This window comes from Rhipicephalus sanguineus, chromosome 11 (genome assembly GCF_013339695.2).
Source record: "Rhipicephalus sanguineus isolate Rsan-2018 chromosome 11, BIME_Rsan_1.4, whole genome shotgun sequence".
Taxonomy (NCBI): Eukaryota; Metazoa; Arthropoda; class Arachnida; order Ixodida; family Ixodidae; genus Rhipicephalus; species Rhipicephalus sanguineus.
Genome location: NC_051186.1, coordinates 55,645,718 through 55,706,665, shown reverse-complemented (window position 1 = coordinate 55,706,665; position 60,948 = coordinate 55,645,718). Strand labels below are relative to the sequence as shown.

The 60,948-nt window shown below is 48.6% G+C and overlaps 2 protein-coding genes across 2 annotated transcripts; one reads left to right on the top strand and one right to left on the bottom strand.

Annotated features, from left to right (window-relative positions):
• Nucleotides 1-15,741: 15,741 nt before the first annotated feature.
• LOC119374274 (long-chain-fatty-acid--CoA ligase 4) lies at nucleotides 15,742-49,526 on the bottom strand. The gene is made up of 3 exons (XM_037644351.2): nucleotides 49,434-49,526; nucleotides 24,194-25,570; nucleotides 15,742-17,558 (listed from the first exon to the last, which is right to left on the bottom strand). Exons 2-3 carry the CDS (start codon nucleotides 24,929-24,931, stop codon nucleotides 16,131-16,133), a joined length of 2,166 nt encoding a protein of 721 aa, XP_037500279.1. The 5' UTR covers nucleotides 24,932-25,570; nucleotides 49,434-49,526; the 3' UTR covers nucleotides 15,742-16,130.
• On the top strand, nucleotides 19,184-23,563 carry LOC125756344 (uncharacterized protein K02A2.6-like). The gene is made up of 2 exons (XM_049410918.1): nucleotides 19,184-20,264; nucleotides 22,596-23,563. The coding sequence occupies exons 1-2, from the start codon at nucleotides 19,604-19,606 to the stop codon at nucleotides 23,036-23,038; spliced, it is 1,104 nt and encodes a 367-aa protein (XP_049266875.1). The 5' UTR covers nucleotides 19,184-19,603; the 3' UTR covers nucleotides 23,039-23,563.
• Nucleotides 49,527-60,948: the final 11,422 nt, after the last annotated feature.

Below are 60,948 nucleotides of genomic sequence, written 5' to 3'. Positions count from 1 at the left end.
ACCGAACAGCGATGAAAACTTCCTGCATAAATCCCCACAAACACGGGCGTACAGAGAAATCTGAGGAAACAGTCAAGTCAGGTAAAGCATTAACAAACGTAATCTGCAAGAATGATCGAATAATTGGATGGGAACTGTCGCGAAAAAAGTAGAATCGTGAAACAATTTGCCATAGATATAAATGAACCAAACCCAGCCCTCCCTCCTTAACTGGCCTGAATAGGTTGTCCCGTCTCATTGGTTCAAACGTCGAAGACCACCCGAATGTTGCGGAAGTACGATGAAAGCGCTGTATGTAAGATCGAGCGCAATGAATAAGTTGCAGTAGATAGTATAGCTTTGTGGCTAAAAATGTATTGCAAGCTTCAGCTCTCCCAAAGATGGAAAGGCGATGTGGAACATAAGTTTGGGCCTGTCGTTCAAGCTTAGGAACACGTTCTTTCCAGTATCGTGCGCTGAATCTGTACGCATCTAGCGGCACACCGAGGTACTTTGGTGGAATACGAGTCCAATTAATTCCTGCGAACTTGTCTGGCGTACTACCCCATGATCCAAACCATAATCCTAAACTTTTAGATGTGTTTAAACGTGCACCTGATACAATTCCAAATTTACTTATTGTAGATACCACATTCTCAACACTTCGTTTGTCGGAGCAAAAGAAAGCTACGTCATCTGCATAAGCCAATACCTTAACTTCATTGCCTAATATATTGAAGCCGCGAATACTATTCGATCGTATTATGCTCAGGCATAGCGGTTCAAGATAAAGTGCAAACAGCAGTGGGGACATTGGGCAGCCTTGCTCGAACACTTCTTCACTATTGCTACAGTTGTCAAGGACAGCTTGCTATGCTACAGGTAGACCTTGCCAAAGCTTTTGACCGTGTCAGTCATTCCTTTCTGTTTTCCCTTCTGCAACATGCAAATGTTGGCTCTGTTCTGCTGGAAGGCGTTAAACTTTGTTACAATGACTGCTCAACTCGTCTAATTATTAACGGCCATCTGTCAAAGCCGGTATCTATTTGCTCTTCTGTACAGCAAGGCTGCACAGGCCACGCCATTATTTTTGTTGTTGTATTTATTACAGACGTTCTTAATCCATATACGTAGCGTACAACATACTCAAGGCCACCTCTTCGATCGCACAATAAGCCTTACAATGAAAGAAGTTTCAAATAACACGGTTTTCTGAATGGTATTAGAGCAGTGCATTTCATGCACATTGGATACCAATCCGAATGAATCTGTATTTGTTCATAAAAGTCCTTTAGCTGTGGATTCATTTATATGAAATGCGACCGCGATGATTGCTTGACACTGTTTCTACAAAAAAAAAAGGAAAAGCAAAACAACTTATAAGAATGTCATGTATAGTATACGAGTAGTCTCCTTAACGCATGTAATGTGCCTGGCAGACGGGTAGAACATGGAAACTGCGCAATGAGTGGGCGGTTTTAAAGGCCCACCCATTACAAAGCTTTCAGACATATTTAACAGTCATCATCAGCTGCAAAAGCATCAACAAAGCGAGCAGTTGCGTAGGTGCGCGTGTTGCCTTACGGACGCGTGGTGGGAACTACGTTAATTCACAAAAGGAAGAATTATGGCGTAGTGGGCACTTTGAAACTAGTTACAGCAGACATTCCGGGATAGTCTTAAAGGGACACTAAAGAGCAAAACGATTTTTCTCATTAGTAAAGTACTCTTTAGCGATACCAAAAACACCACGCTTGCTGCGAGAAGACGCTTAGTAAGCGAGAAAACGCGCAAGAACAAAATGCGGTTGGCGACGCCACCTAGAAGTTTCCGCACCATTCGCCGTGACGTCACATTTTTTGACGGCTCCTACTAGGGACTACGTAGTTCCTAATCGGTAAAAATGAAGTACATTGTCCTCTGAGAGGGCCATAGACTTGACACACCAAGTTTGGGGTAATTTTGTTGAACCATTGGCGCCAAAATGCGATAGATACACTTTGAAATCCGGGACGTCACGCTGGGACATTTGGGCGCGAAATTTAAAAACGAAACATTGAACTTGATTTTCTCCTTTATTAATAAACCTATGATGGCGAAATTAACAACATTAGAGTTCTCAGAGCATAATTTATCGATGTAAATCGATTCATTGTTTCTCTTTAGTCTCCCTTTAAACGGCCAACGCAACTGGCACAGACGTTTCTTCGCGGTATGGTTGATGTCACCGCCGAGAAGCGTAGCTATAGGCTAGCGAGTGAGAAGGCGATGCGAACGGGACCGGATTACGCTATCGCGTTCTACTCTTGAAGGCGAAGCTCAAGCGCACTCCAAGTTTTTCAAATATATTCGTCACGGTGGATAGTTCTTTCCTCCATGCTGTTAGCTTATGACAAAATAGACGTATGCCTACGAAAGTTCATCGAGCCTATAGTCCGGAAAGGCAAGCTTGTACGTCATTCAACCATCTTTAACTTTCCAGCACGGGTGCTATATCCTGGACACTGTCAACTTATGCCACGCTCGTATTTTCTCGCTCGCGAACGGAACATAATCTGAACAGTCATGCGAACATTGCCACAGACAAATGTTCTCATTTGGGCACAGCAGTCTGTCGGTGTGGCACTCACCACGTGGGTTGAACATCGCAGACCAGATATTTACAACCGCCATCCATGCTCGCCGTGGTAGCCTAGCAGGTAGGGTGTTCCGTTGCTTGGCTCAAGGGCGCGGGTTCGATTCCCGACCACGGCGGCCGCATTTCGATGGGGGCGCGAAATTCTAAGAACACCCGTGTGCTTCTATTTAGGCGCACGTTAAGGAACCCCAGGTGATCAAAATTAATCCGTAGTCCCCCACAAGGGCGTGCCTCATAATCATATCGCAATTTTTGCACGTAATACACCCCAGCTGATTATTAATTAGCGACAGAATCGCTGCTCACTCTACTATTTAAGGAGACACGAAACAGGCGGTTGATAATCAGCGTCATGCCCTGTTTGTTTCACTGTCCCGTAGTTTGCACTGTTCTACCATGAAAGTGGTTTAGTCAGGAACACAAAGTTGATACGTTTGATTCCTGAAACGTCTCAGAAACAAGCTAAGCGTGGCACTCATATTGTCCGCAAAACGGCTACAGTGGTAATCATTCACGGTCCCGGCCATAAAAAAAAAACATTTACAGTGTCTCAAGCTTACTTCGTTGGCCTGGTTTCGACAATGCGTCGTTATTTACTACAGAACACTCACCAGTGCAGACACAAAGGACGATCAGTTCAGAAAGCCAGCAATTGAACACAATCCTCAGCCAGGCGACCTGCACACTCTTAGACCACGAGTAAACGGCCTAACCCACTAACCTCCTGCTTTTAAAAACACCCAAGACATGGTTTTGAAACACGGGCTGCCAGAAAACACGACTCGTCTGGATTCCATCTTAAGGTGTGCGCACACATTTGTATATCTTAAGACAGGTATCTCTTCGCAATCCGGGTGTTTGCCCGTGCCCCTACTGAGTTAACGAAACCACCTCGCTGCTAGTATCACAGCATGCAGGTGCAACCTGCGCAGTGTTAGACTTGAATACTGCATACGCAAATGTATGCGTATGGTTACCGTGGCCTTCGTCACCGCTGCAGCTGTCGTCACTCCCGCCTCCCTACGGGGCACGCTTTCTCAGCCTACGTGGTTCACAACGATAAGCATAATATTATTTGCCATAAGAACAGCATACCATGAAGTACCTTTAACCTTTCTCTGAGCCATGTACCAGCCGTCAAACTTAAACAAACATGCTCGAGTAACACGCATATCTCATGCATACCTGCTACTTGTATTTTGTGATGCTACCTCCTATTCGGTACATGTGAGTATTAGAGCAGCAAGAACAGAGAGAAGCACTCTTCGAGTTCTAATACCCATGACACTTCTTAACTTGGATAATTCCTGATGCTAAATGCGTCATGTAAGCCGATATTCTAGCCCACACAATAACAGTGTATGAACTTGATCATTCGAGCTGCGAATCTAATCACATAGAGCGCTGCCAGTTTCAAAGCAACGGACATCGATCGTGGTGCGACTGCTCACCTAGCGAATTTCACCTGCGCTCTGTAACACCAGGTGACTTTCTGGAGAACAAGCGATGCTGTTTGTACCACATAAGTACCGACTCTGCATACACCCCGGCTTGGTCATTGGAGACTAATCGATGCGCTTCCCCGCTCTGTGCCTTCTGCGGTGACGTCGGCGATATTGAACATTTTATTTGGCTTTGCCCGCAGTTTGATAGGGAAAGAGTAGCGATGGCACGCAGCTTCCAAAGAGGTTGTCATAGGCACCGGGCATTTGAAGATGTCGTTTTTCCTTAAGGGCCCCACTGAAAGGCCACACCCTTCCAGCGCCTCCGAAATGCATCGCTAGGGGGCACCTATGTTCACACCTCTGGAGATAGGTCCCGACAAATCTATCTATCTATCTATCTATCTATCTATCTATCTATCTATCTATCTATCTATCTATCTATCTATCTATCTATCTATCTATCTATCTATCTATCTATCTATCTATCTATCTATCTATCTATCTATCTATCTATCTATCTATCTGTCTGTCTGTCTGTCTGTCTGTCTGTCTGTCTGTCTGTCTGTCTGTCTGTCTGTCTGTCTATCTATCTATCTATCTATCTATCTATCTATCTATCTATCTATCTATCTATCTATCTATCTATCTATCTATCTATCTATCTATCTATCTATCTATCTATCTATCTATCTATCTATCTATCTGTCTGTCTGTCTGTCTGTCTGTCTGTCTGTCTGTCTGTCTGTCTGTCTGTCTGTCTGTCTGTCTGTCTGTCTGTCTGTCTGTCTCAATTAGAACTAACAGACAAGAAAGCCAAGGGAAGTATTGGGGATATTATTTGTAGTAATTATGATGTAAATATTAAGAAATTAACGTGAACGAAAAGATAACTTGCCGCAGGCAGGAACCGAACATGCGACATTTGAATAACGCGTCCGATGCTCTACGACTATGGCGGCTAGAATACTACGACTGAGCTACGGCGGCGGTAATCCTCCCGTCCACTTTACGGGGTATATATGTGCACTTAAACCTTCCCCTTCTTTCGTTCAATCATAGCGGGGGTCTCATTCTGGCAGATTGTATGCTGTCAGGTAGTATGCGAGGGATTATTGGTCATCTACGGGCTCGTAAAAAGATCACGTGCTTCGTGATGCCAGCAAGCAGAAAAAGAGTGTTCCATGCTCGCCATCATTGCCACTAGCTGCGCTGACGAACACTCCTAGGTTTAAATGCACACGTAAACCCCATAATGTGGACGACGCTCTACGGCCTCCGTGGCTCAGCGGTAGAGCATCGGACGCGCAATTCGAAGGTCGCAGGTTCGGTTGCTGCCAGCGGCAAGTTATCTTTTCGTCCACTTTGTTCGCATTTGCATCATAATTACAGCAAATAACATCCCCTATACTTTCCTTGGCTTTCTTGTCCTTTAGTTATAAGTAATGTTGTGTCTAGCAAAGAAAAACGAGCCCTTGAAATTCCCCTTTTTTCGTTTATCTATACATCTTGATTTTACTAAGCGTAAGGAGCACAGAGATAGGTTCTCGCTAATATTCGATCAGGTGCAGGTCGGCGGTGTATAAGTTTAATATTGCGGAGGGCGTACACGGAACTGTTAAACAGGGCTTAAATCGCTGTATTAATTATACGATTCACAAAAAGGTGAAACGACAGTCGACGCGTAGTGAATGTAAGAGAGAGAGGGAGAAGTTATATACGTTATGTTAGGTTAGGTTAGGCAGGATCAGGTGAGATGACAGACTATGCGTATTGAGAGAAAGACGGTAAGTTGAATGTGTGTGTGTGTGTGTGTGTGTGTGTGTGTGTGTGTGTGTGTGTGTGTGTGTGTGTGTGTGTGTGTGTGTGTGTGTGTGTGTGTGTGTGTGTGTGTGTGTGTGTGTGTGTGTGTGTGTGTGTGTGTGTGTGTGTGTGTGTGTGTGTGTGTGTGTGTGTGTGTGTGTGTGTGTGTGTGTGTGTGTGTGTGTGTGTGTGTGTGTGTGTGTGTGTGTGTGTGTGTGTGTGTGTCCGAACAAGACAAACATTCCGCCGAAGCCCGATGATTGGAAGTGATCAGACATCGTCGAAAGAGGAACGTCGCCGATGGAGCGCCCATACCCTTACAATAGACGATGAGTGTCTTCCTCGTCAGCGCAGCTTATGTAACAAAGAAAAAAAAAGACAGATAATTTTCACACGCTCGCCAGGCGCGGCGCTGATAATAACAGAGGTAGCGCAGATCGTCAGCTGTAGTAATAATCAGCGAGGAGGAGGTGCCTGCGTAATCTCCTGCGTAATTACCCGCGTAATTGCCCGCGTGATTGTCTGCGGCAGCCTGGAGGAATCAAGCTGTCGAAGAACTCTAATTACTGCGCCGCAAAATTCATCGGTCGAGATAACTTCGAGACGTCTGAATCGCAGACGAGTCTTCAGCGTTATGGGTAAACATGCGTGTTCGCTCGCGAACTCTTACGCATTTGGACGAAATGTTTACAGGAAAGTCGCGAATGTAAACAAGGAGAAAAACAGGTCGCCGAAGGACGGCGCCTTTTAAGAATGCCGGACAGCAAATCGACAGACGCGCTCTGGGGTAAAAGTACTCCTGTCAGGCCTTGGGGGAGGTATATGCTAACTAGCCAACCGCCTGCATGCAGCTTATGGAAACGTTTTGAATCCGTCGTTTTTGAGCAAGGAGCTTAACTTTTGAGCTCATTTGTAAGGCGTCTTCAAGGGTGTACAGAGCAACAGCCATGACGGGAACAAAAGTGACACGTTCCCTTACGCCTTTGCCTAAGACAACTCAAAGTCCAAAGCGTTCTTTTTTTCTCACTCGATTGTATTGATTCCAACCCCGTCCTTTCTGCACCGTGTTTTTTCACTGCCTCCGTGAACGGAGGCACTGGAGGCTTTCTGCACCTCACGTGGTTTTGCAGTGCCTCCGGGATCGTCCCACATTTGACCAAGCGACGACGTCATGGGATGAACTCATCGTGTGACGTCACGTTATGTGATGTCATGATGACGTCCCAATTTCGCCGACCTGTGACGTCCTGATGACATCACTGTATGACATAATCGCGTGATGACTTTTTTGCATCACTCGTACTGACAGCGATGGTGAATTTTCGCGTTTGATGAGGCATCTAAGGCTTTCGCCTTAAAAGTTTACAGGGTCCCGTATGCATTCGCCGAAGACGACTCGAAGGCGAAAGCCGTCTTGATACCGTGGCGAGCGGATAAATTTGTGTTTTCAGAATTTCGTACTTTTCGAACGCTTGAAAGGAAGCATGAAATAAATGGGAGAGAAAAGAAAGAACAGAAGAATGGGTGTATAGGACGTGGGTTTCTTTTTTGCTGGTTTATTTCTTATTTTGCTTGGATGCATGAAATGTCTTAATTCCAACTTGCCCAGCGGTCCGCTGTAGTTTCGCTAGTTTGCAACGATTTGCAATTTAAACAACGTTTATGCAGTTTTTCTTTTAATGCACATAGACGAGATGTGGCAAAACACCACGGTTTCTATAACGCCATAGCCGAGGAAAAGACCACTCGTACGTATATAAAGCGTCGTGATCTAATCACCAAAGGCTTCCAAGGTGATTTTGCAGTGAAACTAATTTAGTAAAAGGTTTACTGTAGCAAATAAATGGAAGGTGAGCTTACTGATAGCATTTTTCGTAGTCAACCCAGGCCGATAACGTCACTGAGGCCGTTGCGACAGCAGTTGTGCGTAGAACGTAGTTGGGAATGAAATAGTCCACGGCGCAACAGCGGGGTGTTCTCACCTGCAACTTGTTCCGAGGTATCACAGCACTCGCAGTGAAGCAAACCAACACATGCTGCCTGAAGTGGGCTTGAATAACAATCGACGCCGAGGAACTACCGATGGTACCATCGATAGTGCGCTACTCATATGTATACAATTTGGCATGGACGACTGCGTGCCTCGAGCCGTGTGTCATATATACATGCGGCTGTAACAATCGCAGCACTCCAGGTTTTAACTGCGACTCTCAGGTGCGGCCCAGGATCATTCTTTTCCATTACTTTTCTCAAACAGCTGGCTAGAGCTATTCGGCGGTTGAGACTAGTGGACGCGTTTAGACCTACCGTTCTTCAGAGCGGTAAGAGGCGGATTGACCCGTATAATTCAGGAACAATGCCGTTCTGCCGGCCTGCGCTGTAAGAATGTTTAAAGAGGCCCTGGAACACTTTGCTAAGTAATCATCAAATGGCTTCATTAAAGGAGTTTATTGCCTCACGAATCGATCGCCGCAAAATTTTTTGATTCCGTCAAGTACGAGCGGAGTTAAAGATTTGTCGCAAGCTGTAATTGCTTTCTCACTTCTCTCGCCCCGACGAGCGCGCTGGAAGCTAAGCAGGAAGGGATGGAACGTGGGAAAGAAGCTACGTCACGCGCGCGTCATGATCTTGACCACTTTTTTTTGTTTTTTTTTTCTTCGAACGCACGCCTTACTTACTTTCAATATAGTGCCTAGAATATACTGGCTAGTGTGCTGAGCGGAGGGGGTTTCCTATGGGAGGAGGTGGCAGGGCCGGTGATGCCTTCCAACTTTCGCCGGCAGGCGGCGACGCTTGTCGCAAAGGTGTAGGCCGCGCGCCGGTTTGGTCTCCGCAGCTTTAGTGCCTCATGTCCGAATTTGTCTTGGTGAGGTCTGCGCTGCTTTTATCGTGTTTGCGCTGTTGTGTACGCACGAGTAAATTAGAACTGCAAAGAGTAATGATGCAACGGGAGAAGCATCAGGGCAGGCAGAAAACATGCTTCGTTCCTCTGTGTCGGAGTGGCTATCACATTTTCTGTTGAAGTACAGATCGGGTTTTTCACTAATATGTTTGTATTAAGCAGTTGTTTAACTATTTCCCTGCCCGTTTAACATTTTTCACTGTATTTTGCTGATTTAAGAACTGGTATTATGACTATTTGTATTGTGTCTCTTCTGTTGAGCGTTTGTTTACATTTATGTGTGCGTTGTGTGTTTTGAACATTATTTATGTTTGATAAGTTGATGGTTAAGTTGTGGAACTGTGGGATTTTTCATAGTGAAAGTCAGATTATATTCTCAGTTATTAAGGTGGGGTGAAACTTCGAAAGTGAGTTTCAAAGCTTGGCTGTACAGCAGTGGTAATGGAAGCTATATGACTAAAATTTGCGAGGTATCTTAAGGTGGACGCAGGTTGCATTAAAGCTGAAAAATGGTTTGAAATTGTTTAGTATTTTTTTATTTGTGTTTGTTTTCCACTAATGTACTCTTTAAATAAGATCTGCCAACTGCAGACCATTGCAATTTTGCATAAAAGTAGCTATACTAACGCTTTACAGAAGTGGAACTAAAATTGTGAGCGTACAACAAAAACTACATTTGTTATGTTTTCTTACGTTTGTTGATTTATGAAAATTGCCACTTATGACTTGATTTTTTACACTAAAAAATACAAATGCGCATAGGCTACTGCTTCTAGTGCCAGTTATGTAAATGCCGTTAGTTACCACGTGGAAATTTTTGTTTTAGTTCTCAAGAAAAAAGTACAGAAACTACAAAAATGTTCTTTTGGGAAAAACGTAGAAATAACGTAGGGGTACGCGAGCATTACCTGTCAATGTGTCAAAGAAAAAGGACCTAAAATTCTTTTTGAAACTGCGAGTACCCAAATGTGATATATTTTCTGAAAGATAAAGAAATGTTGTATCACGTAATTTTGAAATCCCAAAATTGATTTTTTTTTTACCAAAGGAAGTCTCATCCCGCCTTAAACTGTTAGTTCATTGCGGTTAGAAACAAAAGCCCATATTCACAAAGGTGCCTCGCCCTTGATTTTTTCAGGCAATATTTCAGCTATAATCACAATGCTAGACTAATGAAATTATCTAATTGAGATGTCGATCTTGAATAATGACTCCTGTTCGGTTTCTTTGCACTTATGTTACCTTCTGTTAAAATGAAATTCAAGCTCCAGACACATTCGTAATGTTTTTTTGTTTTTTTTTGTGTGTGTGAAGTGAGTAGTACCTTTCAGATAAAATGCATGAGCAGTGAATCCTATTCAGACTGGCTTGTGTTCATGGCATGTGGTCTAGAAAATACGGATGCCATGCTGGAAAACGCAGAACAGTGAAAGTGACCACACCCCACCCTACATTTGCGTATAAACGATGCTCTGTTAACTACAGACTTGCTCATGTAGATACAACAACGCAGTAGCCACAGCTGAACTGCAGAAACATCGAAACAACCGATCCGAGAGTATGCCTATGCTGATATCTGCAGCACTGGGTGTGCAATATTAATCCTGTTTGTGAAAGCGAACAATGTGCAAAAACTAGTGTCATAATGTCTGTAAGAAATATTAGGGTATTTGTGTAATACCAGCGTTACACGGGAATTTGCGATTACTGTCGACCTGCTCCGAGTCAAATATATATGCTCGCGAGAATCATCGTAGCCACCGATCCGACTACCTCGGCGCATAATACACTCTGCAAATCCATGATGGTGCATCATACCGAGTGTGACGCGCCGCTAATATAATAAAATATGACCACGACTGAGCGGTGCGAATTGCAGTTGACTGGATCGACTTCGCGTAAAATCGCTGCGTTGAAAACAGCGCGAAAACGGGATGAAGGCTAAGGATAACAAAAGCGCTGTTCCTTAGCCTTCGTCCCGTCTTCGCGCTGTTTTCAACAGAATAAGATGTACTAACTGGCCCTTCAAAGCACCCTGCTATCGCCAGCGAATGTTCACGTATCATCCTGGTCGTCGGGCGGTGGCGGGTCGACGGGGGCACGAGACAAGCAGTCGGCGTCGGAGTGTTTCCTTCCGGACTTGTACACGACAGTAATGTCAAATTCTTGAAGTCTTAAGCTCCACCGTGCGAGGCGACCTGAAGGGTCCTTCAAGTTAGCTAGCCAACACAAGGCGTGATGGTCGCTCACAACTTTGAAGGGCCTGCCGTAGAGGTAGGGGCGAAACTTTGACGTAGCCCAGATGATGGCGAGGCACTCCTTTTCTGTTGTGGAATAGTTGACCTCTGCTTTAGACAGCGACCGGCTCGCATAACTGATAACCCTTTCCAGTCCGCCCGTCCGCTGCACAAGGACGGCGCCGAGTCCTATGCTGCTTGCATCGGTGTGAATCTCTGTATCGGCGTATTCGTCGAAATGCGCAAGTATCGGAGGCGTCTGCAGGCGTCGTTTCAGTTCATGAAATGCTTCGACTTGCGCTGTTTGCCACCTGAATTCGACGTCGGTCTTCGTGAGCTGCGTTAGTGGTTCGGCGATCCGTGAAAAGTCTTTGACAAAACGTCTGTAATAGGCGCACAAGCCGAGAAATCGGCGCACGGCCTTCTTGTCGGTGGGTAGCGGGAAAGCGGCGATGGCAGCTGTTTTCTGCGGGTCTGGGAGCACTCCAGTCTTGCTGATCACGTGACCCAAAAACAAGAGCTCCTCGTACGCGAAGCGGCACTTTTCTGGCTTCAGGGTGAGCCCGGAGTTCTTTATTGCTTGAAGTACGGATTGAAGTCGCTGGAGGTGTTCGTCGAAGTTCGAGGAATACACAACGACGTCGTCCAAGTAAACAAGGCAAGTCTGCCACTTCAAGCCAGCCAGCACGGTGTCCATGACGCGCTGGAATGTCGCAGGTGCCGAGCAAAGACCGAAAGGCATGACCTTGAACTCAAAGAGGCCGTCGGGTGTTATAAAAGCGGTCTTTTCTCGGTCTCTTTCGTCTACTTCGATCTGCCAATAGCCGGTCTTGAGGTCCATCGACGAAAAGTACGTCGCGTTGTGTAGTCGATCCAGGGTGTCGTCTATCCGTGGGAGGGGGTACACGTCCTTCTTCGTGATTTTGTTCAGGCGCCGATAATCAACGCAGAAGCGCAGTGTCCCGTCCTTCTTCTTCACTAACACCACGGGTGACGCCCACGGACTCTTTGAAGGCTGGATGATGTCGTCGCGTAGCATTTCGTCGACTTGTTTCTTTATGGCCTCACGTTCTCGCGTCGAAACTCTGTAGGGGCTCTGTCGGAGTGGTCGAGAATTTTGTTCTGTTATAATGCGGTGCTTAGCAAGGGGCGTTTGTCGGACCCGCGATGACGACGAGAAACAGTCCTTGTATTGCAGGAGCAGGGTTTTCAGCTGGTCTTGCTTGACCTTCGGAAGGCTCCGGTTGACGTCGAAATCTGGTTCGGGACCTCGATTCGTTGAAGCAGGTTCGGCAGCATCGAAGAGGGCGAAAGCATTGCTGGCGGCCACACATTCGTCGATGTAGGCGACCGTCGTACCAATGTTGAGGTGCCTATATTCGTGGCTGAAATTTGTCAGCACTACCTTTGCTTTACCGTCACGCAGTTTGGCTATACCTCTTGCGACGCAAATTTGACGGTTCAAGAGTAGTTGCTGATCGCCCTCGATGACGCCTTCAAGGTTCGCAGGTTTTTCGGTGCCGACGGAAATAATGATGCTGGAGCGCGGAGGAACGGTCACCTGCTCTTCTATCACGTTCAATGCATGGTTCCCTGGCGTCGCGTGGGGCGGGAGCGCTTTGTCTGAGGTTAGCGTTATCGACTCAGATCTCAGGTCGATGACGGCGCCGTGGTCACTTAGGAAGTCCATTCCAAGTATCACATCCCTAGAGCAATTTTGTAGGATTACAAAGCTCGCAGGATAAGTCCGGTTATTGATGGTGACTCTCGCCGTGCAGACACCAATCGGCGTTATCAGGTGGCCTCCAGCTGTCCGGATTTCGGGTCCACTCCAAGCGGTCTTTACTTTCTTCAGCTTGGTGGCGAATGGCCCACTGACGGCGGAATAGTCGGCCCCAGTGTCGACGAGAGCGGTGACGTTGTGGCCGTCGATGATAACGTCGAGGTCGCTAGTTCGTCGTCTTGCGTTGCGGTTGGGTCGCGGCGTCGGGTCACGGCTGCGTCGTTATGTTCCGCTGCTTCCATGTTGCGTCGTCGGGTCTTCTTCGGTCCGCGAGGTTTCGTCGGCAGGGCTTCGTCTGCTTCGCGTCGTGTTCTGCAGGTCTCGTCGCGTGGTCGTCGGCGGCGGAGGATCTTCGGTAGTTCGTCGTACAGCAACCGCACCTCCATCGGTTGCTGCCCTTAGTTTTCCGGATACGGGCTAGGCGACCGGCCCCGGTTTGGGCCAGTGTACGGTCGGCGGTGCGGTGACATGTAGCGGCCGGGCGACGGCGAGCGGGAAGGTCGTCGTTCTTGCCACTGTGTTCCGGTGAGGTAGTCGTCAATGTCGCGCGGCCGTTCGCCTGGCTGCGGGCGCGGCGCGTTGATGGCGAATCCGCGTAGTCCCATCTGTCGGTACTGGCAGCGGCGGTACGTGTGGCCGGCCTCTCCGCAGTGGTAGCAGAGCGGGCGGTTGTCGGGGGCACGCCAGACATCGGTCTTCCTCGGGGTGTTGCGCTGGCCGACAGGTGGTCGGTAGGGCGTCGGTGGCGGCGGCGGCGTCTGGCGACGGTACTGCGGCGGTGTGGCGTCTTGGCGCGAGCGTGGAGGAGGAGAATGACGGCGGGCTGCAGCAGCATAGCTCATAGCTTGCGGCTGCGGCTCTGCTAGCTGAGGCGCGCCGAGTGAATGCTGGATCTCCTGGCGTACGACGTCGGCGATGGACTCTACTTGAGGTTGCGACGAAGGTAGAATTTTTCGCAACTCTTCTTGCACGATTGCTCGAATCGTCTCACGCAGGTCGGAGAGTCCTAGGGCTTGAACGTCGGCGTAGCTTGTAGCCGAGAAGCTGCGGTTGTATTGCCGCGTTCGCATCTCAAGCGTTTTCTCGATCGTGGGAGCCTCAGATGCAAATTCAGTGACCGTCTTCGGCGGGTTCCTTATCAATCCAGCGAAGAGTTCCTGTTTGACACCCCGCATGAGGAACCTCACTTTCTTCTCTTCGGGCATACTTGGGTCGGCGTGTCGAAACAGGCGATTCATCTCTTCCGTGTAGATGGCAATATTTTCGTTGGGCAGCTGCACACGGGTCTCCAGCATAGCCGCGGCCCGTTCCTTGCGGACCACGCTCGTGAACGTGCTTAGGAACGTCGTTCGAAAGAGATCCCATGTTTGTAGGGCGGATTCCCGGTTCTCGAACCACGTCCTCGCGGCGTCTTCTAGGTAGAAATACACGTGGCGCAGCTTGTCCTCGCAGTTCCAGTTATTAAATGTTGAGACCCTTTCGAAGGTCTCGAGCCAGGTCTCGGGGTCTTCACATGGCGAACCACGGAACGTCGGCGGCTCCCTGGGTGGCTGCATCACGACCGTTGTAGGTCTGTCATCGTCTCGGCGGTCGAGGTGACGGTCTTCGGCTGCCTGGCGTTTTCGGGAAGGAGTCCGTACTCTGGTTGTAGTCCCTTCTGCCGGCGGCTGGTTCGAGGATCCGGGTTGTCCTTAGAGTCGTCTTCTTCGCGGCTTGGGCTTGGGTCAGCGCTCCGCGGTGGCGTCCGGATCATGAAGCAGCACCTCCACCAGATGTCACGTGGTCGTGACGTCGACGAAGACAGCAGTCGGCGTTTGCAGGAGGAAACTGTTTATTTGGCCGAACTTGTGGCCTTTTTTTTCGGGGGGGGGAATCTTTTTCGGGGGGGGGTGAACCATACTTTATATATGTTCGTGCATGCGTTCGTATGTGTACGTGTATATATACACACGCAAAACTGAAAATGTTTCGGGGGAGTGAGGAAGGTTGAACCCCCCCCCCCTCGCCTGGCTACACCAGTGGTTAACTGCCAGGGGAGAGAGAAGGAGAGAAATAACTTTATTGGGTCCAGTGGTTTGGGGAACAGGTCCCTGCCTAAACGGCGGCCAGTAGCCCTTGGGTCCTGGCGGCGTTTTCGGCCAGCTGGACGGCCCAGAGTTGCTCTTCCGGATCCGAGCTTAGCAGTAAGGCCGCCCACTGCTCATTATTTATATTGCGACCCTGTAGGGACGCCTGAGGGCAAGCCCACAGAATGTGTCGCAGATTCGCCCGTTCCCTGCATAGCTGGCATTTGCCATCGTATTGGTCGGGGTAATAACGGCTGTAGGCCACCGGAGGGAGAAATTGGCTGTGAAAGCGTGCGTCGTGGTTCGTGTTTGCGTGAATGCTGATGCCAAGCACGGGCTGCAAGCATATCTTTGCAGTATCGCACTCTAAACATAGGTCCATTATCGCGGCTTGAGGGCCCACTCTTCACACACTTTTGTCGCCTGGCTATAGATATCACGCTTGTCGTTGTACACCCGTATACACAGTAATCATTAGAGCGCAAACACCCTGAGTATGTTCATTGAGGAGGAACGCTTCAACTGCACTGAAAGTCGCGCAGCAGGGCCATTGTTACAATTTGGACATTGACAAGGCCATTGCCATGCCCACAATGTGCTCTGTGCGTGGAATATGGCTACCACGCACACACTGACTGCGGCAGAATTGATTTCTGAGTTACTCTTCTATGCGACGAGACACTTCAAATCTATTATTGTTTTTAATGCGCTACCGTAGGCCCACGGAGCGTATAGCAGGCAGCGATAGAGGCTTGAATACTTTATCGCTTAGGGAGGACAGGGGACTACACAACCCAGTTAGCTGTGGTAATTAATGCTCGTATCAACTAAACAAAACCAACCTATAGGAAAAACCGACAGCGCTGTCCAGTAAATAAATAAAACACAACATACCTTTGAAGTAGAATGTTTATCCATGAAATACATACAACAAATAGCTTGGGCAATGCACTGGAACTACGGAACTTTTACTTGGAGGACACTTTTTTAACAACACTACCCAATGCGACTTTGGACTATGTACACGAAACGTAACTAGCAACACTAAATCACTTTTTAATCCGCCAGTGGAAAACGATTTATTCAGTCCGCGGCGTGGTAAAATGATGTCTCCTGTTTCGTTTTTTTAGAAATAAACAACATACCGTTTACCGCGCAAAAAACAAAAAACAAAAACACACACACACACACACACACACACACACACACATATACCATCGAGGCACTTTGTACTTCACGGTTTGGACCACAGCTTTTGCCGTCCGGAATCAAACGCACATTCACACCAGCCTGGTGTCCTCCGCCGGCCTGTACATCTCGTCGATGTCCCGCTGGTAATGCATCTGAAGTGGCTTTCTGCGAAGCTTTAGCGTGGGCGTGACCAGTCCCGAGTCGGGCATCCACTCCTCGGGGCAGAGTTTGATCTTGAGCGGCACTTCCGTCTTCTGAAGTCCGCTGGCTCTCGCGAACGCCAGGATCAAGTCCACGGCGGCCTTCGAGACGTCGCCGTCCTCGCAGAGCTCCTTCAGAGTGGCGTTCTCCTTTTTGCCGTGTTGCATGCCCAGTCGCAGTATCTGCTTGTAGTTGGGCGTCACGAACGCAACCAGGTACGTGTGCAGGGAGCTGCCGTACGCGAACATGTTGTCGACGAGCGGACACGTCTTTAGGATCGTTTCGACGCGGCCCAGCGAGACGTACTCGCCGTACTGCAGCTTGACCAGGTCCTTCTTGCGGTCGATGATCTTGAGCGTGCCGTCCGGAAAGATCTCGCCCACGTCTCCGGTGTAGAACCAACGGATGCCGCTCTCCTCGCGGAACGACTCCCGGGTCAGTTCTTCGTTCTTGAAGTAGCCCTTGGCGACTCCCGGTCCGCCGACGAGGATCTCTCCGCGAGGGTTAGGCTTGTCCGAGACGCTGTAGTTTCCTTCTTCCCAGTCGACCAGGCGGATGTAGCACTTGGGCAGCGGCCCTCCGACGCTGTTCTCCCTCACCTCTTCGGCGTCCATGATGGTAGCCGCGCCAGCGGTCTCAGTGAGGCCGTAACCTTCGGCGACGGGGCAGCACAGACAGACCTGAAGGTAGCGGCGCGTATGCGCTGACAGCGGTGCCGATCCGCACGCGACGGCCTTGACGTTGCCGCCGAGGATCGCGCTGGTCTTCTTGAAGATCAGCCGGTTTAGAATGGGAGTATCGAAGCCGCGGTTTATCCAGAAGTTCTTGTATTCCACTGCGTAGTCGAAGAAGGCCTTGAACATCGCTCCTTTGGAAGCGGCCGCGTCGCTGATGCCCTTGACGAGCCTGTCCAGTATGAGCGGCACCGTCGCGATCTGGGTCGGCCGCAGCAGGGTTACGTCCCCGGGACAACCCCGGGCCAAAGCGGTGGCGTTGTCGGTGAGCGTCAGCGGTGACGAGAAGCCCATGCGAGCGCCGACGGCGAAGAGGTGTAGCTCGGCAATCAGTTCGAACATGTGTGCCAGAGGTAGGTACGAGACGTACGTGTCGTTGCAGGTTGATACGCCGAAGCGCTGGCAGCCCACGGCGAAGCTGTGCACGGCCGAGACCAGGCCGGCGTGCGTGAACATGACGCCCTTGGGCGTTCCGGTCGAGCCGCTGGTGAACATGATGATCGCCACGTCATCCGGCGTGGGCGGGGTCGAGGGCAACTCGCAACTTTCGGCGCGTTTCGCCAAACTGGAGAACGGGACGACCTGCGAAGAAAGACAGAGAGAGGAGTTCAGTAAGGCTTCCTGGCGGACTGGTCGGCGATGTACTTGTACTGCACATAGACACACGGAAAACAAGAAGACGCCGGATAGAGTGCTAACACTCGCAGCTGAAAGTCAAACCCTGGCTCTGTCCTGTTTTTAGTTGTTTTACGTGCACTCACTCACAGTGAGTGAGTGTATGTGTGTGTGTGCGTTTGTTTGTGTGTGTGTTCGTTTGTATGTGTGTGTAACAGAGAGCAGTGCCTATATTTGGGCTTGTTTGTGCGTAGAGAATACAGAAAAGAAGCGAAAGCTGGAGCACAGTTAATGAAAGAGAAAGGACGAGCGCTCACCCCATCCCGTATTTCTTGTCCGTGTTTCATTTTGTGTTCCTTTTCATTACTCAACAGTAAGAGTGAGCAGATGGTATTGCACCACCTCTCATTCGCGGTTTAGTATTCACTGAAACGCTTGCCAAAGCTATACGTAAGTCTATTCCAAGGCACTGTATAGACTGATTAAAGGAAAGTCGTAGCAGGATAATACAACTTCATATCTTCGTATTCGGTTGGGTATTATTAAATACAGATTACCAACTATGGATACTGTTGTGTAGGGCAGGAGCGCGGCGTAACCCGCGGCGGGCCGACGGAGAGGCCGAACGACGGGAGGGCGCGCGGAGTGACGCCGCGCTCCTGCCCTACACAACACATGGCGACGAGTTACTGAACCCGGTTCAACAGGCGACGCCAGGAAGAGCACGACGTAAGTGACACTCACCTCGAGTCGCATTTCTCCTGCACGTCGGTGCTTTGTCCTTCCTGCTTGCTACATTGGCGTCGACCTGACTTTTCTTTGTTCCCGCTCCGGCTCCCTCTACGACGCCAATTCCTGCTTGAGCCTTCTGCCTACCTCCTGCACACATGGCGGCCCTTTTTGCCAACCTTCCTCCATTCCTCGACGTGCCCGGCACGCCTCCTATTCCGTGGCATAAATGGAAAAAAATTTTCCAGGTACACCTGAAGGCGGCCGGCGGAAGCGGCTGGGAGGACCAAAGACGCGCGTCAGCACTTCTCAGCGCGCTCGGTGTCGAGGGCCAGCGGAAATACTTCGCCGCGCAGGAGCAGCTCGAAGCTCAAGGCGTCCAAAATGCTCCACACACAGCCAGCACGCCGGCGGCGTTGGGCACAGGCGCGGTGTCGACGACGGAAGCGGCGACGGAGTACGACACGTTGCTACAATTCCTAGACGGGCTCTTTGCCGAGACAACTAACGTGCTAGCCGAGCGGCACCTTTTCACGAGCCGCGAACAACTGCCCGGCGAAACCTTCCTCGAATTCGTCGCAGCTCTCAAGGAGAAAGCCCTCTCGTGCAAGTTTGGCGCCACTTACGACGACAGAGTGCGGGACCAAGTAATTCACGGAGTCGCCAACGCACATGTACGGGCCAAGCTACTGTCGTACGGGGAAGGCCTTACGTTGCAGAAAGCCGAAGAAGTTGGACGCGACTTGGAGGCGCTCAACAAAGCCAACGCGGCATTCGGAGCGAATGAACGGCTACTCGGCTCGCTCGCCGGGGACGGCGGTAGCGTCCAGCGCGTCGCACGTGGCTACGCAGCAGCTTCACAAAATGGCGGGTCGGCTTCCTCGGCGGCCCCGCATGTGACTCAACATGGCGGCGGCTTCCCCCCCAACTCGGGTGGCCGCGTCCAAGATGGCTACGCGGGCTCGTCAGCGCGCCTCCAGGACGGCGTTCGCGGCCAAGATGGTCAGCCTGCTTCCAAGCCTCTAGTTGGCCCTTGTTTTCGCTGCGGCAAGTCAGGGCATTTGGCGAATTCCAGAAATTGTCCGGCAAAAAACAAAACTTGCCAATTTTGCCGCATCAAGGGGCATTTCGCGGCAGTCTGCCGTAAACGGCAAGCGTCGGTGCAAGAAGTTGCCCCCGTCCAAGACGCTGACTCCGGCACGGCCACAGTCCTGTCCGTGCAAGCTGCGTCGACTAGCCCAAGAGACTTGCGCATCCCTGTTATCGTCGGAGGACATAGCCACATGTCATTGCTGGTGGACACCGGAGCCACTGCATCGTTAATGACCAAGAAGGACTTCGACATGCTTTTCGCTTCGAAGCACCGACTGCTCCAAACGTCCATCCAACTGCAGAATTTTTCGAAGCACCGCATACCGGTCCTAGGGTATTTCCGCACAGACTTGCAGCACCATGGCAAGCGGGCCTTTGTCACCTTCTACGTGACAGCACACGGCACTTCACTGCTGGGGCTTGACGCCATCCAGCAGTTGGGACTCCTGATCGACGGCGCAACGCTAACGTGTCGTCTGGCTTCACCCGTTTCCTCGCAGCTTCCTGCAGGTGTGCCTCCGGGGTTCGAGCACCTGTTCGACGGGGAGCTGGGACTTGTCAGGGACTACGTCCACCGGGTCAAGAGGCGGCCGGACATCGTACCAGTGTCCGCCAAGCTACGTCGCCTGCCTCTGGCGCTCCGGCAACAAGTCGCCAGCGAGCTGCGTCGACTCGAGGACAACGACGTCATCGAGCGGGTGTCGGCATCCGAATGGGTGTCGCCACTCGTGGTCGTGCGTAAGAAAGACGGGGACATCCGCCTCTGCGTCGATCTGAGAGAACCGAACAAGGCCATCGTCGTCGACGGGTTCCCACTGCCCCATGTGGATGAACTGCTTCAAATGTTGAATGGTGCGTCATACTTTTCAAAATTGGACTTAGCATCAGCATACCACCAACTGCTCCTAGAGGAATCTAGTAGAGATTTAACTACGTTCATTACACATGAAGGATTGTTTCGTTTTAAAAGAGTATGCTTTGGTCTAGCCTCCGCACCTGCGGTATTTCAAAGAATGATGTCTAGTATTTTGCAAGGCTCTAACAATGTTGCGTGTTACTTGGACGACATACTAGTATGGGGAAGCTCGAAGTCTGAGCATGATGCGAATTTGAAGAAAGTGTTAACCTGCATTGCGCAGAGTGGCATGAAACTGAACCAGAAATGCATTTTTGCGGTGAAGGAGTTAACATTCCTGGGGCATAAAATTTCTGCAGAGGGTATATCGCCCATGGAAAGCAAAGTTCGGGCAATCCTTAATGCTCCTCCTCCTACGTGCCTGAAAACCCTTCAGTCCTTCCTTGGCCTTACAGGGTATTACGCAAAATTCCTTCACCACTACGCAGACCTCGTTGAGCCACTCCGCAACATGCTCAGACAGGGCCAACAATTTTCTTGGTCAGAAGATGCGCAACGCAGCTTTGAACAAGTGAAAGCTCGCCTTGCATGTGCTCCTGTCGTAAAAATGTTTGATCCTTCATTACCGGTGGTTGTTACGACAGATGCTTCTGATGTTGGTCTGGGTGCAGTGTTACAGCAACTTGTCGGTTCTCAGTTACACACCATCGCCTTTGCATCTAGGACCTTAACTCCTGCAGAACGAAAGTACTCTGTGGGCGAGAGAGAAGCATTAGCATGTCTATTTGCATGTGAGAGGTGGCACATCTATCTGTGGGGAAGGCGTTTCACGCTCAGGACGGATCACCAGGCAGTAGTTGCCCTGCTAGCGGCAGGTAACTCGGGCAGACGTCCTCTCCGTATCTCCAGGTGGTCGGCCAGGCTAATGTATTACAACTTCCACATAGAGTACTGCAAAGGGTCTCAGAACCGTGTGGCTGATGCATTGTCGAGGCTTCCATTACAAAATGATAGTTCTACTGTTCAGGACGAGGAGATTGTCTCCCTTGTAACCACTGTAGTCGACAAGCAGACTGTTCAGGCAGCTACTGCGTCTGATGAAGCATTGCAACGGGTCATTCACTACGTAACTCGAGGATGGCCCCCAAAAAAAACTCTAGACACGGCACTGATGTCCTACTTCCACGTACAGGAAGAGCTTTCTTTCGTTGACGGACTCCTGATGCGGGGCGAACGTGTAGTTATTCCAAATGTCCTAATACAGACTTTCTTGCAGTTAGCCCATGAGTCGCATCAGGGTATTGTTCGCACTAAGCAGCTGCTACGTGAGCGCTATTGGTGGCCTCACATGGATAGGTGTGTGGAAGAGTTTGTAAGGCAATGTCACATCTGCCAGCTCGCTGATAAGTCAGCTAAAACTACAGTACCTCCATTTCAGCCAGTACAGTGGCCTGAGCAGCCATGGCAGCAGTTAGGTATGGACATCATAGGTCCTCTGCGTACAGCTCCTAACCCTACATATGCTATCACCTTAATGGATTATTATTCTAAGTGGCCTGAAGTCCTTTTTACCAATTCAATCACGACGCAAGACGTAATTAAGCTGCTCAATGCTGCTTTCAGCCGTGAAGGTCTCCCTGAAACCTTAGTTACAGATAATGGACCCCAGTTTACGTCCAGACAATTTCACGATTTCTTAAAGGAAAGAGGCATTATCCATCACTTCTCATCCAACTATTACCCGCAGGCAAACGGGCTAATAGAGAGATTTAACCGTGTTCTCAAGGAACACATTCAGGTAGCTAAACTGCAACAGAAAGATGTCATTCAGAGCACTACAGAGTTCTTAGGGTCTTACAGGATCACTCCTCATTCTACTACTGGTTGTTCACCAGCTGTTCTGCTTCACGGTCGCCAACCGCGATCAACCTTAGACATCAGTAAACATAAGCTTCCGGGTTTGCCACAAACCTCTCCTGCAGCACTTCGTGAAAAGGTTCAGCAAAAGCAGCAGAATACTAAGTCCTATGTAGATGTGCGCAAGGGCGCCAAACAAACTCTGATTAAAGTAGGCGACAAGGTAAAGGTTAAGCTACATATGAAAGGTCCATTCAGGTTCAGCAAACCCCTTACAGTCCTACAACAAGTCAATCCGTCCACATTCCTCCTCAGCGATGGCAGGAAGTGGAATGCTTCAAAGTTAACGCTCGTTCCGCATGTAGCTGCAGCATCCCTTCCGTTAATGCCTCATTCTGAGCCCATCACTGATGCAGATCTCCTCTCTTGTTACGATGACTTGGGTAATCTTCCCTCTACTTCCAATACAGAGCTGTTGCCTCGGCAATCCATTCCTAGTGCCCCGGCTGTCCAGTGCGACGACGCACCGGCTGAAGTGCACACTCCGATGCCTGCGACCCAGGATCAACCATCGGGACTTCAGGGGGAAAGTCCTGGGTGTTCCTCCTCACCTACAGTAAATGCACCAAATTCCAACACGGGGGAGGGAAGAGATGGGAATGGGTCTTCAAAGTCGGCTCAAGACAGCCGCAGCCCACAAAGTTTTTTGCCTGGGAGTGATGGGAATGGGTCTTCAGAGTTGGCTCATGGCAGCCACAATCCGCCAAGTTCTTCTGGGAGAGATGGGGACGGGTCTTCAAAGTCGGCTCCCGACAGCCGCAACTCTCAAAGTCTTCCTGCAGGGCCTGGGTCACGTCGCCCACAGCGGACGCGCCAACCCCCAGCCCACTTGAAGGACTACATCACAGACTAAAGTAGTCCGCATCTTCTGGGGCTATACTGCCTTAGAGGCCCGCAGTATAGCCGCAGAGGTTTAGTGTGTGTGAACTTTTCGTGCATAGTGCAAGCTGGCACTTGTGTTGGCGTGGTGAAGTGACTTTTTTTTGTGTGTGTAACATAGGTGGTAATATGTACATCTAGGACTGAACTTCTGCGTATTGCAGGTGCCATCTTTAGGAGAACTTGAATGTGAATTTTTTTAGTGGTTCCTGATGTACCACAGTTATAATTGTATAAGGATGCAATTCTTCCCAGGGCGGGACGATGTTGTGTCGTGCGACCCCTGGTGCCATGCTGAGACACCAGTGCTGTTGTGCTTTCTATTCATGCTACTGGGGGGAGCTGGGTCTCTGCCATGCCTCTGTGCTACCACCAATCCGGCGTGGTCATGCCGGTCATGTGACCCGTGCCTCGCTGACCAATAGCCTTTCTTCTCTCTCCTTAAAACCGCCTGCAATAAACGCGGGAGGGCAGTCTCCCGTCCGTCTCGCCGAAGCTTGGTCTCTGCGTCGTCACTCCGCGCGCCCTCCCGTCGTTCGGCCTCTCCGTCGGCCCGCCGCGGGTTACGCCGCGCTCCTGCCCTACACAACACATGGCGACAGTAATGCCTCGTTTCGTCATTAAAAGGCTTCGCTCACCTTCTCAAACAACATGCAGAAGTTAACTACTTTACTAAACTAATTGAAAAGAACGTCATTCTTCATTGCAGGTTGATGATTTTCCCATGCAAACTCTTGTTTCTGTAGCTGGTTCTCGGTCGAAAACTTGAACTTCCCGTTAAAATACAACAAGGATTCTGACATCAACACTCAGCGAAACATAATGTTTTAAGTAGGAACGACGAACTTTCAATTCCTAATATGCGCAGTATATACATTAGCAGCGAAAAAGTACTCACGGTTAGAACGGAAACCGACTAGCACGACCCTCGCGCATATGAATGGCAGGCGCGCGCTGCAGTTGCGTTTTCATGTGCGCGGGTAATATACACATGCAAAATTGAAACATTACGAGGACCCCCCCCCCACTGGCTACGCCATTGCGGAGCTTGTATTTATTCTTCAGGTTGTAACCAACCGTCTATAGTTACTCGCACCTCTAAAGAAACGTGTAAGCGTCAAGTACTGACCTGCGGACCTTCGGTCGTTTGCTCTAGCGGCTTGGAGTCGGCGTTCTCCATACACACGATGTGCGTCAGCGAAGGCATCTTGTTCACAACACTGAGGACGCGCGGCAGCAAGTCGGCTGACGTGACCAAATGGGTCGCTTCGGTCTCGTTGATGGCGCTCACGATGCCTTCGTTCGTGAGCGTCACGTACAGCGTCACGAGCGGGACGTTGGTGCGCAAACAGGCCTGCGCAGTCAGGAGCCACTCGACCCGCGTCTCAGCCAAGATGGCCAGGTTCTGACCGGGTTTGGCACCCACCGAGTGCAGACCGCGTGCCGTCAGGTCGATCTGGCCGTCAAACTGCTCGTAGGTCTTCCACTCGTACTCTCCCAGGACGAGCTTCCGGAAGACCTTGCCGTTGGGCTGCTTCTCCTCGTTGTGGCCTAGCACTGGTCGGACGCCCACGGCAGGCCTCTGGGAGTACAGCCGGATTGCCGTACGGGCCATTTCGTCCAAGGTCTTGACGCCCTCCAAGCTGGGGATCGACTTGCTGTTCAGGCGACGATAGGGTGACGACGGGTCTCCCTCCACGACGGGCTTGGCGTAGCAGATGCTCTTTCTCTTCCAGTACACCCAGGGCTGCTGGAGGACGAAGTAGACCGGGAAGGTGACGACGTCGTAGACGACCAAAACGACCTTTACGAGGGCCATGAAGACCTTCACTGCGACGGGATGCGTGGACGGTTCGGTGGACGTCATCTTTGTTGTGCTTTTTCGCGAGTTGCGGCGGGGAAGACGGCGAGCAGCACAAATGTGGAGGAACAGTTGCACTTGGCACGGCGGCTTGTTAGCAGAACTCAAGCGAATTGGGAATTTACACGGGTTAAATTGATGAACTGAGTAATTTTGGTCTTTGTTTTCCTTTTCTTCCGTCAAGCTCTATAATATGTACAAGATATAGAGCCCTTATCCGTATGTTCGGCGGTTTTAAATTCAGTTTCCTTGCGGAACAAGGTACGCGGTCCTTTAGAAGTCCCACGTAAGCAATAGTCGTAGAGCTTTGTGCCCTGGTGGCTCAGACCCGCTCTAGCGGATCGACCAAGAATGCGTTGTTGTCCTTAGTCTTCCTTTTCTTCGAAGAACGGTGTGTCGGTTTCCCTGTTCAGCCCTGAAACTGGGTAAGTGGCGCGCTGGGAAGGAACGCGATTGGAAGCGTGCGATAATCGCGGAGGGCACTTCAGCTCTGTTTGACGGCTCACGTGAAGTGGCGCTCTCGTGGAGTGCCCGACAAATTGTCCATCACCCTATCCACCCGCAATGACGCTCTGCTTGCCTTGGCAGGAGTCCCAGCCGGGCAATATCGAAGGGCTTCGCGGTAGCGTGGATTCTTGACTGGGCCTGCGGTACAAAGAATGCAAACAATTAACATATTTGACACACGGAAACGTACTCTAAGCGATATCGCGAAGTTCAAATTCAGCCAATTTTAAGGCGAAAGCACTATGTGTGTCTGGTAGAGTCAAGAAATTTCGAGATTTGTCGAGACATCGCGAGACGGCGTCATCACGAGTGATGCAAAAACAAAGTAATGGAAGTTGCTCAAAAGTCACGTGATACTCGAGTGCGTTTATGCGTGCTAACGACACACCAAAAGTCCAGTGACCTCAGTGAAATATGACGTCATCACTGCAGTCACCCAGTGACGTCAACATGACATCACAGATCGCCAGAAGATTTGTGACGTCACCATGACTTCATGATGACGGCATAGCATGAGGCCACGACATCGTCTCTTGGTCAAAGGCGGGCCGATCACGGAGACAGTCAGTGCAAAGCCACATTAGGTGTAGAAAGCTGTCGGAGTGGCCGGGGGGGGGGGGGGGGTTGGCTCAATACAAGTGACAGAGAAGCAAAAGAAGACGAAGTAGACTTTCGCCTTCGAGTCATCTTAGGCGAATGCATAAGGGACCGTACGTGTGAGTTTCTTTTTAGGGGCGAAGCACCTTAGGGTCTAGCCTTGTCGGCGTGTCATGTCGTCGTCACGGTCCATCATAAACGGGTATGCGCCACAAAAATTAAGTAAATCCCACTACTCGTCACCGGTCCATACTATGAAAGGTTCGTCGTTATTGCCTAAAACATTATGTTTGGCTTAGTAGCGGTGTCAGAATCCCCGACGAAATTTACCAAGGCGCTCAAGTGTCTTATCTAAAACCAGAGACACAAACGTGCATATATACGAAAGTCATCTATTTGAAACACCGCTACTTGAAACATATCTGCAAAGTGATGGTGCGTTATGGACCGGTGGCGGGTAAAGCAGTAAAAAGTAAAGATTTTGCTGCGGGAAACATCGGCGCACACTGCATGCTTCGCCCCTTCCCAGGTTTGTTTTTTAACTTGGAAGGAGCCACACCTTTTGCCACGCATTTTAGTTACCATGTCATACTGCTGAAAAAACGCCGAAGCCTTACTCTAAGTCTCTGTTTCTCGCTTCTATAATTGTTCTATAACCCAGAGTCGCTTACCCGACAGTGCAGGTTGGCTTTTGACGACCGCCTAAACCTCGCGTGAGAGTTACTGATACTATAGGGTCATTTGGCTTCGTCAAAAGCCGAATAGACTTATTTTTAAGGGGAAAAAATGCAACGCACTTCACGTCACATCCACTGCGATAAGGAACATCACTCAAGCAGTCGGCAGATTGCGTCCGCTGCCATGCTATACTAAAAGCTGCTGCTCATATCGCGATATAGTTCTCGCTGTCTCTATGTTTTGTGACATGTAAAAGCTGTGCACTCTTCGTAATGACTATATATACGCGGCTATAATGTGGCGTTGCCAAGATCAAGGATGCGGGTTCGATTGCCGGCCACTGTTCCCACGTTTCCATCGGGGAGAAGACGCAAAAAAAAATCACAGCCTATCCTCGTGGTGAATGATGATGAGTGGGGCGAAGCGAACTCGCGCTACAGCACGGCGATGGCATTGGCGCGAACGTGGTCCTTCTTGATGGAAGATATCGTGACTAGATTGTTTGAGAACCGCAATCTGTCGCACACACGGCACCAATGGTCGAAACTGTTATCAAGGAAGTCCCGCTGGAAGCGCGCGTCGGCGCCTTCGGGCAGAGCCCGCCTGATGCGTTCTGCAGCCACTTCACGTGCTCGCACAGCCTCGGGCTCTGCCTGCCGGTACGCGCGCTTTCTCGCCACTTCACGGTCCTTCACATTTTGAAGATCCGATTCGCGCCGCAGCCGTGCAGCTTGTCGAGCAGCTTCGGCTTCGCGGGCTCGAACGGCGGGGTCTTCTCGCGGCAGCCGTGCAGCTTGTCGAGCAGCTTCGGCCTTGCGGGCTCGAACGGCGGGGTCTTCTCGCCGCAGCCGTGCAGCTTGTCGAGCAGCTTCGGCTTCGCGGGCTCGAACGGCGGAATCTGCTTCGCGGCGTCGACGTGCTTCGGCCTCGCGGGCTCTCACCTCAGGATTCTGTCTGCGAGCGCGTGCTGCCGCCGCCTTCCGTGCCCTCCGTTCCGCAGCCTTGTCTTCCATCTGGCGACTCCGAGCTAAAGAGAAAGCGTGCCAAGAGGGAGCTTCATGGCGCGTTACTTCTGAAATGTTGTCTTCGGGTGTCGTTGAAAACACGAGACGTAGTAAAGACGAAAGAACGCCACACAGGCGAACACGCAACGAGAGTGTCACTCGTGAACGTCGTCTTCTTCTTCTACTGCACACCAAAACGCGCGCAGTAAAGAAGTAAGAATGCTACACAGGCGAACACGCACGAGTCTCACTCGTCAACGTCGTCTTCTTCTACTGCATACCAGAACGTGCGCTTCTCACGAACTAGAGGTGGCTAGTACAAACAAACAAACCTACAAACGGAGGATGGACAGACCCACGGCATCTTCGCCCCTAAAAAAAAAAACAAAAAAAAAAACGCCCGTGTATTTCGATATAAGTCCGCTTTAAATAACTCCAGGTGATCTAAATGAGATCGGAGTCCCCACTACGGCTTGCCTCGTACTCATATCGTGGTGTTAGTGTGTAAAATCCTAGATTTCAGTTTTGAAGACACTGTTTGTTGACGTCTTCCACCCGCAATTTGTAAGGAGTTTTGACGTCCGACTTCTCACCAAAAATTAGGGCTGATCTGTAGTACTAGCTAGTGGTAATACGCTACTGTTAATTTTGACTAGTCGTAGCGATCAACATCGCCAGCCACCCGAGAAGAGGGAGAAGGAAAGAAAAGACGAGCGAAAAAAGAATGTTGCGAAAAGTCGTGGTTCTGCACTGCCTCCGGGATCGGAGGCATCGGAAGGTTTTCTGCGCCTCGCGTGTTTTTCCAGTGCCTCTGGGATCGGTCCACCTTTGACCAAGCAGCCATGGCGTATGATGACGTTACGTCATGATGACGTCACAAACCTTGGTGACCTGCGACGTCATGATCAGGTCATAGGAAAACGCCATCACATATTGATGATTTTTTGCGTCAGTCGCGTTGACGGCGCCGCCGACGGTAACTTTTCGTGTTTATTGAAGCATCTAAGGTTTTCACCTTAATAAACCGGTGGAGTCGCACAAAGGTGCCAGAGATCGACACCGGGCCTATGATATTGGTTAGGAAAGGATTGGTGCCAAGTGCTATTCACTGGTTCGTGCTTTACTAAAACATGCTAAGCAGCAAGGACTTTGAAGATTTTGTATTATACTGGACCAAGTGCAGGAACAGAAAAGGCATCTATCGGAAATGTGTTACCACATTAGAAGCATGAGGGAAATGACAGCCGGCCGCAAGAGCGTAGCGATCCACATCGCTAGCGGTCCGAGAAGAAGCGAAGAAGAAGAGGACGAGCGAGAGAAGAATCTGACAATAAACCGATGTAGCCGCACTGTCCGCATAGAAATGTTACACTAGTGTTATACTAGTGTTACACTAGTCTGCATGAAACTTTACACCACTGAAATCGGCTAGTGTTGGCTACAATTCGCTAGTGGCGGCTCATGTTGGCTGTAGTATTGGCTAAAGTAAGGGTAAATGATTGGTAATGTTCGGTAACACCTATGCGCTGTTATAACACCACGTACCATTGCTCTTATTGAAAGCAGACAACTATAGTTGCCTGTTTTTAATAAGAGCAGTGCATAGGTTAGACGTACGTGGCATTTTTCGCGTTAATCGTGACAGCCACGATCCATATACAACGGGTGCGCGCAATACGGAAGTACTCCTGACCAATGTGCTACGCTGTACTAATTCACCTTGTACAGTCAACCACAAAAGTTTACAGACCACGCGAGCTCGTGCCAAACTGCCTGTCCGTGCCACCTAGCGGCGTATCATCCACCGTAGACCGCAGCGCTGGGCCGGAAACGCGTCTGCATGGTCTTCACTGGTATATGAACTTTCTCCTGCAGCGCAGAACATTGTTAGTTCGTTGTTTCCACACACAGCGCTTATCTGCGGCATGAACATCACGCTTCTACTTTGACAGCTAAATCAAAGCTACCACGGCGTGCTTCGAACGGTGTGCCGTTGGGCAGATATCACTTTCTGAGAAAGATTGTGACTGATAGCAGTTATGCTGATCGACTGCTCTCGTGACAGAAGCTCGTAGCCACGGCTGCCGAAGAGGGCTTCGTGCTAAAAAGTGAAAGGTGGGGAATATTCGTGCCCCGTGGGAAAACAGCAAGGCCATCGATTAAGCACTCTTGTGTTTTCTTGAGAACGACGGGCTTGTGGGAACGCCTCTGACTTGTGGTGCAATCCCGCACGCTGCAGTGAATTCAGTGCATCTCTTCTCTCTCTCTCTCTTTTCCCTCTTCCCTCCTCTCTATTTCTCGTCTTTCTATTCCCCTTCCCCGATACCCCAACGTAGGGTACCCAACCGGAAGTGTTTCTGGTTAACCTCCCTGCCTTCTCCTTTTCATGTTTCCTTCCTTCATCGATTAAGCGAGGGATATGCGTCTTGGGCGTAGCACTGCTGTCGATCGCCGTTTACGTAGCGGAAACGTCGCGAAGAGGCTCTTGGCTACGCGCTGGCGTGGTCCGTAAACTTTTGCGGTTGACTGTATATAGCCGACAGCGAATATTTGCTCACTCTTAAGAGACCACGCCACTTGATTACAGCGCGACACTTGTATATCGTGAAGTGCGTTTCTATCGTGATAACGGGGGGGGGGGGGGAGGCATAACGTGGACATAAAAAGGGGTGGCTATTGTTGCGAGCCAATCATGTGATCTGCATGCGAATCGCGTCAGCGGAAAATTAACCGCGTCTTTCGTCACATTGCTTCCCCAGCTGCAGTAATCGCACACTCTATAATATTGTTGTCAGATTTATCGCGGCTTGAGTGCTTCGTAAACGGATACACGTCTCCCGATATTTAACGAGCGTTTCCCAACGGAGTATCCTTGGAGTATCTCTTCAAAAGTTCATAGCCAGGGATTCACTTGTCATTCCTGAAACTTAAGCGAGCTTTATTTCTTTGTTCGATCTGGTCGGCGGCGATTCATATTTCAAGAAAACTCTACGGTGCAAGTGAAGACACGGGCACAAATTCATTGTGTCCTTTGTGTCTTGGTCACTGGTTTCCTTTGTGTCCGTGTTTGTGCCGTAAAGTTTCTTTGAAATATGATTCTCAAACTTACATTTGGTGCCGCTGTTCCATTCCTTACAGACGCTGAGCCGCGTTCCCTTCGAGGGATGAAAAAAAGAATTGCGTCTTTTTCTCACTACACTCTCTCATAACAGGGAACAAATAATAAAAATGTGGGGGGTTTGTGCGCCAAAACCACGGCATAATTATGAGGCTCGCCGTAGTGAAGGGCTTTGGAAATTTCGACCACCTGGGCTTCTTTAACCTGGGGTTCCTTAAGGCGAAATGCTAGAGGCCCGTTTACTTAGATTTAGGGGCACGTTCAAGAATTCCACGTGGTCGAAATTTCCGGAGCCCCCCCACTACGGCGTCCCTCACAATCATATCGTGGTTTTTTGGACGTGAAACTCCAACAATTAATTAAAGCTTGCGCGGCACAACGCGTGCAGCTACTCCCAGACAACACGTGTGAAGTATGCGAGGATCGCCGAGGAGATGATAACGCATGAGAGACCTTCGGCTTTTGTTTCCACGCGAAGCCCTTGACATTGGCGAGCGCCTTATCAGGCGATAAAGGTTACAGCGCATTGCATTTACTGTTGTTACATATTTGCAGGACAATCGCGGCCGGGGATTTCGCAAAGTGAGCGAGCGTGCGCTGGCGTTATCAGCGCCCGTCACTCGTCGATTGTGTGATTTGACTGTGATACGACGGCACTCATTATGTATATATGCGACTGAATACACTCAGGAAAGGTGCCCTTGTTAGCCCCAGCTGCCTTTTGATCTGCCTTGCATCTAACAGCGACGCTGTATACAGCTAAGCGAAACCAAAATTTGTCCGTCCCATGTGCCCCGAAGACTCCTGGTGTTTATACGTGCCACTGAAGCTTGGCAAGCCCCACAACTCGCCACTGCTCCACTCTAAATGAAGAAGTCGTTGTTTCTTGTTTTAATGCATAGACGTTAGCAATGTTGCTCCCGCGATCGCAAGTGCTTGAGCGTCAGCCTTGGCAGCGGTAGGTTATAATCAATACTTGTTGAGGGACCTCATTGTCTTCGTATTGAAGGCCCTTGCACCACGACGAACTCGTCAGATGTAATGAGTTTTAAATCAGAACTCCTTTGTTAGGAATGCGTTTTGCGTTACCGCTGTGGACCTGATATCTTCTTGACACCACAGTGAAATACACTATTCTCTCAGAACGTTGTATACAGTGCGCTGGTGCGCTTTGCATTTCCAGAATTCTTCTGGAATTATGATGGGAGATTCTTTTGTCTATTTTGTAAAATTATCCTAATATAGTGTCTTTCTTTCCTCTAAGGACAAGCCACTCGTTCAGTGATAAGGAACATGTATGGGGTTGTGAGTATGTTGGGCCGACGCTGTGTAATATTTTTCCCTATTCTATAAACCACGACTTGAACAATGTCCACGACGCGATGATTGGTACTTGTCCCGTAATTCACATAATGTGTTTTTTTTTTTCATTCTTAAGCTTTAAACTTCAAATTACCCTAACATGGGGGCGCAGTCCCGCTACAGAGTCTGGACGATTCCTCGTTATGTGCTACATGTCCGAGCGCTGGTTGCCTTTTGCAAGTAGTCATTCATTCGAAGATGTAACATGGTTACACGCAACTGTCCATAGCAAGCTAATTTTCAGGAACGTCTACAGGTTTACGGACATTGACGTAGTAAGTCAATAGGCTCAATCACTCTCACTCACTCACTCACTCACTCACTCACTCACTCACTCACTCACTCACTCACTCACTCACTCACTCACTCACTCACTCACTCACTCACTCACTCACTCACTCACTCACTCACTCACTCACTCACTCACTCACTCACTCACTCACTCAATCAATCAATCAATCAATCAATCAATCAATCAATCAATCAATCAATCAATCAATCAATCAATCAATCAATCAATCAATCACTTTTCTTTGTGTTGTCCAATGCTCGCCTTACTCTTTTGCGCTGCCCGGTTTGTTCTGGACAACATCGCGGGATCCGGATTCTGAGTACTGTATAGCTTATTTCCGCATGTCAAATTTTTCCCTCTGCCAAAAGGCATCGTTTGTCGCGCGAGCAAACACTTCGAGCGCAGTTGGCATCAAAATGCCAACGCGGCTTGTGTCTGCAGAAGAAGCTAAAAAAGTAAATAAAAACCAGCTCAGCATAAGGAGGCGTCGGGGCCATCTCGAAGGCGGAAGCGTGCAATCGCCGAGGCCCTTGAATTCGAAGTGCTCGCGGAGGCCGGGTGCCGGCGCCGATTACCGCAACGGGGTAAACGCCGTCATGACCCAACGTACATAACGACCTCCGATAACATCGCGATGACGTTAAGGGAGCGCGAGTTTCTCCTGAAAACGGCTGAAGGGAATCCATCTGACATCTTTATCTGTCTTGAGCGTGCTCTTAGTATCTTAGTGCTAGATGCTCTCACCTTCGGACAGCCCGATGCAATAACCGAGGTGTTCTTTAAAGCACATAGTTTCATAATAGTACACGAAAGAGAAATCTGGTGCTAGTATCTATGTGAGCTGCAACGCATGGAACTTCAGCCAGCATGAGAGTGATGGGTAGAACATGGATTTGCGTAAACTTCGTTTTTTGCGCTCCGTGTGGCTCCTTGTGGCCTGCAGCCGCTGTGTCACAAGAAGAGCAAAAGTTTAGCAGTTCCACTTCACCACCTTGACCCTTTAAGACAGAACAAATCCAGTCAGCTCAAGAGGTTCACAAAGAGCCATTATGTTATCCTGAACAAAAGCTAAAACAAAACAATAAACAAAGCCACAAGTGCGTTCGAAGCAGCAAGCACGAAGACTAGGCAAGTCCGCGTACTATCCGCAATTACCATGGTGGCTAAACGATCGCAGCGCCACAGTTGCTTCTAGTAAATGTTGTAGAGAACTCTGTGCTTAAAATGGTATTTACGCGAGCTAGTCGGTGCGAACTTCCAATTTTCGATAATCTTTTTCGTTGACATCTTCGAAGTCATTTTAGCTCTCCAACGGATGAGCAGCAACGGGTACCTCAAGCAAACTCAGGCTTCCTCTTTCCTTCGGTTCTTCACAAGGTATACATGTGCGTGAACAACGCGAGAAACCTTCAGTTGGCAGTCAGCGATCGTCCTTGCGCCCTTTCTTGTATCTGTGCCTGCAGTGCTGAGACAAAAATGACAACCAAGGGGTCAAGTGTCCACCAAGGTTTCAGCCAAGGTGTCAACCAAGGTGCCAAAATGACAACCAAGGTGTCAGCCTAGGTGCCATATAATAATAACCAAGATATCAATTAAGGCGACAGAATGACAACTATATAAGGTGCCAAGCAAGGTGCCACAATGTCAACCAAGGTGTTCGTGTCTCACCCAAGTGGACAAACAAGGGGTCAACCAAGGTGTCAACAAAAGTGTCAAACCGAAATGTAAAGGGCGGTTCTAGTGCAGTTCGCCTCGCGAAGCGGATGTAATGCCTATCCGGTACATCACTGTCCCGGCTGAAGAGTCATCGATTAGATCGAATGAACGCTTCTGTGCGTTTCTTTCATTAGGGCGATAACGCCCGGAGTGCCACGAAGAAACATTAGGTTTGGACGTTGACACCGAGCATTGTGCAAGGGTTGCATGGTGCAGTAACCTCAAGAGAATCTTTCATTTTGTGCCGGTCGAGGGAAAGGTGCCACGCGTGCGGCAGCACAGCGACTGAAGTGGGCTCTTGAGCAGCATAGACCGTGTAGGACCTCTACTTGGCGAAAACACTGATACGGTCCACGTTCGCGGTCACTGCTTCGTTATCCGACGTCTCCATGGCGTCCCTTTTTTTCTTTCGAATGTCCTTCGACAAACAATGACTGCTTTTGTTCAGTCTTTGAACGATTAGAAATGCATTCGAAATACATATTTACGCAGTTCGAACCAATCTGAATTACAGTCTGAACCGCACTTGTCTAGAGAGGTCGAGCGCGTGGCTTTGGACGCTGTCACCGTCCGCAGCTGCTATCTCACCTTAGATACAGGCTTCTGTTCATGCTTGAATTACAGCGCAAGGACCTCATTGCTATTGTGTCTAACAAAGGAAACGAGCCATTGAATTCCCCTTATTACTTTCAGCACAAGGACCTGCAGCATGAGGCGTGACTATGTCTGGTACAACTGCGGCGTTGGTCTCTGCACGGTCTTACAAACAACGGAGGCTGAAGTGGCCGATTGGCTGCTCTAGACAAGTGTGATTCATACTGTACTTCCTAGGAGTGTTTAGTCACTGGAGTGAGAAAGAATAGACGGACTTCTCTTGAGTCGGTGACGTCCGCTGTATATAAAGTCACGACACGAACTTTACTATCGTGGCAATGTGCGCTGTGATTGTAATAATGACAATACACGCTGTGATTGTAATAGTGATGACAATTCCTCTTGTCGAAAACGTTGACTCCAGCGACACTGCCCGTTCAGCGATTTTTGCACCACCTCGTTTCATACCTCCATCTACATCTGAACGTCTGTCTTGTTGTAATAGGTTTTATACGGTTAATTTCACACAAAGTCTCAGGTTTCCCTTCCGGTATTGGCAGTGGCGAAACATGGTGAAATCAATTCTTTTTGTATAAAAAGGACTGAATCGTAATTTAATTTTCTAAAAACACTGCGAAGGTTCGTGCCTCATTTCGTCACCATCGCAATCGTCGCGCAACTTTCGGCATAAAGTTTTTTTTTTTTTTCGGTACCTCATCCTGACAGGCGTGTATCTGATACGAACACTTGAAGTATATCTGTCTGTACATGCAATTTTGTAATTTGGAGCCCCGTTTATTGGATTTTACAACGCGAGTGTTCGCTTGGCAGCGCATAATCATCTTAGTGAAGCCAGTCAGTTATCGTGTTAAAAAGAAAGCCTGTGTGTGCGTAAATCACTATAATTACACGCAGCTGCATTACTGTGCGGATCACTGCGATCCTTTCTTCATTCTGGGTTCCAGGATAACGCACTCTTAAAGCATGTTACCCCCTCTATCTGGTAGGTGACCCTTGAGGGTGCCAAGCGATCTCCAAAAGATGGCATGAACTGATGCGCTGCTTCTTATTGGCGAATTATAGGAACAACGCGGATAGATGTGAAAATACAGCATGCGAAGGAATGCACGCATTTCCTTGACTTCATTGTGAAAGCCACACACATGCTTTGTAACATATGTCATTCATCCCCATCCCCTCCCTCTGTTTAGGTACATACAACCGAGGTGCGAAATAGATTTCCTGAAAAAGGAAGAAGCAGAAGAGAAGACAGAGAAGCGCCAACTACCAACTGTTTAATGACAGACTATGAAAGGCACAGTAAAAAGAAAACATTTCCGCGCATGCGCAAACAGTGAGCATCAGACGTACAGCGACATGGTCAAGCCAACATAGTATCTAGGAAGCGCATTTCTGTCGAATATAAAGATATCGAAGTGTCACTGACACAATCAGAACCTTTCTTTTTGATATAGAATGCTTACAGCAACTCTCTAGCCGTATGTTGTCTGCCTTTACCGAGGATTAGTACTTGCTCAAAGCATGGTTCACATCCGCAGGAGTTGCAATGCGCAGGAAGGTGCGCATGATTTCTCTTACCTAAGCTGTTGGCATGTCCCTCAATCTGTCATTAATGCAACGTCCCGTTTGTCCAACGTAGGACTTGCCGCAGCTTAGGGGTATCTCGTATACCACCCCTTGTGCACAACGCCTAAAAGGTTTTTTGTGCTGCTTCTGACAGCCCCTCAGCTCCTCGCGTGTGATACGCGGGCATAATTGAGCCAACTTGTTGGGAGCTGAGAAAACGACCGGGATGCCGTAACGGGTAGCCACCTTCTTCAGGTTATGGCTCACACAGTGTATATAGGGAACTACCTCTGGCTTAACTCGATCCCTTTCTTCCGAGTGCCCAATTGCACTGGCAGATAGAAACGTAGGTAGAAACGCTCAAAGTGCCCAGGATCCGCTAAGAAATGATTCGCAATTAAAATAGCATCTAGGTCCTTTATCACTATCATAAATTATGTGGGCACCCTTTGGTTGCAGGTATTAGACAAACAAACGATAATATTCGGCGTAAGTCATAACAGTCATTATTTGTCTTTACTTGGAGGAATTAAAAAATTAAATTTTGGTTTCTTACACGCCGAAACCACGATGTGAAGTAGGGCATAGCGGGCGGATGTGAATTAATTGAGCCAACTTGTTGGGAGCTGAGAAAACGACCGGGATGCCGTAACGGGTAGCCACCTTCTTCAGGTTATGGCTCACACAGTGTATATAGGGAACTACGTCTGGCTTAACTCGATCCCTTTCTTCCGAGTGCCCAATTGCACTGGCAGATAGAAACGTAGGTAGAAACGCTCAAAGTGCCCAGGATCCGCTAAGAAATGATTCGCAATTAAAATAGCATCTAGGCCCTTTATCACTATCATAAGTTATGTGGGCACCCTTTGGTTGCAGGTATTAGACAAACAAACGATAATATTCGGCGTAAGTCATAACAGTCATTATTTGTCTTTACTTGGAGGAATTAAAAAATTAAATTTTGGTTTCTTACACGCCGAAACCACGATGTGAAGTAGGGCATAGCGGGCGGATGTGAATTAATTTTGACCACTTTAGGTTATATGTTTACCGTGCGCCTAAACCTAAGTACAGCTGCTGTATTCACCCTCATGCAAGTGCAGCCACCGCGGCCTCACTAAGTTTACGCAATCCCACCACTTCTTTCATCCTTTTAATCCCTCAATCCCCTTTCTCCAGCGCAGGATAGCAATGTGGACGCGCGTCTGCTTGACTTTACTTCTTTCCTTTCCCCATCTCCTCCAGCCGGAATGGAGCCCACCAGGGGCGTAGCCAGAAATTTTTTTCGGGGGGGGGGGGGGGTTCAACCATATTTTATGTATGTTCGTGCGTGCGTTTGTATGTGCGCGTGTATATATACGCAAGCAAAACTGAAAAATTTCGGGGGCGGTTCGAAACCCCCCCCCCCCCCCCCCTGGCTACGCCCCTAGAGCCCACATCCTCATCTTCAGCTGCACCAAGCCGTACCTAGTAAGCTGCCACGACAGGTGTAAAATTCGTGGAAACCGGGAGTCGCTGGAGCAATCTTCTCCTGAACTTCTGTCTTTTCTGGATTTCCACGACAGGTGCGTATTTTATGGAACGCCTACTCAAGAAACAACAGAACGAAAGGTTATACGAAGCGGTCTAAACACTGGTCATGCAAGAAACCTCAATAATAACACTTATCCTTCACGAATTACATTACCATCTTAACACAGCGCACACACACGAACACAGAAGAATAAGGAAACGACGACACGAGCGCTGTTCTTCTGTGTTCTTCTGTGTTCGTGTGTGTGCGCTGTGTTAAGATGAAGATATACCAACTTGCCCAATTATCCACCTTACATTACCATGCAATGCTACCCACGTACAGTCACTGTTTACTTCAGTGAAAACGGCACACGGTCGCTCACTTACCAAACAGTAGTCAGGTTTCTAGACGAGCCACTTGAATTATCTTGAACTGTCAATTCAGCACAAACCTAATCAGTCGAAAGATGGCTTTATCTACAAACTTGGGCTGTAACAGTACTCCGCCCCCTTGTGTTTGCATAACCCTTGCACGAGGTGCGTTTCAATAATAGAACTGCGGACGTATCGGCTGGGAAACCCTTCTTGAACGCCCGCGACCCGTTCACGCGTTGACCGGCACGACGTGTTACGGGGCGTCAAAATGAGCTTCCCTCGTTGAGACCTGCGTGTGTTATATTTTTTTTTATCTCACTCCAAGCTTATCTGAGCCGTTGCCTAAACGTATCCGTTACTGCGAGTCGAGACACGCAACCGCATGTGTCAGGACCCGCCGATAAAGAGTGCACCGCGCAACAGCACCCCCCCCCCCCTCCCCCGCCTCCCTGACCGGGGATCCACGTTTCGTACCCGCGTTCCGGGTACGCGGGCACCCGCGCTTGCAGCGGACGATAGGCCTCCGCCGTTTCTGGGTTGCAAAATATAGAGGCGACGAATTCTTATCGGAATCGGAGACGAGGAGCCGTCTCCGCGTCGCGGAGATATGATTATTATTGAAAACTCGAGAAAACATGCCGGAAGACGTCAAGACGGGATGCAGGCGACGCTCTCCTTCTGTCATTTTACTTTTAACGTGCTGTATATATATACACACGATACTAGGTCGTCTTAGCCACGGCCGTGGTCTTAGCGTAAACACTTTTGGACGAGAGACAAAACGAAGGCGACACACACAAGCGCTCGTGTGCGTCGCCTTCGTTTTGTGCCTCGTCCAAGAGTTCTCGCGCAAGATCGACTTGTCGTGGAAAAGCAAAACCCCGACCATAAACATCGTACACACATTTTCATATTCATAATTATGACGGTTCGCTTTACAGTGAATGGGCAGGGAGGACCGGGCCACCGGTTATTGTGAGTTGTGGGCTGAACTTCATAAATAACCGTCATTAAAGAAGGCGTAGCCGGAAATTTTTTTCCGGAGGTGGGGGGTGGAGTTCAACCGCCTTTTTGTGTGCGTTCGTATGTGCGTCTTTTTGTGCGCGTGTATACATGCGCGTGGAAAAGTGAAAGATTTCGGGGGAGGGTTTGAATCGCCAACCCTCCTGGCTATGCCAGGTGTGGGGTAAAGGTCTGACCCCCCCCCCCCTTTACGTATATTCCTGTGTTTCTATGTGTATGCGTATATATACACATATATACACATGTCGAAGATACATGTATCTTAGATACTATCTTAGATACTCCTTGGATATCTTGTATCTGTATCGCGATAAGTCTCGCAAGACGAGTATCTGTATCTGTATTTCCGATACATTCAATATTGTATCGTGTATATTAAGATACAAGATACTGCTATCGCAGCACCTCCGTGCAAAGATATTATCGCTGGCTGAACTCCGCTTCTCAAGCTGGTACTGGCGCCACTAAAGAGACAGAGAAAGGTAGAGGAAAGACAGGGAGGTTACTCATGAATATACTCCGGTTGGCTACCCTGTACTGGGGAAAGGGGAAATGGGGATACGAAAGGATGAAAGAGAAGGAGAGAGCGGCTATAAGGTCGTTGCTGTGGTTTCTTCGGCAAACCGCACTGAACGAAAAGCTATGACTAGTCTCACACAACGCTTTTAGAAAGTGGCTTTGCAGTGTCGTTACCGACTCTCTGGCGCCACTAAGCCACCTGAATATAACTAAGGGCAGCGACATAATTTTATCTTTCTGCCAGAGTCCTCTAGTGAGGGCAAGGCGATTCTCTCGCGTGGTGCTTCATTACGAAATCTGAAGCATGCAAGAACGAAGTTGACTTGCGTCTCGTGGCTTTCACACCAGCGATTTGAAGGACCTCGTGGATGTAAGTTCGCCGTATTACATGCGATGACATTGACTTATATGCAAATAAGGTTATAAGAACTATAGCTTCACCGATACCGATGCTCGTTCTAATAGAACAAGCCTATACCTAAGAAAAGATATCTCGGTGTACCATATCTTGTTTCCCTTGTTATCTATACTCAAATAGTTTTTGAAATGATAATTTGATTGTTAACACAAATGCTTTTTAGCTGTCCTTCTTTTGCATTCCATACATTACCTGGGTCACTTTATTGTTTTTTTCGGTGTGGCCGCTGCAATATCTCTTTTGAAATGTGCTGCCACAATGAACTCTCTGCTTTATTGTTACTTTTAAATAACTGCGTTATATCTGCTATTGTTTACACATTTATGCTTCACGTGAGTTTACTGTTCTGCCAAGGCAATTTTCAAAACAAATATATAATAATGTGGCCGCTCGTTGAGTACTATACAGTAATAATAATATTTGAGTTTTAACGTCCGAAAACCACTTTGTATTTATGAGAGACGCCGTAGTGGAGGGCTCGGGAAATTTCGACCACCCGGGGTTCTTTAACGTGCACCTAAATCTAGGTACACGGGTCTCAAGCATTCTCGCCTCCATCGAAAATAGGGCCGCCGCAGCCAAGAGTCGAACCCGTGACCTAGCTTCGGGTCAGCAGTCGAACACCATAACCATTACACCACCGTGGCAGGTCTTAACTATACCGTACCAAACATTCTGCTTAGCGCTTAATAAAATAGCGAAGTTGAGTTTGCATTATAAAATCCGGCAGATCCCACGCACTGTGGGAATCGATGTAATGCGAAGCAGCCAGCAAAGAGCTGCATACTTCGCTTTGTTTATTTTTGAGCCAAATGAAATCGTTCATGCCATGACATCTAGTTCACCATATATCGCATGTTTGCCATGCACGCGTGCATGCGCAATGTGGTATATACCATGCCAATAGAACGTATATTCTGGTATATACACTGCATGACCGGTCATTTATGTTCATCACGCACTCCTGTCATGCCATACCAATTTTGGTATATATCCACTTGTCTAAACGGCCGGAAGCGCACCATAACAGTGTAATGTAAATCATACCGTACCTGACATACCTAACATAATTCGCATGTGAGGACCTGTCATTTATGTTCGTCATACAGTCACATCGCACAATACCAATTTTGGTGTATATCAAACGAGCGAAATGGCCGCGAGTCCACCATGACCGTGGCATGTAAATCATGCCATACATGACATGCATGTCATGGTTTTCATGTTACCACCTGTCATTTATGTTCGTCATACATTCGCGTCACGCAATGCCAATTTTGGTGTATATCAAGCTAGCGAAACGGCCACGATCGGACAATGAGCGTGGCATGCAAATCATGCCGTAAATGATATGCATATCATAATTTTCAAGTTACCACCTGTCATATATGTTTGTCATACAGTCACGTTGCGCAATACCAATTTTGGTGTATATCAAGCGAGCGAAACGGCCGCGAGCGCATCATGAGCGTGGCATGTAAATCATGTCGCACATGACTTGCCTGTCACGATTTTCGTGATACCACCTTTCATTAACGTTCGTCATACAGGCGCGTCGCGCAATACCAATTTTGGCGTATATCAAGCTAGTGAAACGTCCGCGAATGCACCATGAGCGTGGCTAGTAAATCATGACATGCATGTCATGGTTTTCATGTTACCACCTGTTATTCATGTTCTTCATACAGTCACATCGCGCAATACCAATTTTGGTGTATATCAACCTAGCGAAACGGCCGCGAGTGCGTCATCAGCGTGGCATCTAAATTATATCGTGCATGACACGCGTGTCATGATTTTCACGTTCCCACGTGGCAGTTATGTTCGTCATGTCGAAATGTCTCGTCATACCAGTTTTCGTATATATCCATTCATTTAAACGGCCGCGAGCGCCCGAGACCATGTCATGTAAATCATGCCGCACATGACATGCGTGTCATGATTTGCACGTCAGGACCTGTCATTATGTTCGCCATGAACTCTTGTCACGTCATACCAGTTTTGTATATATGAAATTAACTGAATGGCCGAAAGAGCCCCAAGGCCGTGGAATGTAAATCATGCTGTTCATGACATGCATGTCATGATTTTCATGTTATGACATGTCAATTATGTTCGTAATACGGTCATGTTATTCCATACCAATTTTGGTATACATCCAATTAACGAAACGGCCAGGAGAGCACAAAGTCGTAGGCGGCTAGATAGATAGATAGATAGATACGCTCAAACTCCCAGAAGTTCGCTAAGAAATGCTTCGCATTTAATAATGGAAATTATTAGGAACCATCTTAAAGATGTGAGATGGGGGATTCGAGAAACAGTTATACCAAACGCTCCGTTTTTCTTATGAGCATCCGTCCCAACTAGACGTTTCAGGCAATTTTACATAGGCAATGAATCTTCTATTGCCTTACCTTAAGTTAGTTCAGTAAAAAAGCCGGCAGATCCCACGCATTGTGGGAATCGATGTAATGCGAAGCAGCCAGCAAAGAGCTGCATACATCGTATTGTATGTCATTGAGGAAAATGCGTGTCATCGTTTTCATGTTAACTCCTATTATTTATGTTCGTCACACAGTAACGTCGCGCAATACCAACTTCGGGGTCGATCAAGCTAGAGAAACGGCCGCCAGCGCCCCATGAGCGTGGCACGCACGTCATGCTGTACATGATATACGTGTCATGACTTTCATGTTAACTCGTGTTATTTATGTTCCTCACACGGTCACGTCACAAGATACCGATTTTGGTGTATATCAAGCTAGCGAAACGGCCGCCAGCACCCCATGAGCGTGGCACGTAAGTCATGCTGTACATGACATGCGTGCCATGATTTTCATGTTAACTCGTGTTTTTATGTTCGTCGCACAGTCACATCGCGCAAAACTAATTCCGGGGTAGATCAAGCTAGCGAAACGGCCGCCAGCGCCCTATGAGCGTGGCACGTAAGTCATGCTGTACGTGACATGCGTGTCATGATTTTCATGTTAACTCGTGTTATTTATGTTCGCTACACAGTCACGTCACAAGATACCAATTTTGGTGTATATAAATCTATCGAAACCGCCGCCAGCGCCCCATGAGCGTGGCACGTAAGTCATGCTGTACATGACATGCGTGTCACGATTTTCATGTTAACTCGTGTTATTTGTGTTCGTTACACAGTGACGTCACGCAATGCCAATTTCGGGGTAGATCAAGCTAGCGAAACCGCCGCCAGCGCCCCATGAGCGTGGCACGTAAGTCATGCTGTACATGACATGCGTGTCATGATTTCCATGTTAACTCGTGTTATTTATGTTCGTTACACAGTCACGTCACAAGATACCAATTTCTGGGGTAGATGAAGCTAGCGAAACGGCCGCCAGCGCTCCATGAGCGTGGCACGGAAGTCATGCTGTACATGACATGCGTGTCATGATTTTCATGTTAACTCGTGTTATTTATGTTCGTCACACAGTAACGTCGCGCAATACCAACTTCGGGGTCGATCAAGCTAGAGAAACGGCCGCCAGCACCCTATGAGCGTGGCACGCACGTCATGCTGTACATGATATACGTGTCATGACTTTCATGTTAACTCGTGTTATTTATGTTCCTCACACGGTCACGTCACAAGATACCGATTTTGGTGTATATCAAGCTAGCGAAATGGCCGCCAGCGCTCCATGAGCGTGGCACGGAAGTCATGCTGTACATGACATGCGTGTCATGATTTCCATGTTAACTCGTGTTATTTATGTTCGTTACACAGTCACGTCACAAGATACCAATTTCGGGGAAGATCAAGCTAGCGAAACTGCCGCCAGCGCTCCATGAGCGTGGCACGTAAGTCATGCTGTACATGACATGCGTGTCATGATTTTAATGTTAACTCGTGTTATTTGTGTTCGTTACACAGTCACGTCACGCAATACCAATTTCGGGGTAGATCAAGCTAGCGAAACCGCCGCCAGCGCCCCATGAGCGTGGCACGTAAGTCATGCTGTACATGACATGCGTGTCATGATTTGCATGTTAACTCGTGTTATTTATGTTCGTTACACAGTCACGTCACAAGATACCAATTTCTGGGGTAGATGAAGCTAGCGAAACGGCCGCCAGCGCTCCATGAGCGTGGCACGGAAGTCATGCTGTACATGACATGCGTGTCATGATTTTCATGTTAACTCGTGTTATTTATGTTCATTACACAGTCACGTCGCGCAATACCAATTTCGGGGTAGATCAAGCTAGCGAAACTGCCGCCAGCGCTCCATGAGCGTGGCACGTAAGTCATGCTGTACATGACATGCGTGTCATGATTTTCATGTTATATCGTGTTATTTATGTTCGTTACACGGTCACGTCACAAGATACCAATTTTGGTGTATATAAAGCTAGCGAAGCGGCCGCCAGCGCACCATGAGCGTGGCACGTAAGTCATGCTGTACATGACATGCGTGTCATGATTTTCATGTTAACTCGTGTTATTTATGTCCGCCACACGTACAGTCTCGTTGTAAGATACCAGTTTTGGTGTATATCAAACTAGCGAAACGGCCGCCAGCGCTCTATGAGCGTAGCATGTAAATCATGCTGTACATGACATGCGTGTCATGATTTTCATGTTATGACTTGTCATTTATGTTCGTCATACAGTCATGTTACGCCATACCAATTTTGGTGCACATTCGATGAACCAAGCAACCAGGAGAGCACAAAGTCGTAGGCGGCTAGATAGATAGATAGATAGATAGATAGATAGATAGATAGATAGATAGATAGATAGATAGATAGATAGATAGATAGATAGATACGCTCAAAGTCGCAGAAGTTCGCTAAGAAATGCTTCGCATTTAAAAGTTTCGTTTCTAAAACTTGAATGCCGCCATCCTAATCTTCACTATACCACGTGACAATACAATATGTCTGAGACGTTTTCGGGTGGCAGATGTGCTTTCCTTCAAGAAAAATTGTTCAAAGATGGCGCGTTAGTGAGCATATCGATAACGAACGCTTTACACCAGCAGATAAATAGAATATGAACAGCCATTGTAGTTTTGTGTTCCCTACGTATACGTTGTTTAAAAAAAAAATCTACAAAAGGCGCTACCAGCTTCGCTGCTGCTTTACACCTGTCCGGTGATCCGGTATTGCGTAGCGGTGGTTTACAGGCAAGGTAAGACTCCACGCCGGTAATTGCACCATCGTGCAAAGGCTTCTTATTGAAGTTCTTGTGAATATATGGCAACCCGCTAGCTGGTCGGCAAGCTGAGCAGCGACTCCCATCAATTGCAAAAAGACAAGCAAGAACCGCTGTCAGCGAAGCGTATAAAGAGATGTCCTGTTAAGCAGCTTAAACAAACCCCGGTAAGTTGTTTAGGAATTGAACGAATGTATTTCGAGCAAGAAAGACAAAACTTTTGATATACTAATTAACAGACGTTTCATTCAAATGAAACAACATTGGTCACAGTTAAGAAATTTCAGGCATACATTTTTGCACATTGGCGTTTGCTGTTACATCGTATGGATATGCAGGGTGTCCAAAATATCACACAACGCGATTTAAAAAAAAGAGGAACGTCGTTACGCGATGCACACCTAGTGCATATTGTTCCCAGTATACTGTAGTAGCCGCTACTAATTTTTTCGTTAATGAGGTTTAGTTAATTATGTTTCTAACTCGACAGATACTCCCCTAAGTATTAAAATACCAATGAGGCATATGCAGGCATGTTCGAATGACATCTAACTGCGCTATTTTCAACAACGTACTCACTGCGTGCTCGCATTTTTTTTGGCTAATAAAGAAAGCCAAAGACTACGCTCCCACCCACCTTTTGCAGGTGGGAGCGTAGTCACGCGTTATTTTTCATATTTTGCCTGCTTTCTTCATCAGCCGAAAAAATGAGCACGTAATTAGTATGTTGCTGAAAATAGCGCAGTTAGATGAAGCATAGTATCGATGGAATATGGAATGACAATGTCATTTTTTTCGCTTCATTTGTGGCCGTATCGTAGGCAACGTTGGGGCGATAATGAATGGATGGATGGATAGACGCTACGAGTGTCCCATTTGTAACCAGGCGGTAAATGAAAGCGCCGAAGCGCCATCTCGCGAGTTCAAAGTGCCCGTATACGTCTTGTAAGTGACCGCGCCATTATCAACCAATAATGACTGCCCTGGCGCCACGCCTCAGTGTATATTGCACGAGCGCCACGAAACATCACATATATTACTGTTGTAATCGTATACCGTGTTTTGTAAGCGATATTATTTGAAGCAGTGGTTATAACGAAGTAATGCCACCAGAGTCCTGTATCAAACTTGCGAAGCGTGACGAAGTTGAGGATTGTGTTGTGTAGTTTGAATATTAGACGGAGTGGCAAAAAGTATGTTTCTCAAGATAAAAACAAAAATAATAATAACTCGCGACTTTATTTTACTGTGTAAGCGAATGAAGGCATTACGTTGCATTATGCAGCTTTGGCACACAGCGTCTCTCTTGTGCAACAGTCTTGAGTTCCACAAGTCCTGAAGTTTTTAAGGCCAAATTGAAACCTCGTATATTTGCTTTTGTATGATGGCATTGACACATCGGGAGTTGGCCAAGAAGCGTACAGGAAAAGCAAATTAATGCTACAATTTAAAGAAGAAAAAAAAAGTCCTTTAAACTGTTATTTGTGAGTCCTATGACTTGCCACATATATGACTCTCTTTAAAGAGACACGTGAACTCCCTTTGGAGATCATTATTCTCTCGTCGGAGAGTCGTGGGACCTAAAAGAGAAATAACGTGTCTCTTTAGAGAGAGAGAGAGAGAAATGCTTTAATCAAATGCTAGAGACGCTAGCCTGTTTATTCGCGTGACATGCTACTCCAGGTGCTGGGTGATGATTATGATACATACACTGATAAACACATAACAGCACGCACGCACACAGGCACACACAGACGCACGCACCCCCTCCCCCCACACACACACGCAGCACGGGTCACACTTTTCATTAAGAGGTTAATTAATGAGGCCCACTAAAGGTTGACGTCTTTTCGCGTGAGATCTGTGGTTAATTCCACCCAACGCGTCAGGAGATTACGCCCACAGCTTGCGAGTTGGCTCGTCTAACCATGGCATACTTATTCTCCTGTTACTTTCGACGGCGTTTCTTCTCACCTCGGCACCCGCAATGTTACATGAGAGCGCCGATTATCTATACTCGCATGTCCGCCCACGTATACCCTTCGGTCGCCTTCACTGCCGCTCGTGCAAGCTACGTTCGTAGAATGTGCCTTAACGAACGTCCCAATGGGAATGAATGAATGAATGAATGAATGAATGAATGGTGATTGTGATATAGATGCGAAGGAAGTAAAGGGGACGAAAACACAATTTGCCGCCGGCAAGGACAGATACCCGACAAAGTGTATGGACGACCGCCACCGTAGCCCAATTGGTAGAGCATCGGGCGCGTTATCCGAAGGTTACAGGTTCGGTCGCTGCCGGCGGCAAGTTGTGTTTTCGTCCACTTTACTTTCTTGATATCTATATCCTAATTACTACAATGCACTTAAAGCAGCACAATTAACGTACCGTACACATTCCTTGGCTTCATTATCTGCTGGCTTTCATTAATCCAATGCTAATGAGATTGTTGTCAAGAACAGCGCGGTATTTTAAACGTGGACGAAACGAAGAGGGAGAAACGCAGAGCGAGCGCCGATGCATCACATTTCTGGCTGTTTTTGACAACATGACTGATCTGCAGCGCGCTTAAATGTGCGTCCTTCGGTAATGAGATTGGTCGTGAAATGCGTCCTGTACTGAGAGCTTCTGGTTGAGCCTGACTGATCGTGGTCGTTTTCTGTAAGTGCATTTCTTGTATGACGTAGCGGAATTTAATTATCACAAGCGTCAGCGTTATAGAAAAATCGAGGAGAGTTGTCGAAGGGCAGAGTGGAGGACGCATAAATAAATAAATAAATAAATAAATAAATAAATAAATAAATAAATAAATAAATAAATAAATAAATAAATAAATAAATAAATAAATAAATAATTTTTCTTTGCAACACAAAGGAGTTATAATTACCTTTAACTGGAGCTAGTTACATTAAATTACGTCTAGTTGACAGCCAACGTTACTCAACATTAGCCGACATAATCCAACGTTGAGAAGTGGAAGGAAGGAAAACAGAAAAACGAGAAGGCAGGGAGTTAACCAGAAACACTTCCGGTCGGCTACCCTACACTGGGGGATCGGGGAAGGGGGAATACAAATACGAGAAATGGAAGCCGCAAAAATATGCAAATCATGGCTGATTTCGCGTTAAATGCGGGTGAAGCTCGTTACAATAATCTTCGCTTAAATATGAATACATTTACTTACCTCTAGTCACCTCGACAGCCGACATCAGTCAACAATACCCAGAAATTGGTCGAGATTAGCAAACATTGCTTGTTATATGCGAGTGAACACGGTAGCCAATAGTATTTGTATTAAATATGTAGACACGTGGAACGTCAGTCACAAAGCAACAGCCGATTTCCGACAAGACTCAAGCACTGCAGAGTTGGTGCATCATAACCTCGTTTTGTTAGAGCGCAGCTCAGTTTAGCTTGAAGGAAATAAGACAATAACAAAAGAAGGTAATGACAGGGAATAGAATGAGCGCTAAACTTCCAACTTGTCTTTATTCCATAACCCTATAGCACATTATATGGCTCGCTACAGCGCACGTGAGGCCGCACACATGACCAAGAAAACACAATTAGGCAGTGGCGCAGCACACGCGACCAAAAAACACACTTGAAACGAATATCAAGTCTTTCAATTTCCTTGTACATATCCAGCACTTCGCTGAACACCTGTTCTCCGCCCAAGAAAATTAAGTTCCTTTCCAGATAAAGCTGCATATGGCTTAATTACACACAACTTGACACATTCCGGAATGGAATTATCTTCGATAATTTCACGTGTCAACTAATTACGACTGCGGCCCAAAATGACACAGCGGTCAAACACTGGCTCATCCTGTCTCCTGTCAATACCTTCTTTGCCATTTATTGTCTCTTTCCTTGAAGCTCACAATTGAGCTGAGCTATAGCGAAACGAGGTTAAGACAAAACTCGTACATTATTGCTTCAACGAATTTGCCTCAGCGAATGGGAACGCATTGAAAAAAAACGAGAAGACACAGTCTGTGTACAAACTCACCTCTACGCCAGCCTGTTTTCGCAGCGCAACGTTAAGTAATGCTGTTAGCTCTTCACCGCACGCGGGTCCTTTGTGCTGTCTTTCGGAGAACGCGCACGTGTGACGAGCCGCCGGCTTGTGCGTGAACACGTGGAGCCTGAGTACGCCTACACGAGCGCCTCTTCAACGGAGACGAACCGCTCTCTCGGGGTGTGTAATCACGGCGCGCGCCGCGGGAGAGGAGAAAGGGTCGAGATTGTCCACAACGCGGCTTTTTGTAATCGGCGCCCTCTTGAAACAGTGCTCTGCAGCGGTTATCAGCTGCAGTGTCGTCGCAAAATCCGAAAGAGTTAAAAAGATTATTACGACAAGCGCGCTTCCGCTCGCGTTCTCCATGAGGGTAATTAGGGCCTTTTAGCGGTGCCACTTAACTGTACTGTAAGTACGGAAATGCCGTGCCGTCGTGGTTGGCACCTGGCTGTTTCTTTATCTTTATCGTAGCAATTTATTTATCCAACATGGCAATGTCTGCAGCAATGTGATAAGATTCAACAGTACACTGCAAAATGAAGTTGAATGAAGAAGCATTGATTACGTAGGAGGTTTAATTCATCCAAACCTGAATGTGTTTTGCTCTTTCCTGGCCACTGGTCGACGCAACTAGCAAAAACAAGTCGCGTACACACATGCAAATATATAATATAATTGTTGGAGTTTAACGTCCCAAAACCACGATATGATTATGAGGCAGGCCGGAAATTTCCACCACCTGGGGTTCTCTAACGTGCATCTAAATATAAGTACACGGGCTTCTAGCATTTTCAACTCCATCGAAAAAGCGGCCGGGATTCAATCCCGCGACCTCCGGGTCAGCAATCGAGCACCATAAATGCTACACCACCGCGGCGGGTACCTGTTTTAATAGGCAAGCGCTTTATTAGCCGCTATAATAATATCATCGTGTTACCTAACGCATCGGGCAACTCACGCAGCTTACAGGGAACGGTAATACCGTCACGTAAACGGTACGGTATTACCGGCACTGCTATAGAACACCCTAATAACTAACTGGAGTTTTATGCGCGAAGCGCACGATATATTCATGAGGCATGCACGCCGTTGTGGGGGACCTCGGTTTAATTTTTTCCACCTGCTGTTCGTTAACGTGCGCCTAAGCACTCGGGTGTCCTTGCATTTCGCCCCCTTCGAAATGCGGCCACTGTGGCCGGTAATCGAAGCCGTGACCTCGCGCTTAGCAGCGCAGTGCCTCAGCCTGTTGAGGTACCACGGCGGGTGATGCACATCCTCGTCCGCTTCGGTGTTAACGGCGCTCGACTGCTGACCCGAAAGTCGCGGGTTCGGTTCCGGCCGCGGCGGTCACGTTTCGATGATAGGCGAAATACTAGAGGCTCTTGTACTGTGCGATGTTTGTGCACGTTAAAGAATAGTGGTCCAAATTTTCTTATTCCTCCACTACGGCGTGCCTCGTAATCAAATCATGGTTTTAGAACGTAAAACCCCGGATATTATTATTACTATTATTACTAGTTCCACGTAGAGTACGAGGCAGCCGCAGTATAAGGGCCACTCCGATCATTCTCGAGCACCACAATGATTAAACAAGTGCGGTCTTTGTAAGCTTGACGATGCAATATTTGGGACCTAAAATAGAGGAAGAAGAAGAAAAAAACACGTTTATTTACCCTAGAGTAATGCATAAGGGGAGGTAGTCTGCCAGACCATGCCTGTCAGCCTCGTCTCCGGCTCTGTTTGTGGCCCGTAGCTGGACCCCCGGTTTGTTAGACCGTTCAACGACAGTATTTTTTCCCACGACACAGGTGAAGGAGTGACCAGGAGATTAGGTGGGGGAGGGTCTTCCCTGCACTTCCAGAGAATATGAGAGAGGGTGGCTATTTCCCCACGTAAAGGAGGAGGGGAAAAGGAAAAGCGTAAAGACAGCGAGGTTATCCAGTTCTCAGACCGGCTGGCTACCCTGTGCTGGGGAAAGGGGAATTAGCAATGGGGACTAATGAGGTCAGGGTAGATACGTGAGTAAACATACGGGGAGGGGAAGGAATGTGTCTAGAGTCGGCACCAGGTCAACTCCTGCTGCTTGGTCAGCTTGGGGTGGGGTGGTGGTCTTGTTTGTCTCGAGATTCAGTACTAGGTGGTGTCGTTATACGAGCTCAGTGGTTCCCGATTCGGGTTCTCCGGATCGGAGGCCCTACCCACCGCACGGTGGACGGATCCTCGAGCATGGTAGTGGGCGGCGTTGTTCACCGGATTTCCCGATTGGGTCGGGCCCGGGACCCGTAAAAACTCGATAGGGCAGGTGAAGGCGTCCTCGTCGTCTTTACTGTCACCTTTGGGAGGGAGGGGAGGGGAACAAGAGAGAAGAGGGTAACTTCGATCCCGCGACCTTTGGGTCAGGAGTCGAGCATCATAATCACTAGACCATCGTGGCCGGTCAGAGAAAAGAAGTACACACATTTATGACAAACTCATATCGTTCATAGAAATCGCATGACGTATGACGTCCGGCTTGGCTGACGCCCGATACAAGCGTGATATCGGCCGCCGGCATGGGGTCATCAGGCAAAGCCGCAAACAAGTTATAAGTACAAGCGGTGCCGGCGCTGTCGCCGCCGTGGCCTGCCCATATCTACAGATTAATCATTATGAAACTAAAAAAAAAAAAAGGCACGCGCATTCCAAACCTTTTGCTCCGTCTTCGACAATCGGCCAAATTTACTATTACAGTGTCTCCTCGATTGACCCAGTTTTGATTACGTCTCCTGCGGTCTTTGTTCAGTTTAGTCGGGGAAGCACAGCCAGTGTACACATCAGGCGGGGATGTACAGTACTCACGTATTGAAACGCGGCATTGTGTATTGTTTTAGCATAACGAGTGCTATGAACGATTGCTCGCGATAACCGCGTCATGTCGCTGCAAATCTGGCCGCTAAAGGTGATGCGGGCTCTGATGTAAATGTTGGAGCCAAAATTACGCCGACATGACACGAACTGTAGGTGCTGGCGCTGGAAACGAAGGCATGTGCGTTCCGAAGCCCTAATTTTCGCGTTTGAATCCGTGAGTACTGTACACCATAGGTCCGCAAGAGAGAGAGAGAGAGAACAACATTATGAAAATGCCTGCAGAGATGACTAGGCTCCCTCCACGCAGGGAGGACGCAAAAAAGACATGGCTGATCCCTCCGTCATAGGAATCGGTATAACACGAAAGTGAAACGTGTCTTCACAGAAGTTGTGCTTATCGTGTAGTGATATATGATAGCTTCTACAATGTCTACTGGTGTTTGGCAGCTATAACACCGTTTGGCGTCGATGCACCCATGTTGACGCCTAGTGGCATGTCTCCATCGCGACGACTAACGCCCATGATCATGATTAAACCGTTGTGGTAGCTGAAGTTGTGAACATATATTTGGAATCAGCGAGTCGTGAATCGCGCGTAAAGATGACATCAACAAGCTCATAATCAACACTGGTACCCGATATGCACTTCAGCCACTTCTTCATAACGTCGTCAATTAAGGAGAGAAGCGGAACGGTGTGCGCTTACTAGTAATGGGTTACTGACGCCTTGCGTTCATGCATACACTACCACACTGCACTTCAGCAACGCGGGAGGCTTCAGCAACAGTAGCTTGAGCCGCAAACGCGTGCGTGCCCCTGGCCTCTGTCTCGCTCCACCAAGGCACGACATTCGTTCGTCGAAATCGCGTCCTTTTTGCAACGCGAATTGCAGCAGTTTTGTTAGTCGGTGCTCTCGCAATCGAAGCAGTCGGCGGCGGAGAAATCCTGTTGGTGCATGTGGAACTTGCACTACTCCGATGAGGCGGCGCACGCTAACACGAAGCGAAAGGCAAAGAACTAGGGGTGTGCGAATATCAAATTTTTCGAATACGAATCGAATACGAATATCCACCTTCGAATATCGAATCGAATATCGAATATCAAAGGAAAAATGCCCCCACAGTAACAATATTTTATTTTACATGTAGCTATTTGAAAAAAAAAAACATTAACAGCCTGACTGGCAACAAAACATACACTGCTATCTCCAGAACACAATGTCCAGGCTCGTACAATGCACATCACAACGCAAGCAAATATCACGGCACAATGAAAGTAATGACTAGATGCTATCATGAAGAAATATGAGTTGCTCCACATGATCAGGCAGCAGGCGCTCCCTTCTAACAGAGACAACCCCCCCCCCCCCTGCCACTGAAAAGGTACGCTCGCTTGGAACAGAAGTGGCTGGTATAGGGAGGTACATGGGGCAAAGCTTTGCCGGACTGGGGTATCTGAAAGTGCCTACAGTCCGCCACCAGTCACATGGGTCACTGTCTTTCTTCAGAAGTGGGGACGCATAGTGAACGAGTGGTAGTGCGGCACGTTGCGGCCGCACAATATTGAAAATGTACGGTTACATGATCGCCAACAGCGCTGCACGTTGGAGATGCACCAGCAATAAATCATACGTGTTGGGGCGCTCGTCGCAGGCAGATATCGTGCCTCCGTGTACTTACGATGTGTATCGCTCCTCTCGGCAACGTTTTTAGCTATACGAACGCAGCAGAAATGTGGAAGACGAGTTATTTTATGCACGATAATCGAATCGCATATTCGAATTTTTCGAATATTCGAAGTTATCGATTATTCGAAACTTTTCGAATACACGATTTTCGAATCGAATACGAATATTTCGAATGTAATATTCGACGAATATTCGAAACTTTCGAATATTCGCACACCCCTACAAAGAACGCAACTGCGCCTAGGTTCCCTCGGCGACGCCAGCGTGGTCAGTGACCTCCGTTATCGCCCGCAATCTCGAAGTAAGCGCTAGCAAATGTCGATCGTGACGCATTACTTCGTTTTACCTCTCACAGACGGCGGCACCGCCCCGCTCCGCCTAAAGTCCCTGGATATTTTTGGGAAAGTACCGTCTTTCTTTTAACCGAGCCGCCACGCCGAGCGCCCTCCTCTCCCGCCTTCCACCTCCCCGATTCACGGGCCGTCACCCGGGAAACGCGCGCGTTATCAGCGTGACATAGCATTCTTGATAGGAAAGTGGCGCGAGCTGGGTTATAGGGCCGGCGACCTCACGGTGGCCGTTTGGGAGAGGATATAGATAACGTTTGGACACTTGGGAGAGGAGGGTTGGACACTTCGGAGAGGATATGGAGGAGAGTGTCGCTACTTTCTATATATCAAGGGACTAAAGCTCCGCCTACCTACACCGACAACAGAGAGTACCGTGCGAAAGAGGATAAGTGAAAGATATAAAGGCGCGTTTGTGGAGTATCTTCATCTGCCAAGTTGGCTTAGTCGATTGAGCATCGGGCGCTTATCGTCGTGGCCGCAAAGTCGTGGGTTCGATTCCCAGCGGCGAATCTTTTTCTTAGTTTTTTTCTTTCTCACCCGTTGGCGTCCATTTTATCAACGTCATAACCGTGACGGAACTAGTTGGTGGACCCCGGCATAAAACACTTTCGTGTTAAAAAAAAAAAACTGCAGCTCCGTCAGACTCTCTTAAGAGATATATTTGGCGCTTAAGGCTCACTCGGACTCAGTCTTCCTCAACCAGACTCTCTCGTACTCAAACTCACTAAAATATTACTCACCCGTACTCATTCCGACTCCCACTCAAGGCTCGATCTGAGTCTGAGCGAGCCTGAGTGACTCAACTCACGAGTGTGTTAGCGCATAACAGCATTTTATGATCACGGTGTCAGTGCTCTTTAACGCCAATATCTTGCATAATCGGCGGTGTACTTGGCGCCTTTTGATAATGCACCTTCAAGTATGAGTTTTCAGTGGTTGAAATCCAGTGAGGGAAATTTTATTGCGATAGCAATTATATGAACGCTTTCGACGGGTTTTTGCCCTCGGCGTCGCCGTCACCATCATGTTACGTATAAACTCCAAATCGATAACAACCCCCGCGCATCGCATCCCCCCACATGGCTGGACTGGAGGGAAGAGTTTCATGACGTACACGCCAGGATTTTCGCGTTATTCATGTCATGACCAGATAGATAGTCGTGTTCGTCATACATTCATACCCTCCTATGCCAATTTTGGTCAATACCAAGTTAAGGAGGCGACCACGAGAGCGTTCAGATGTAGGCGGCTATAGTCGGATACAACTTTAGAAGTCCGCGGCATTTCCTCCTGAAAGGTAGATGCACACAAGCCTGCAGGAATTGGCGTGCTCTCTACGCTGACGTCATGAGCCGAGCGGTCGGTGACTTCGCCTAAAGAGATAGTCCCGCTGCAGGAGCGGGACTATTTCTTTAGTCGTGGAGGCAACCGGCTGCCGTGCTTCAGTCATCTGGGCGGGGCTTCTCTGGACTTCCGAAGTTGTATCTGACGATAGATAGATAGATAGATAGATAGATAGATAGATAGATAGATAGATAGATAGATAGATAGATAGATAGATAGATAGATAGATAGATAGATAGATAGATAGATAGATAGATAGATAGATAGATAGATAGATAGATAGATAGATAGATAGATAGATAGATAGATAGATAGATTGAAAGTGGTTGAAGTTTGCTGAGGAATGCTTCAAATTTAAAGGAGAAATCACACAAAAACTTCGCATCTTTTTTTTCTATTGGAATAATTGCAATTTTCGATGGAGGCGGAAATGTTTAAGGCTCGTGTGCTTAGATTTAGGTGCACGATAAAGAACCCCAGGTGGCTGAAATTTCCGGAGCCCTCCACTACGGCGTCCCTCATAATCATATCGTGGTTTTGGGACGTTAAATCCCAGACATGAGGTTTCACCGTTGGGATCCCGCACGACGATATGCTCCTTCACGGCCGTGCTATTACGCGTTCCAGGGCGGGCGTAGCGAATTGCACCCGCACACGCCTGCGTAATCACGGCTGCGCTGGGCAGCACAACTAAACATTTGTCAGCTGAAAAAGCACGCGAAAAAAGATTAAGGCCAGTTCCACGCCTGTGCAATCTGAGTAAAAAAAATCACGCCATATCCACGAAGTGAATGATGATTGAGGAGCTGGCCTGGAGATAATCGGGTAAACCGCGAATGCTCCATACAATGCCTCTACTGTCACATAAAGACGTCACGCGTTTTTATAGTAGCGATTGTGGTCAGGTTGTTGTCAAACCACAAGCGGTCGCAGACCTTGCAGCTGTGGCCGAACGTGTGGTCGAGGAAATCGAGGAAATGTGGTTTTGTCTGCGTTGATGTCATCGTCAAGGCGCTCAAAGAACAAGAGGAAGAAGACTTTTCTTTCGCGCGAGCATGCGCATGATACAGTTGGCTATGCTATATGTGGTTTTGCATGCGTTAATGTCATCATCACGGCGCTCGAAGAAGAAGAGGAAGAAGACTTCTCTTTCGCGCGAGCTGCGCCTGTAGCGGTCGCCTATGGAACTAAGGTTACGCTTATGGCGAGCCAGCTCCTAAAAATTACACCATCTCACGCTAAATGGAACCATGAGGCGGTGCGAACCCGGAGCACTTGCACGATCGCGTTCCGTTGGCGTTCGTTGTGCATGCTACCGACCCCGCGTCGTGGAATGCGAAGAGGAACGCTGTGCGCGTCGTGTCTTCCCTCTAGTCCTCACAGGGCGAGCGGGGAGCGCGGTCGTCAGGCGCGCAAGGGGAGATCATAGGAGAGGAGAGAGATGGGAGGGTACGCGCATGCGCTGGCGCTCATCGCGGCGTTGCGCAGGAGAGGGGCACACCATTTCCCGCTAAAGGGGACCATGAGGCGATGCGAAGCAGCGTTTTGGCATGTCGAGCCCGTGTTTCAGAGGAGAGGAGAGGGGGAGGTGGAGGGGAAAGGGGAAGTGGAGAGGGGGAGTGGGGAGGAGGTGTGTGGAGAGGGTTTGCGCATGCGCAGTAAGGGTGGTCACGCCGCACACCACCACCACCACCGGATTGAGCTCCGCTATAAAGGCCCGAACACACGTACGCGTTGCAGCGCGTCAACGCGTGACTTTTTTACGCGACGCCACGCCCTCTCCCTATAGGGAGAGAGGGCACGTGGCTACGCGAAGCTGCGCGCCCTCCCTCTCCATAGGGAGAGGACGCGGCGCCGCGTCAAGAAGTCACGCGTTGACGCGCTGCAACGCGTACGTGTGTTCGGGCCTTAACATACTTCGCATCTAAAAAGCGGAGCTGGCAAGCAAGCGCCACCACCTGGCGAATGCAGATTGAGTTCGTTTTTTAAAGCGCAGCTCTTAGGCGCCCGTCCCTGCGATGAGCGGCGTCGCCATTGTTGGCTGGCGTCGGCGTAAGCGATAGAGCGAACGAAGGCTAAAGAGAGCGAGCGCGGAGTCTGTCGATATCGCGAGCCACTGACCCCTAAAGGCCTGACCACACGCACGCTTTGCAGCGCGTCAGCGCGTGGCTTTTAGCCTCGGCGCCGCACCTCTCCCTATGGAGAGAGAGGGCGCGCAGCTTCGTGTAGCGCCGCGTCTAAACGCCACGCGCTGACGCGCTGCAACGTAGGCGGGCGCCGAATATCGCCTCGCGAAAAATTCCCCCACTCCCCTGGAATTGTTTTCTTTCTCTATCTTTGTTTCTCCCTCTCTGTACTCGTTGTATCATCCATCAGTTATTGCATCCCGCGCTGGAGCAATAGCCGCACGTGTTTTGACAGCAAAGCAGAAGATGAAGACGGCGACGAAGAAAAGGAGGACGAAAAGATCGCATGCCGGTCTCGCGGAGCAGGTGCGGCGCATCTGTGGCATTAGCGGTTGCTAGGCAACGCGAGGTGTTCCGAGCAAGGAGGTTTGTTTAACCTCCTTGGTTCCGAGGGTTTTTTTTTTTTTTTTTGTACACGCCAAAGTTTTACGGTCAGCTGTAACCACTCTGCTGAGGGACAGTTGCCAAGCATACACTTCGATGGCACATTGCTGTCGGAACCAAGTTTTGGCTCATAGAACGCCACATATACTTCAATGTAGCCGTACGAACTGCCCTAGGAAACATATGAGTTCGTAGAAACGCTTCTTCGATATGTGACCAGTGCAATCCTAAAAGCAGCCTCTGAAATGCACTCCACCAGAAACAATAGTTCTGTAGTTCAAAAGCCTCCACTGCACTATGCAAATGGCGTGACAGCGCAAAATTACAAGTTTTGAGGGAATGTACGACTTAGTCGGTTACGTGCGCTATTTGGCTACCCGTCTCGATGGAGTTTGCACAGGGCGAACGCTCTGCGGAATTCAGCCGTCGCCACATGCGCTGTGCAAAAGTGGGAGCCATTTCACTCGGTTAGGTGGGTGATCAGCGGAGCATACGGTAACCCGCCGCGGTGGTCTAGTGTGTGTGGTCAGGCTTTCACCTCACTTCCTTCCTCCGTCATGCGCGCTGGCTTCTCGGTCGGAGCTTGTGCGCATGCAGGGCTAGCACGCGCACTGTAGCTGGCTTCGCCTGTCGTAACGGAGCTGTCGGCATTTCGCTTGGTTCGCGATGCCTGCAATGCACAGAGTGGTGTGCGTAGCACTCGAGCGCTGGCCGTTTCTGTGGCGATATGTAACTAATTTTACATTGCTACAGCAGCGGATAGCCAAAACTTCAAAACACATTTGGTGTTGCCCCAACACGAAGCTGCGCTTAGAATTCGCATTAGACAGTATCGTTATCGTCGGTGAATTTTTTCATCATCATCTTCTTCTTTCTTATATCTTTCATCTTTCTTTGCATGTTGCCCTCAGTCCCCTTTCCCTGCCCTTAACCCTCACATCCCTCCTCCTCACCCTGACTTCTCTTTTACACCCCTTGCTATGTTATATTGTACATGGTTGTGCTATGGTATACTCTATCACCTGCCCCTTTTCCTCCTCGTCACCCTAACGTCAATCCCCCTCACTCTCACCTCCCTTACTCATCCGCTTGCTAAACTATACTATGCAAGGTTATTGAATGCTTTACCCTCTCGTTCTCCTTTCCTTCCTCCTCCCCTTCACGTCACTTCTCCTCACCCTTATTTTCCTCCACCCCCCCCCCTGCTATTATATACTACGGATGGCTATAAGTTACGTGGCACTATCAACTGTCAAGGCGGAGGTACCCCCTCCCGCATTCCAAGCTCACTAGGCCGCAGTCGTCGGCTCTCCGGATGCTGCAGGCAAGTTCCTTCCCGTCTCGCAGCACGTTTAGTCACTTTGGTGAAGGCATAAATACAGGATGCCCTAGCTGTGGGGCGGATAATTGCACACTCGCTCACATGCTCTGGCAGTGCCTGGCGTTACTTAGCGCAAAGTTCAGCACAGAAGTGGACTGGGAGAGGGCTCTTAAAAGCCGTGAGCTCTCAGTCTAGCTGTCGGCAGTCCAGGAGGCCTGCGAACGGGCGGAGGGCCACGGTCTTCCAGTACCGGCGTGGGCGCGGCCAGCAACTGCGGCGGACCCCCTTTCGGGGGTTGTCTGATCAGGGTTCTCCAGGACCAAATAAAGTTCATTTCGTCATCATCATCATCATGCTATGCTAGCAGCTGCTTGGCGCATGCCCGCTTTCAGTGGCGCATACCCACCCGAGTTTTTGCATCCCACGCCAGAATCAGCCCAGGATTAAACAGCTCAGCTGTTAAAAGTGGCGAGGCTTCCACTGAGTCACGCAAGGCTTGAAACATCGAAGCTGGACGATTCTGAAGTCTAATCTGGTTGCTTCTAGGTTGTTTCTAGGCCTTAGCTAGGGGATGAGGGTTGCTTCTAGGCTTTAGCTAGGGGATGCTAGTTTGTTTCTAGATTGCTTCTCAGTGCTGAGGGGTTCGAGTTAAACCACAGACAGTCACAGACACGACACAGATGTACAGGGTCGACCACATCTAAGCTGAACACCTCATTAGTATTCAAACCGGTAAAACTAGAACGCATCTTATACTTCACGAGTGCAATGCCCGTTATAGAACGTGTAATCATGGTGTCGACAAACACAGTAATGATTTTCCGAATTATGTATTAAAGAACAGCTTCAATGAGGTCTTGAATACTAATGAGGTGTTCAGCTTAGATGTGGTCGACCCTGTACAAACTCCAGAGACAGGAACTCGCACTTAAGCTGGGTGTTCGCGCTTCCCATAGATCTACGCGGGCACGTCGTCGTTCGCGTAGACCTTCCATCGCTTCGGGGTCTTCTCGCAGCCGTCGTTGCTTTTCCCGTTCCCTATTATTCTCTCGTTGTACGTACCGCTGAAGCACTCCGTACAAATGCTTCTGCGAAGCTGAAACGTGCGGCCGCAGTGTTTATCACTGGGTGAATCTCGACGTTTTACTAAAGCTTTTCTCGATTACTGGTTACGTCTGTCTAGAAATCTTAATTGGTGTTTGCCGCCTGTCTACTGTCTACTGCTTCCTTCAATTTTAGTGGACCAGTGGTGAGTAGTGGATTCGCTGAACTTCCGTGGCACATACCCGTTCATTATGGTGGTAGCTTTTTGTACACATTTGTACCCACCAAAGTTTTTACGGCCGGCTTAAGCGGCTTCGCTGTTAATAAAAATTCGATGCACTTC

Excerpts from the sequence above, each read along its gene's own strand:
- LOC125756344 (XM_049410918.1), top strand. The coding sequence starts at position 19,604 with ATGTCATTGCTGGTGGACACCGGAGCCACTGCATCGTTAATGACCAAG. Across the intron at positions 20,265-22,595 it reads ACTGCTTCAAATGTTGAATG|AGCTGTTGCCTCGGCAATCC; the intron begins GTGCGTCATACT and ends CTTCCAATACAG.
- LOC119374274 (XM_037644351.2), bottom strand. The coding sequence starts at position 24,931 with ATGACGTCCACCGAACCGTCCACGCATCCCGTCGCAGTGAAGGTCTTC. Across the intron at positions 17,559-24,193 it reads AAACGACCGAAGGTCCGCAG|GTCGTCCCGTTCTCCAGTTT; the intron begins GTCAGTACTTGA and ends CTTTCTTCGCAG.